Raw genomic sequence first — 72,089 nt, forward strand, 5'->3', positions numbered from 1 at the left:
TATCACTTGTAGAATTTTGTTTTAATGTCTAAGAGGAATAGCCTCAATTATGTGCAAAGGCTAGTAAAATATGCTTCCTTTTCCCAACTATATCTGAATTAGGCTGACTTTCCTTCATAACCTTCAATGAAAACAACATATTAGAAGAGATTGAATACAGAAGCAGATATTAGAATCTAGCTGTCTTCTGTCAAGTCAGACATTGAAGAGCTTTGCAAAATGAAAAAATAATGCCACTCTTTACACTTAAATTCCTTTCTTCTGAAAAAGAGTTATTTTTCATTAAATATGTCTATTTTAAAAGGCATTGGGTTTATTATTGTCATTCTTAAATAAACAGGTAAATATTTTTTAAATGTCTCAGTTTTAATTTCTAATATGGTAAATATCAATAGATGTAACTCACACAAATAATTCTTTTGGAGTTTTCAATGGTTTTAAGGATATAAAGGGGGTTGAGAACTACTAACATTATTGAGAAAAGGGTGGAAATATTGTCATTTTCTAGATGGCTAAAGGTTCAGATTTTTCACATCATTCTAGATAATTTACACAATTTAAATTTTCCTTATGCAAAAAATAGCTAAAGGATAATTTGTTTTGTAAAAGTGTTACTCATTAGGGATCACCTGTTAAGGATATGTTTAAATATTAATAGCAAATAACTACACAACAAGACAAATCAAGGCTAGGGGAAAAAAAGTAATCTTCTAAATTAAAAAAGAAGTCAAATAGATATAGAACATCCATTACCAAATTCCCAAAGGCAGAAACTTGAACTTAGATGATTATAAAGAAGGAAATTCTAAGATGGATTGTCTTTAGTACAAAAATAAGCCTCTCTTCTCATCTAAAGAAATTTTAGATTAACATGAATACTTTCACTGATCATAATTGTTGCAGAAATTGAGATGGAATTAAACAGTTTCTCATTGTAAATATTCACACTGTAGGGTATCGCAGGCAGTTTGAATTTGTCAAATTGTTCGCAACTGAAGTGTAAAACTCTGGAGTTCAAGTTGTAGATTTATTAAAGTGAGTAGCAGCTAAAACTGGAGCTTTCAGGGCCCCTTTTCCAGTGGTCCAGATACCTTTGTCATTGTCCTTGCTGGTCATTGAGTAATAATTATAGATGTCAGGAAGTTTTTATTCTTTCTTCAGTACAGTGAAACCATAAAATACTAAAACATTTATGACGCAAAATTTAACTTCCATACTTAAAAAGACAAGACATTCTTCATTAGAGACGAGACATTCTTCATTATATGTGGATGACACTCAGCAAGGTAGCAGGATACATGATCAACATACAGAAATATGTTGCATTTTTTTTTTACACTAACCATGAAATATCAGAAAGGGAAAGTTAAAAAAAAAAAAATCCCCAAATCCCAAGTTAGATGCGATCTAAAAAAAATACTTAGGAATAAACCTAACCAAGAAGGTGAAAGACTTTTACACTGAGGACTATAAAACACTGATAAAGGAAATTGAAGATGATTCAAAGAAATGGAAATATATCCCATGCTCTTGGATTATAAGAATTAATATTGTTAAAATGGCCATACTATCCAAAGCATCTATAGATTTAATGTGATCCCTATCAAATTACTCATGACATTTTTCACAGAACTAGAACAAATAATCCTAAAATTTATATGCAATCACAAAAGACCAAGAATTGCCAAAGCAAATATGAGGAAAAAGAACAAAGCTGGAGGCATAACCCTCACAGACTTCAAACAATACTACAAAGCTACAGTAATCAAAACAGCATGGTATTGGCACAAAAACAGACATATGGATCAATGGAACAGAATAGAGAGCCCAGAAATAAACCCACACACTTATGGTCAATTAATCTTCAACAAAGGAGGCAAGAATATAAAATGGAGAAAAGACAGTCCCTTCAGCAAGTGGTGTTGGGAAAGTTGGACAGCTGCATGGAAATCAATGAAGTTAGAACACTCCCTCACACCATACACAAAAACTCAAAATGGATTAAAGACTTCAACATAAGACATGATACCATACAACTCCCAGAAGAGAACATAGGCAAAACATTCTCTGACCTAAATCGTACCAATGTTTTCATAAGTCAGTATCCCAAGGCAATAGAAATAAAAGCAAAAATAAACAAATGAGACCTAATCAAACTTATAAGCTTTTGCAAAGCAAAGGAAACCATAAACAAAATGAAAAGACAACCCACAGAATGGGAGAAAATATTTGCAAATGCTACCAACAAGGGATTAATTCAAAAAATACAAACCACTCATACATTCAATAACAAAAGATGCTCAACATCGTTAATTATTAGAGAAATGCAAATCAAAACTACAATGAGGAACCCCTTCACACCAGTCAGAATGGCCATGATCAAAAAGGCTACAAATAATAAATGCTGGAGAGGGTGTGGAGGAAAGGGGAACCCTCTTACACTGTTGGTGGGAATGTAAATTGGTGTAGCCACTATGGAAAACAGTATGGAGGTTCCTTAAAAAACTAAAAATAGAGTTACCATATGATTCAGAAATCCCACTCCTGGGCATATATTTGGAGAAAACTATAATTCAAAAAGACACATGCACCCCAATGTTCACTGTAGCACTATTTACAACAACCAAGACATGGAAGCAACCTAAATGTCCATTAACAGATGAATGGATAAAGAAAATGTGAGATCTAACTAACTATCTATCTATCTATCTATCTATCTATCTATCTATCTATCTATCATCTATCTATCTATCTATCCTACACACACACAACGGAATATTACTCAGCCATAAAACAGAATGAAATAACTCCATTTGCAGAAACATGGATGGACCTTGAGATTATCATACTAAGTGAAGTAAGCCATACAGAGAAAGCCAAATATCATACAGTATCACTTATATATAGAATCTAAAAAATGATACAAATGAACTTATTTACAAAACAGAAATAGACTCACAGACAGAGAGGGCAGACTTACAGTTACCAAAGGGGAAAGTGAGGGGAGGGATGAACTGGGAGTTTGGGATTAACATATATACACTACTAAATATAAAATAGAATAACCAACAAGGACCTATTGTATAGCACAGGGAACTATACTCAATGTCTTGTAATAATTTATAAAGAAAAAATTCTGAAAAAGAATATATATATTTATTTATATATAATATGTAAAACTGAATCACTTTGCTGTACACCTGAAACTAATACAACATTGTAAACCAACTACACTGCAATAAAAATAAAATAAAGATAAACATACTCTAGCCTTTCTGATCATCTTTTAATGCCAACTTTTAAAAAAATTACAAAAACATAGAAATAAGGCTACTGAGGTGTAACTGACATTAATTACATTCAGTGGGTTTAAACTCAAATTTATTTTTAGCTTTTTTTGAAAGGACCCAGTAACTAATTATCTCTAATATTTATCTCTGGATTTAAGTCCTACCTTTGTAGTTAGCAAACTGTGCTACAGGAAGAATTTTTATCTGCTTGTGAAAATCTTTTCTCTCTTAATTACTTCTTTGTCAGCTACCCCTTGAGCTATTAAATATTGTTACCCAGTCAAAACTGTCAAACTGTCTTTGTGAAGCTCATAGGATTACGGTTGTATACATTTATAGACAGAGGATTTACTTCTGCAGGAGACAGAAAATGACAAGGTACAAGATTAGGTTAACCTCAAGTGGAAAAATGTAAATGGTTGTCAGCAGTGAAAAGAAATATCCTTGTCCCATTATAAAAACATCTATATTCAAAGCAGTTGCATGGTCTTTCCTATCTGCCAGAGAGCACTCAAAATTCACAAATTATACATGGCTGAGAGTGCATTTTAAAAAATGTGTCCCAAACATGACTTTACTCAGTGGAGTTTACTTTACTTTCATCTGTTTAGTGATTGTAATCCTGCTTCAAATAAAACCCTTTTGTAGTTGTTGTTTTTTTTTTTCATTCACGGAGTATTGTGAATGAACCAATAAATGTTTATACAGCATCTGCTATGTGCTGCTTACTTTTCTAGGTGGTGGGGATAAAAAGAGAAAAAGACATGGTCTCCTCTCTTTGGATAGCAGAAAACAGCCTGACAAGACACTGCGAAATATTATACAAAGGTAGTGCAGAATTGAGGGGCACTACCTCTACTCTGTTCTAAGTGGGGGAGATTGCCCATCTAGTCATCTTGTATAAAGTCAATCACTGCTACTTGGGCAGAACCAATAACTTCTATCACAAGTCCCACTGGAAAATTTAGTAAAATATTCTGAAACTGCTGTCTGTATAAAACATCACACTGCCCCCTTTTCTAGTTTTTAAGTTTCTTTAATCTATGGCATAGAAAGAACATGCTTCCAGCATCATGTTCTTTATGGGGTTTACTCTCAATCCAATATGAAAGAGGTTGAGCAGATTTGAAGATGAGATCAAGACTTCCTCTATTTGCATCATCTGTGGTACCCACAGGTTGCCGAGTGAGGAGTGGATTAACTGTACATTGTGTAGGTGTTACAGAGGAAGTGTACTGGACTCTCTTTCAGGCCAGATCCAGTCAGGAAGCTACCCTGGGAGCCAGGGGCAGAGGAGAGAACACAGTGGCTTCTGGAGAACACAGAGGTACCGGAGACAGAGCTCAGAGGAGCTAGGGGTAGCTTCAGGACCATTCCGGTGAAGAGAGAAGCTATTCCTAAGGAACTGCATGGCAGAGATCTAGCAAAAAACTATAGAGGAAGAGAGAAATATATCAAAGAGGACTCACACTTAGCCTTTGAGCAAATGAAAACAGGCTGAGAATTTACTGCAATCCTGTCATAAAGAAGTAGTGTTTCCAAGATTTTGCTCTGTTTTTGTCTTTGTGGACTGCACAAAAATCAGAACCCTTATATATTATTTACTGTTAACATTTTTGGAGAGATCTGTCCAGCTTTCAGTGACTTTCTTAACTGGCCCCTCTCAATTCATGCACATGGGGTTTGGGGGCGGCTCCCAGCTGCCATGTGGGTATAAAATAACTCTGCCCTCTGCCCATGGTTGCTTGGTTTAGGTGTGAGAACTTGACCCAAGTTGACCTAGCTTATTCGCTGGAAATTTAGAACAGGAATTGAGAAACACATTCCCCTCATATTGCTGGGCCTGTTGACTCAAGCTGGGGAGTTATGGACAGCCATATTCTGCATTGCAGGCTGGGAGCAGAGGAAGATGCTCTGTGGAGAGAGGGGAGAAGGAGTCAGTGGTCAGAGCAGAGACCTGAGAGAGAGGATCCTGTCTGAGTTTTGAGCAGTTTTCCAGCTTCTGGAGCCAGTTCTTCTTGAGGCCAGGATGTGTGTCTGTCCTATGATAGGTAGTCCTACACATTTATCAAAATGTCCTCTCTTTTACTTAATTTAGCCTTGTACTACAGAGGACCTGAAATGTGTGACATTCATAATTGATTTAACTGTACAGTATACCACAAATTAGTTCTTATTCCAAAGGTTTCAGTATGAACCTGGTATAACCTATTGCAGTTCTTCTGGTATTGGTTTGGCTACATCACTATGTGCCATGAGACAAGTTGAGTTCTTCTTCCTCTCTCTCTCTTTTTAAAAATTTTTACTTAGTCCCAGCAATCAGAGAAGAAAAAGAAATAAAAGGAATACAAATTGGAAAAGAAGAAGTAAAGCTGTCACTGTTTGCAGATGACATGATACTATACATAGAGAATCCTAAAGATGTTACCAGAAAACTACTAGAGCTAATCAATGAATTTGGTAAAGTAGCAGGATACAAAATTAATGCACAGAAATCTCTTGCATTCCTATACACTAATGATGAAAAATCTGAAAGAGAAATTAAGGAAAAACTCCCATTTACTATTGCAACAAAAAGAATAAAATACCTAGGAATAAACCTACATAAGGAAACAAAAGACCTGTATGCAGAAAATTATAAGACACTGAAGAAAGAAATTAAAGATGATACAAGTAGATGGAGAGATATACCATGTTCTTGGATTGGAAGAATCAAGATTGTGAAAATGACTCTACTACCCAAAGCAATCTACAGATTCAATGCAATCCCTATCAAACTACCACTGGCATTTTTCACAGAACTAGAACAAAATATTTCACAATTTGTATGGAAACACAAAAGACCCCAAATAGCCAAAGCAATCTTAAGAATGAAAAACAGAGCCGGAAGAATCAGGCTCCCAGACTTCAGAGTATACTACAAAGCTACAGTAATCAAGACAGTATGGTACTGGCACAAAAACAGAAATATAGATCAATGGAACAGGATAGAAAGCCCAGAGATCAACCCACGCACATATGGTCACCTTATCTTTGATAAAGGAGGCAAGAATATACAGTGGAGAAAAGACAGCCTCTTCAATAAGTGGTGCTGGGAAAACTGGACAGCTACACGTAAAGGAATGAAATTAGAAGGAAACCATAAACAAGACCAAAAGACAACCCTCAGAATGGGAGAAAATATTTGCAAATGAAGCAACTGACAAAGGATTGATCTCCAAAATTTACAAGCAGCTCATGCAGCTCAATATCAAAAAAACAAACAACCCAATCCAAAAATGGGCAGAAGACCTAAATAGACATTTCTCCAAAGAAGATATACAGATTGCCAACAAACACATGAAAGAATGCTCAACATCACTAATCATTAGAGAAATGCAAATCAAAACTACAATGAGATATCATCTCACACCGGTCAGAATGGCCATCATTAAAAAATCTAGAAACAATAAATGCTGGAGAGGGTGTGGAGAAAAGGGAACCCTCTTGCACTGTTGGTGGGAATGTAAATTGATACAGCCACTATGGAGAACAGTATGGAGGGTCCTTAAAAAACTACAAATAGAACTACCATACGACCCAGCAATCCCACTACTGGGCATATACCCTGAGAAAACCATAATTCAAAAAGAGTCATGCACCAAAATGTTCACTGGAGCTCTATTTACAATAGCCAGGATATGGAAGCAACCTATGTGTCCATCAACAGATGAATAGATAAAGAAGATGTGGCACATATATACAATGGAATATTACTCATCCATAAAAAGAAATGAAATGGAGTTATTTGTAGTGAGGTGGATGGACTTGGAGTCTGTCATACAGAGTGAAGTAAGTCAGAAAGAGATAAACAAATACCGTATGCAAACCCTTGTTTTATGCCGTATGCCACATATATATGGAATCTAAGAAGAAAAAAAAAAAGGTCATGAAGAACCTAGGGGCAAGATGGGAATAAAGACACAGACCTACTAGAGAATGGACTTGAGGATACAGGGAGGGGGAAGGGTAAGCTGTGACAAAGTGAGAGAGTGGCATGGACATATATACACTACCAAACGTAAAATAGATAGCTAGTGGGAAGCAGCCACATAGCACAGGGAGATCAGCTCAGTGCTTTGTGACCACCTAGAGGGGTGGGATAGGGAGGGTGGGAGGGAGGGAGATGCAAGAGGGAAGAGATATGGGGACATATGTATATGTATAACTGATTCACTTTGTTATAAAGCAGAAACTAACACACCACTGTAAAGCAATTATACTCCAATAAAGATGTTAAAATTTTTTTTTTTACTTTTCTCTCTTTACCACAGAAAACTTGCTTAGCCTTCACTTAGTTGTTTATCATTTACATATTACATTCTCTTCAGTTGTTCTGAGACAATTAAAAACTTGTTCCTTTTGGGCTTCCCTGGTGGCGCAGTGGTTGAGAATCTGCCTGCTAATGCAGGGGACACGGGTTCGAGCCCTGGTCTGGGAGGATCCCACGTGCCGTGGAGCAACTGGGCCCGTGAGCCACAACTACTGAGCCTGCGCGTCTGGAGCATGTGCTCCGCAACAAGAGAGGCCACGATAGTGAGAGGCCCGCGCACCGCGATGAAGAGTGGCCCCCGCTTGCCGCAACTAGGGAAAGCCCTAGCACGGAAACGAAGACCCAACATAGCAATCAATCAATCAATCAATTAAAAAAAAAAAAAAAAAAAAAAACTTGTTCCTTTTGGCACCAATGCAGTCATGAACATAAACGACTTTGGTCACCGGTCATCCAGATGATCCCAAATATGGTTATATTAATTTTAAAAAGAGTAACTTGTAAATTCTTTTGGAGAAATAGCATACATTCTTTTAGAGAAGCACTGACTAATGGATTGTGTGGTGAGAATAATGTCAGTGCCCATGTAAGCCCTTTAATATGTCCTTGAGCAAGGACTTTCCTCAACATTGCTTTTTGATCACAGTAATACCAGGTTGTGACAACCAGCAAAACCAGAGGTATCAATGCTATTGGCCTCCAGACCCCCGTGGCTCCCAGCCTGACTTCTGTGCCTCTGACTTTGTCCTTTACAGAGCTCCTGTTTGCACAAAGACCTGTTGCTCTCTGCAAGTCCTATACGTTACCCCCAACTTGAGGCGGGGAAACCCACTATCTGATACTACACCACCATTTTGACCTGGCAGGATCTCCAGAAGTTACTTGTGTTGAGCCAGTCAAGTCCTGGCAGGGGGTCTTGGCCCAAGTCCCATCTGGTCAATCTCTAGTTCCTGACTCCAGTTTGTTCATACAGAAACATGAGACCAAGAATAGCTGGTAAGCATTAATTGGCATTCCTTGGAAATTATGTAATTTATTTATTTAAATAAAGTCCATGTAATCAGCTGTCACTAGGATTTTATTGGAAATACCCACAGGGAAATTTGCTTTGCCTGGTGCATTGCTTTAGTCCTGATATTGCATTGGGTCATCCACTGGGGCTTCCTTAGAGGTCTGCCTTTGCATTGAACTGAACACAATGGAAAAGGCAGAAGTTCATAATCTGGAGAATGTGTTTATAACATCCCATCATATCACAAAGTTCTAAGTCTGCACTCTGTTGTTCCAATTTTTGTCCATATATTTTGTTGTTACGCATCTGTCCTAGATTTGTCTTGAAAGATCAAATTAGATGACATTAATAGGGCACGTTCCATAATCTTAATTTTGCAAATACAGCTACAAATGGCACTTTGTAATATTGTAAAACTGCCTCTGTGAGTTCCACCTGCCAACTAGGTGGAAGTGGTGTGCTCATCTTAGCAATGGAAACAAGTTTCCAGAAAGATTGGTACAACAATGCTTCTACCACCCACCTGCTGCCTCCCTATTTTTCTCTTTCCAACTCTCTTTCCAGTTTGGAACAAATTCTGCAGCTTCACAATTCACAGACATCCCCATTCTGTAGAAAGGGAAAAGGCTTCTATCCAAATTACTTGAATGTGACAATTCATATTTAGCACACCTACAGAGATAGTTTCTCAGATACTTTAAGTCAAATATTTATACTCTAGTTTATATTATTTATACATTTGTTTTCAACTTTGAAAATGTTTGTATGTTTAGTTGAACTTGGGGCTGTCCATCTTTGTCTAAAAAGACTCCAGATAGCTATATTTTATGAGGTTTTGCTTTTTTTTTTTTTGATGGGGGGAGGAGTGAATAAAATCAAACTTTGCTAGAAAGCTAAGGTGGAAAATAACTAAGGGAATTTTGAAGGCTGCCCAGATAAGAGGGCATAAAAGGCAACCACAGAGATGGGCTGGGGCTATAAATAATGGCCAAGGAATAAGTACAGTAGTAAGGACTGGTAAGTGGGGAACAAATGAGGGTGGAGGGGTTCGGGTGACAGCCTAGTGAGTTGGCCCACTTAAAGAGATGAACAGGAAGTCTCCTTTTCCTTAGGCTTTGTCTCACAGGTGCAGCAGGGCCCCAGGGTCCTTGAAAAGACCTAACTTATTAAGGGGGGAACAGTGGCTAGGCTCCCATGACTCTTCTTTCAGTTCCTACCCTCCCTTGTACTAAGTGACAGAATGGATTGCATCCTGTGGGAATTCAGTACTTCTTATGTCATGTATCTAGGTCACCTCCTCAAGTTTTCAAAGCTGGGGTACAGAGAAGCAGTGCAGGCTATGGTAGAGAGTGGATGGCTAGTGGGGTAGATCCACATGAAAGCAGGTTAGGCTGAGGTAGAATTTCCACAGCATTAGGAAGGTTCCAGGTGTATTTTGTTATCAGTAAGGGACTTGTCTGTTTAAGGAGGGGAGCCAGATGATGTTTCCTGCTCAGATGTTCTTTCTTGTTTCTTGATGCCACGGATGGTAGCTCTTGAATTACTTGTGTGTTGGAGTGGCTCATAGGCTCTCCAGGGTAATGATTGATTATGAAGGTGATGGTGAAATAGTAAAGGAGTGTTCTGGGTGAAGTGCAGTAACTGGCTAAGAGCAAACTGGTCAACATGAAAATGATCTTTGGGTATACCATCGGCACATTTTCCAGCCTTTAGTCTTTTAGTTACTTACAGTCTTCATTATCCACTATTTTATAATTAATTAATAATTAGTTTTCAGTCAATTATTTTTATAAATTCCAATATGTTGAAACAAACTAAATTCCAACAATTGGTGGGTTACTGAAATAAATTATGTAAGTTTAAAACAAAGTAGGTGTGTTTCAATTTTTGCAGAAAAACTTATATTTATATACATCAAAAAGAATGAGAAAGACTAGATACCAAGTTGCTCACAATAGTTGCCTCTTTCACTACATTCAGGTCTTTGCTGCAATGTTCTTCCCCAGAGAGTCCTTCCCAGACCATTCTATATAACAAATTTTTATTTTTCTTCCTGGTCCTTTTCCCTCCTTGACATTAAGCTTATCTATCTGTTTAGTATTTGTCTCCTCCTACACTATGTAGCTCCATACTACCAAGGGACTTTGTTTTTCTTGTTTTCTGCTGTATCCCTAGTGCCTAGAACAGCGTCTGGAACTCTGAAATGTTTGTTGTACGGATGACTGAATATGAATGAATGAAACTGCATAAATGGAAAATACTGCTAGCACAGTGTTAGAACAATCGTGCTTCCTTTAGGTTCAGAGTAGGATCATGCTTCAACTGGTTTTGTCTGCTAATTAAACAGGATGCTTAAGCCAGCTAAGGGAAGGATTTTCTGAGAATATAAGGACCTAGTCATGCTTTGAATTGTAACCAGCTGGGGCACCAAGCTATGAGCCATCTACTGTGATACTCACTTGAATTCCAATAAGCCGGGAAAACTGGGACCTGTGATTCCCTGTCATCGAGGTGTCATTGCAGGAGTGTGAAGCTGTCTTATGGTGTACAGTACAAGGCAGCTGGTGCCTCCACCTCCTGCAGCACTGGAGTCGCTGATTTACTAATTGGCTAGGATTTCCTTCAAGGCTTTGGAAACAGTGACAGCCAGCTGTGTGATTTAAACCACAGGATCTACTTTGGGCGTTCCTGGTTCTTAATCTACTCACTGCAGTGCCTTAGGCCAGCCAACTGTACAGATCTGTTTCATCATTTCAAACATGAAGGGCTATTAATGCTTCCTGGCACCTAAAGAACATTATGTAAAGTAATTAGTTCATATTTCAAATTGTTTCACATTTATAAGTATCATTATTTTGAAATAGACTCCTTCAAAGAGTCAGAGAAAACTACATGTCAAAAATACTAAGCTTATAACATGTCTTCTTACTCATTTACTCTCCTTGGGAATGGGCTTGCCCAGTGGGAGTTATTTAGTCAGAAATGTTTGTTGAGCTTTCACTGGATGCAGTTCCTTGTTGGGTATTATCTGATACAAGGGAGAGAGGGTGGAGGCTTTTTCATGCCCTACAGAAGGATCCATTTGTTTGAAGGAGTCTCTCTGAAGTGGACTGAACCATTCTTAGTAACGCATATTTCTGATTATGTGTATTTGTTCATGGTTTCCTAATGGATCTGATAGTTCATTCACCCTGAAAGGAAAGGTTCTGGAGTTCATATCTAGTCCCAACTCTTCAAATACCTTGGGTAATCTCCTCGGCCTATAGAGTCTGAGAAGTCTAGAGAACCAAGGACAGCAGAATATTCCTTAGCTGGTCCTTGCATTCACATTGCTGCTCCCACCATGCCCAAGTATGTTGGGAACAGAAAAGGATACGGGGAGGGAGAAGGGTAAGCTGGGACAAAGTAAGAGAGTGGCATGGACATATATACACTACCAAATGTAAAATAGATAGCTAGTGGGAAGCAGCCGCATAGCACAGGGAGATCAGCTCAGTGCTTTGTGACCACCTAGAGGGGTGGGATAGGGAGGGTGGGAGGGAGGGAGATGCAAGAGGGAAGAGATATGGGGATATATGTATATGTATAACTGATTCACTTTGTTATAAAGCAGAAACTAACACACCATTGTAAAGCAATTATACTCCAAGAAAGATGTTAAAAAAAAAAAAAGGTTTTTGAAGATTTTGATCCACATCCTCATTTCCAATAAAACTTTTATGTCTAGGGTCAGTTCAACGAATTTTTGTTTTTTAACTTTCATAAAACAACTTATCATCAAAATTAACATTATTGATAGGCATCTGCATTGTGGTAAAGAACTATAACTATTGGGAAGCACTTGGATTCAGAAAACTATGTTTGTAGTTCCTCTAAGAAGTGGAAGTATGAAGAGTTTAAAGAGGTTGAAAGTATTTTCTTTGGGGAATTCCCAGACTTGGCTTGGATAAACTTTAAGGCACATTACATGAGTGCGGGGGGGCTTCTGTTGTCCACGCTGTCTCAATAGCCTTGTGTGTGCCATTTGTCAAAGATCAAGATCTAACTTGAATTTCTGAACTCCTCAGGAGGATAGAAATGCAGCAGAAAATTATAGTAATCACAATAATATCTGATACTTATAAGGCACAATGCTAAGGTGCACCACTCGTGCTTCATTCATTTTATCATCATGACTTTTCTGTAAGGTAGAAACTATTATCCACATGTCACAGATGAAGACACAGAAACTTGGTTGGGTGAGGCAACTTGCCCCATATTGTATAGTAACAGGAGTTAGGGCTGGCGTTTGAACCCGAGTCAGTCTGACTTTGGAACCTGAGCCTTTCAGTCATGATGTGTGTGTCTAGACCCCTTTCACTGCTTACAATTTTGGGAATTAAATGTGCAAGAAGAGTTAAGAATGATGCTACTAAAATTTTATTCAATGAGGTGTGAGATAGGGCAGTTGAAAGCTATTTAGGATATATCATATTCTGTATGGCTTTTTGCTATAATATATTTAAAAACTAAAATATTACATTTTTAGATTAATAAAGAAATCAAAAAGGCATACACACACAATGGAATATTATTCAGCCACAAAAAGAAGGAAATCTTGCCATTTGCAACAGTATGAATGGATCTCAAGGACATTATTCTAAGTGAAATTCATAGAGAGAAAGACAAATACTGAACGATCTCACTTGTATGTGGAATTTAAAAAAAGGCGAGGATTGAAGGGAATAAGTGAAGGTGAACAAAAGGTACAAACATCCAGTTATAAAATAAATAAATCCTAGGGATGTAATGTACAGAAGTGACTTTAGTTAATACTACTGTATTGTATATTTGAAAGTCACTAAGAAAGTAGATCTTAAAAGTTCTCATCACAAGAAAAAATATGTAAAAAACCTGAAATTAAGAAATTAAAAAAATCATATCTTTATGGAACTCATAACCAAAGCCCTTTATCAAATATTCCAAAGAAAGGTATTTTCCTTTCTATCATTGTCAGGTTAAACCTTGCATTTAATGTATTCTCTGCCTATGTGTTGATCATTAACGTGGGAGAGAATTTTTGGACTGTTTTATTACAACAGGTAAACAGTATGGTATCAAGGGGATTCCCATTATCCCAAACCTAGTTCCATATCCATGCACCTTGTCTTGTGCTGAGCAAAACCTATAAGAGAGGAGTTATGCCAAATCATTTTACTTCTTCTCCTACTTATCTCAGAGCCTTAGATGTGTTTTTTATAAATTGTTAAGAGCAGGGGATTAACTTCTCACATCACCTTACCTACAATGTCTGATCTATTTCTCAGGTCCTGTCACTTAAAGTTTTGAATTTACCTATTGTTTCTCATGACCTATTTCTATCTCAGTGTTTACTATAGCTGTGTTAGGTGTGTTTAGGTCTCAGAATCTGAAAAACAAACAAACAAACATTAACTCAAATAAGTTATTATGTTGGGAGCTACAAGTTAGTTCTCTCCTAGCTCTGTCATTCTACAATTCAAACTGTTAGAGAACTATCAGCTTGTATACTGGATATGAAGTCTGGGAAAACAACAAAAATAGAATGTGGAAATTTACATTAAGAAATCTTAAATATTTACAAATGGAAAATTTAAGTACAAAGTCCATGAAAAATAAAGGATACATTCTGAGAAAAGTTTTACAATTCTACCTGAGTTATTTAACAGAGACTACAAAAAAGCTGCAGCTTTGACACCAGCCCTTGTTCTTACATGTCACCATTACATTACACAGCACATTGTGACCTTCTGATTTTAATATATAATATTACTTTTATTCCTTTTGTCCAAAAAGTCTTCTCTTTTCTATATGTACCCAGTTGTATCTATTCATTAAGACTCAGTTCTGTTAATTGAGAAAAACGTAATTAAAACTCAGATTTTGTCTCCCCTTTCAGGTCTTTCTTGACTACTTTAATTCTCTTTGACCTTTTTTCTATACCTATAGTTGGTAAAACACAATTTAAGACATAACCATGTAATTTTCTAGTTTTCTGTTACTGCCCATTATTTCATCTGTTTCTTATTCCCCTTCAACTAGATAGTGAGGTTGTGAGGATAGTACATGACCATTCTCTTTGAGTCCCCATCATAGAACTGAAGGACAACATAGGGATTCATGAAGGAAGAAATGTGTTCAATACTCTTAAGGTCAAGCCATTTGTATCTCAACCTTGTCTTGATGGGGGAAGCCCTGATTTATCGCCCAGGAGGAGAGCATTTTCAGGGTGTTACTTCTGATTTTTCCTCCCTCTGCATCCTCATTCACTTCTCTTGGTGGGAGGGGAAATGGCTTTTCTGATGGGTGAAATGGTAGACTGTCATTTGGTTGACCTGAAGAAGACCTGGAGCCCTGCCTGTCTTACTTAGGCTGTTTCTTCTGCTCTTCAAGGATGGGAAGCAGACTGTGGTCCTCCATGCATCTGGTTAGAGATGAGCTCTTTGAAGAACCCACTGTCCAAGGCACTTTCCAAAGTCTATATCTGGGAGAGAAGAAATAGGATTCTGATTCTGATTGTGGGTTAAGCGAAATTTTCTAATCCAGCTTGAACAGGAAGACCTTGTATTTTGGGTGAGGAAGGCAATGCTATATTAATCCACATTTTTCTTCTATGTCTTTTTCTCACTCACTTAGAACCAATAGGAAGAAATATATTTGTCTATTGCTAGCACCTCCAAATTCATAACAGTTATATATTAATTTCCTTCAAGGAAGTTTTCTTTTTTAATGTAAAAATTCTATCCTTATTTCAAAAGGGAGTTCATAAGTCATTAATCTTAGAATAAAACAAAACTCATACTGTCTTACAGATGGCCAAGAGGCACATGAAAAATGCTCAACATCACTAATTATTAGTGAAATGCAAATCAAAACTACAATGAGGTATCACCTCACACCAGTCAGAATGGCCATCATTAAAAAAATCTACAAACAATAAATGCTGGAGAGGGTGTGGAGAAAAGGGAACGCTCATGCATTGTTGGTGGGAATGTAAATTGATACAGGCACTATGGAGAGCAGTATGGAGGTTCCTTAAAAAACTAAAAATAGAAATACCATATGACCCAGAAATCCCACTAACCAGCATATACCCAGAGAAAACGATAATTCAAAAAGACACATGCACCCCAATGTTCATTGCAGCACTATTTACAATAGCCAGGACATGGAAACAACCTAAATGTTCATCAACAGAGGAATGGATAAAGAAGATGTGGTACGTATATACAATGAAATATTACTCAGCCATAAAAAGAAATGAAGTTGGGTCATTTGTAGAGACATGGATGGACCTAGAAACTGTCATACAGAGTGAAATTAAGTCAGAAAGAGAAAAACAAATATCATGTATTAATGCATATATGTGGAATCTGAAAAAAATTGGTATATCTTATTTACACAGCAGAAATAGAGACACAGACATAGAGAACAAACGTAATACCAAGGGGGAAAGGGGTGGGATGAATTGGGAGATTGAGACTGACATATATACACTATTGATACTATGTATAAAATGGAAAACTAATGAGAGCCTGCTGTATAGCACACAGAACTCTACTCTACTCTATATTAGATATCTCCCAATTTCAGTCAGAGTTGTTCCTGGACACTGTGGAGAGCCAGTAGATGGGACCCAGCTGTGGAGAAAGATATATAGTATCACCTAAGAGCTGACACAGGTTATTGTGCTTCCCCTTTGCAGTTCTTTCCTAATCTAATCTGACCCAATTTGGAAACTGGGAAGATTCTATAAAACTAAATACCAGTAATTAACCAAGGAATAGCTCATGGTAAACTAAATTATTTTAGTATTAGTTCATGAAAAAAAATTAATGAGAAATCCAAAGCCAAGTGGGGCATAATCTTGAAATTTTCCAGTAGGGTATTTCACCAAGAATAAGAGAAGATTTTCCTTTTGGGTTGCTGGTCCTGCAGATGGAACTAGCTCTTATTTATCTTCTCTGTTCCTTTGGACGTTCTCTTCTAAAACAGTGGTCTCATTAATGAGTTGTTCTGGTGTATAAAAACACTTCTGTCAAATTCTCACTAATCACAGTGGGGTCTATAGCATAGCAGAAATGAGTCCAAGGAGTAAATTCTCGTCAGTTTTCAATTCTATGTAGGCTGTAGTTACAGTATATGGCAAGATCACAGAAACACTGACAAAAGTATAAGGTCTACTCTATATAGGCATGTTCAGAAATCTTATTGAACCTTTGAGATCAGCAGAGAATCTTTTATTACAGAATTTTCAACTAGAAAGATGTCCATGTGGCAATCATAAGAACCTATGAATATATTAACTTATATGGCAAAAACGACTTTGTAGGTGAGATTGAGTTAAAGATATTGATATGGGGAGAGTAGCCTGGATTATCCAGTGGGGCTCAATCTAATCACATGGGTTCTTATAAGAAGGAGGCAAGAGGATTAGAATCAGAGAGAGATGTGAGAATGGAAGCAAAGATCAGAGAGGAAAGAGATGCTTTGCTGCTGTCTGTGAAGATGGTAGAAGGGGTCATGAACCAAGGAATGTAAGAGGTCTCTAGAAGCTGAAAAAGGCAAGGAACAGATTGCCCCCTAGAGTCTCCAGAAGGAACGCAGCCCTGCTGCCATTGATTTTATCCCAGTGCAATTGATTTTGAACTTTTGAACTCCCAAACTGTAAGATAATAAATTCAAATTGTTTTAAGCCACTAAGTTTGTGGTAATTTATTATAGCAGTAATGGGAACAGAGCCATTAACAGAATGAGAGAGATTTGGAGGGACTGTTGCTGCTGGTTCAAGGAATTCATTGTCTATTTTATCCAGAGGTAAGACAATGAATCACTGTTTTTAGCCCATTCTCATTTACCAAAATACAACAGTAAATAGCAAGGCTTTTTATCTTTTTTATTTTTGCTTTTTCAAAATTTCATACTAAGTACCTAATTCTGCTTGGGTTAGGGAAGTAAGGATCAGGAAACAGTACTTGGGGAATTGTTTTAATGGAAATAAACTGAGTTCAGTTTTAGAAATGGGAGTGTGGGGACTTCCCTGGTGGCACAGTGGCTAAGAATCTGTCTGCCAATGCAGGAGACACAGGTTCGAACCCTGGTCCAGGAAGATCCCACATGCCGCGGAGCAACTAAGCCCGTGCGCCACAAGTACTGAGCCTGCACTCTAAAGCCCCGAGCCACAACTACTGAGCCTGCGTGGTACAACTACTGAAGCCCGCCCACCTAGAGCCCGAGCTCCACAACAAAGAGAAGCCACTGCAATGAGAAGCTCACGCACCACAACGAAGAGTAGCCCCAGCTCGCGGTAACTAGAGAAAGCCCACACGCAGCAATGAAGACCCAACGCAGCCACAAAAATAAAAATAAAAAATAGGAATGGGAGTGTGATGTGCCTATGGAGCTGTCCAGAAGGCAGGTATAAACATGAAACTGTATCCCAAGAGAGAAGGCTACACTGGAAGATAAAGATTTGGAAGTCACCAGGTTGTAGCTAAAGATCGAGCCTGAGTGACATCCTCTGTGGAGGGGGTGTAGCGTGATAAGAGAGAGGAGTCAACAAGGGAACCTTGGAACATCAATCTTTAGGAGATGGGTGGGTGTGAAGAAAAGGTTCACTCACCCGAGAGAACTCATCAGGGTACACCCTATTCTTATAGGGCTTATACTATTAAAAATTAATTCATTAATTAGGATTCATCTGAAAACAGCTCGTTCTTGAAACACATGTACTATCACAAAATAAATTAGCATTCATGCGTCAAGATTCTTCTGACTACACCTTGTTCTTGAAACATACTCTTTATAAAAGTGGTCAACATTCATAAGTTGCTTTTGTATAACTTATCTTTAAACATGTGCACTGTTGAGTGAGAATTGCATAAAACCACATGTTTTGTACAGTAAAGGAAGCAACGATTAAAAAGTAACTAAGCTATGATGAAAAAATTATAAATTAAAATATAAGAGTACTCAGTAATTTGGATGAAATTTTCAGAGCTGATTAAAAGACTGTGGGAGAACACACAAATGAAAATCCTGCAGAAGGTACCAAATCATATCAGTTCAGTGTGGTGGGGGTACTGTGTGATGAAACATACCTGGAGAGACAGGGTTCAGCAGGGAAGGTCCAAGTTTCCACCTTTAGCTATGCTTTCTAACCATCTCTAAGCCTCTGTCTTTTCCCTGCAAAGTTGTTGTTCATTTGATTATTCAAAAGGTAGATTAAGACCAAAAAAAAAAAAAAAAAAAACCCAAAAAACTACTCTTTATCCTCTTACTATATGATCAAGCCAGATAACAAGTTAAAAATGCTTTGTAATTTGCTATACTAAACTCAGCTATCTACTTTTAATTCTGGAGAAAAATTATTACACATATTACTTTAACATGAGCTTTACTGACCACTGAGATGATTATAAAGTCCAGTGGAAAGAAAAGTAGCTAAGAAAGGATAAAGGAAAACCCACAAAACTAAAGAATTAAGGCTTTTTATTTTTTAAATTAAGGCTTGTTCTTTAGTCACTAAAATACAATAACTTTAAACATAACTTAAAAAATCAACTGCCTTAATATATTTTTTCTTTTTTATTGGTACTAATGTCTTTCTATACTTAGAAGGTATTAGTTTCCTATCACTGCTGTAACAAATTACCACAGATTTGGTTACCTAACTAATACAGATTTGTTACCTTGTGCCTCTGGAGGTTAGAAGTCTTACTCGGCTAAAACCAAGGTGTGGACAGGTCTGTATTCTTTCTGCAGTTTCTAGGGGAGAATCCTTTTCCTTGCTTTTTCCAGCTTCCAAAGGCTGCCTACATTCCTTGCCCTCTTACCTCTTCAAAGCCAGCCGTTGCATTATTGACCTCTGCTGTCTCATCACAAGTCCTCTGATTCTCATGCCTCCCTCTTTCCCTTTTGATTACACTGGGACCACTTGGGTGATCCAGGACACTCTCGTCACCTTAAGAGCCTTATCTTAACCACACATGCACAGTCCCTTTTTCCATGGGAGGTAATACATTCACAGGCTCCGAGGATCAGTTTTTTAAACAGTGGTCTGTAATTATGAGATTAGTCCTACTCGTGGTGTTCTAAGGTGGTTGTGTATGTATAGTGGAACAAAAGAGCAGCCATGCTATGTAAGCTACTGTGAGAAATATAGGAAGAGCTTAAATTTTGCTGTCATTAAAATTCAGTTTGTCTTTAAGAGACTTTAGTAAATATTTGTACTGCTTTGTGATGCTTTTAGCATATATACGGATGTTCCTTCTTACGTCTACAGTCACACAGGCTGCTCAATCCCCATCCCTCATCCCACTCAACTTTCATACTCTTATTCCATGGTGGTTTTCGATTTTAACAAGGAGACAGGTAGAGTACCCTTTAGCTAAATAACAGAGGTTGAGTCTTGGGAAGATGTCACATGGTCAGTCAGTCAGGAGGAGGAGAAAGCATTTGTGGACAGAGAACCCTTCTGGCACCCCCGAAAGGACATCAGTGAGGAAGTCACCTACCCAACACATGGAGAGGGCTGCTCTGAAAACTGAGCTAAAGGATGAGGTCAGCCAGCTTGTAGTTTTGTTTGGTACTTAGGTATCGGTACAGCCTTTGTCTTAATACAATGTAGTTGCTTATTTCCAAATACTGAAAGTTTAGAGTAATTTATGAAAATGTCTGAAATACATTGCACTTTCTTCTGTAGTTGTTTCTTCAAAATAAAAAGGTTCTTTGCAAATGCACTCAAAAGTATTTTTAGTTTCTAATAAACTAAAACCTAAAATATTTTTCCTTTTGACTTTTAGTTTCTATGCTGTAAACATAAGCGTAAAAGAAAAGCTTAATAAAAGTTTCAACTTTCATTCTGAATGAGAATGTGATAGAATTTACTTGGAGGGAAGAAAAGAATAACATTGAAAATAAAATGATAAAGTAAAATTTTATTTATAAATTCCTAAAAGGGGAATTGAGGTTTGTGAAACCAATTTGGGTACACTTTATGTTGCAAAACATTCTTAAGGCTTAAATAGGATTCCTTTTAATGATAAACTTTCTTTGGGCGTTCATATTACTTCTAGAAGTATGATGTATACCTATTTTTAAGAGAGAAATCTATTTGTAAAGTGTATCTAGGTAATATATTTTAGAGCAGTTATAGTAGTACTAAATAATATTGTACATGTGTTACTGACTTAAACATAATGATCCAGGATGAGTAGAAACTATTACATGCTTTTTCTACTCAATGTTCATTCATTTATTTCCATTTACAATGATGAATATATCTAAAGTATGCTAAGCCAGCAGTCAGAAATGCAAGGCCAAAGGATGCCATCTTTATCCAAGAGAGCGGTGAGGATGAATGACTGTCCTGACTAGTAATATGAGTCCTCAGGGGCTTGATGATCCGCTCTCTCTGGGTCAGGATGGCTCTCCGGGCCCCAGCCCACTTCCCTGGCCCCTGGAGGCGGTACTGGTATGGTGTGCACGGGCCAAAGAGAACCTCCATGGCCAGCTTTGGATCTGAGAGAAACAGGAATAGCAGGTTGGGCTTCATTCCCACCCGGGCGGCGGTCTCATCCATGTACTCAATGTGATCCACTTGGATGGTGTGGCGGGGTGTCTTCACATACCTGAAACAAGTGGGAGGACAGAGCTTTGCATCATCTGAAAGCTACCAGTTTACTTCTACTCACCTTAGAGGTGGAAAAACTGAGAACTAGAAAGCTAAAAGACAAACCCTGCTCCCCTCAGCCACTGAATGGCAGAGTGTTCACAGAACTCAAGTTCCCATGCTCTTGTCTCTTCATTTTTCACTGCTCCAGGGAGACTGCACTGCAGATTAGTTTTGGCAGGGATCCGTACCCTCTAAGAAATTCATTTTGTAAATGAAGGATTGCAATCCTGTTAAGTACTTCCCTGTGTGTTGTGTAGGTGGGATGGAAAACTCTTAACTTATAGCCCCCTGTGTGTGTGCAATCAACTAGGGGATGGATAGTCAATCTGTCACTGAGAACATGGCCCCAGGTGCTTGGTGGCTGCAATGGGATAGGGATGCAGTGGTTGTAGCTGCTTTGCGGAGCACAATGACTGCAGCACTGCTGGGAAATGGCAGCTGTTTTTGCGGCTCTGCCTTGATGCAGCTGCTTGATCCAGCATGATGCATATCCAAGGACTGCAAAACACTAGAGGCCCCCTCATATGGCAGGTTTGATTTTCATTATACAGTTTTACTTCTCACATCTAGAAGTAAAGAGTCTTGAGGAAGGAGTGATCTTTTCTAATATGTATAAATGTGTTTTATGGAATATCAGCGGCCCTGTGCACACCTGTACAATGTGGGGCAAGGGTACAGTATACTTCCTGGTGCAAGAACACATAAAGCCTCATCTTAAAGATGTGTGAGAGTTGGTACCTCTCTTGCATGAACTGAACATTTGTTCCATGGTGTGGGACCTTCACCATAGCATAAAGTTTGTGGTCTTCACGTCTGAGAACAGAAGACTTGTTTTAGGTACCGTTACATAAGAAGAAACCACAGTGTCTCCATTTTACACCACTCTCCATTGTCATATCGGAAATGCTTAGCAATATGCCTGCTGTAATATGCACAAAATAGATTTTCTTTGAATGAATTAGAGACATTTCACCGCTTCTTCCAAATATTGATAAGAATGGTACTTGAATACTTCAACCAATGGTGTTCTTTGTGTTGCAACTTTTGTAAAACTGAGTATAAAGTGGAGTGGGTTAATGAGAATGAATTTTGTTTCTTTATATGGAGACACATACATCCACATTACAGTCTTTAAAATCCTAAAATGATGTGGCAAAGTAATTAAGATATTAATATGTATATTTTCTGTGTATATTACTGTTCTCCACCATTGTATCAAAGTAGTTGAGCTTTTTGTATTTCCTTTTCTCAGACATTTTTTTTTTAAATTACTATTTATTTATTATTTTTTTTAATTTTTGTTTGTGTTGGGTCTTCGTTTCTGTGCGAGGGCTTTCTCTAGTTGTGGCAAGCGGGGGCCACTCTTCATCGCGGTGCGTGGGCCTCTCATTATCGCGGCCTCTCTTGTTGCGGAGCACAGGCTCCAGACGCGCAGGCTCAGTAATTGTGGCTCACGGGCCTAGTTGCTCCACGGCATGTGGGATCTTCCCAGACCAGGGCTCGAACCCGTGTCCCCTGCATTGGCAGGCTGATTCTCAACCACTGCGCCACCAGGGAAGCCCCTCAGACATTTTTTGTTACATGGTCAAAGAGATAGCTTCCTTGCAGAATATTTCCACTTCTAGCTTTTGTTTGCTTAAATACTAGGCTCAGGAAGAAAATGTAATATCTTTGAAGGCAACAAGAAGGGAGAGGGGGAGATTTCACACAGTGTGTGAAATAGAAGAGTGGTGTGAAATAGTCTAGGAACCCATGGAAAGATTTCAGAGGGAATAGCTGTGTTGGGTCCCTGGGGAGACTGGACTCTGAGCCCATCTCAGCTGGAGACCCCATCCTCAGCAAAGATCCCTTTACCCTAATTATGGCAGGAAAGTCAAAAGCCTCCACACTTTAAAAGTGTACTTTAGACCTAAGCAATGAGGATGCCAGTAAGGAATGTGATGTGGTGAAAATCAGAGACTATGCCCATGTTTTGGGGAATCACATATGTTTCCTGGATTCTGGTGAGACCCTGGAAGAAACAACCAATAATGACTGAGTTTAAAGACTGAAATTCAGATTTAATATGACTTAAAGAGAATAAATATGATTATTTGTTGCAGAACTGAGTTAGGGGACTAAGATTCATACTTCATTTTGTGTTGCATAATTACTTAGGATATGGAGGAAAAACCCCACAGAATTGAATGAGATGAGCATGGATTTTGATCCCAGATTAGGGATTCCATGATCCCTATGAAGGTTCCCAACTAGTTGTTACTAATTATTTATTTACCGTTTTTCCATAGCTCTTTCCCTCTGGGCAATATCTGCCATCATGTTCTTCACCGAGGGTAATTGGCCTAGTCCTAGAATTAGACAATTCAGAGTCTGTCAGGTTTCCAAGTGTTGAAAGAAGAGAACTAGTGGTAAGAAGAAACCCTTTTTATGAATTATATTCATTCTTTTGTTTCCTTAATAATTTAAAACTCATATATTTTTGACATTGTGCTATTGTTCTGAGATTGCTCTATTGTCTTCCATTTGAAATTGTCTTATCTCAAATGTCCTATTATCTTAAATATTTCAGGAACGAATTATACTATTTTTGTGTGTTGATACTGTATCATCTTGGGCAATTCTGACTTATGTCATTTGAAATTTTTGATCTCACCTTCAGTAGAGATTTTTTTTCTTCTGGGACTTCCTTGCAGCTTGACGTAAGAGCAATTCCACAATTGCTTTTGCTGTGTACTCTAGCTATATTATGATCTATCAATTTCTTGCTTTAGGAATTTAGACATCTTGTACATTTGGACACCACACCTGTGTATGTCTTAGGCCTGAAGTTTCTATTTCTCATGGGAATCTATTTTCCCAGTCCAGAAACCCATACAAAATAAATCTTAATGTTTTCCTGTGATAAAGGTAAAAGTTTTTCTAGACTCCATTTCATTCAGAGGGTAGCTCTCTAAGCTCCCTACTATATGCAGGAGTCATACTTTGAAATCTACATGTCATGTGTTCCCTATGCTTAGTTGGGTTTTAAAATTCTAGCCCATAACTCATAGGGTCTCTTTAGCCCAATATTTCCTCTGGCTATCTTGATATCAGCTCATGTACGTACTGCTCTGGCTTTAAGTTCCCTTTTCATTTCTGAGTCCAAGAATTTCCTATTGCTTATTTTGAATCTACTTTATATCATTATTGTTATATTTACCTGTAGTGGGAAGAGGTGAATAGTTGTCAATGTTAGCTCAAGCTACCAGATTGTTAGAACCAGAAGTCTCTCAATCCTGTTAATCTTAGAACCCAGAGAATTTTGATAATTTCTACAGAATCCTCTTTTATTATGCACTATTAATTAAGATATATATCAGGTATATTCATATATATTCATATTATATATACATATAAATTCAGATGTATTCATATATGTAGTAACACGTGAATATACCTGATTTTATTAAAAATTCAATCCCATGAAATAATGTGTGTGTGTGTTGGCTCACTACATGGACAGCATCTGTGTTACCTATTTCATTGATCAAGTCTGAGCTGCTTCTTGGCTGTTGTGCATAAGATCAGACTGATTTCTTGGAGATCACAGACAATCCAGACTCTGGGGAAAATGAGATAATTAACCCTTATGAAGGCTCTGAAATCTCTTTTTGTTAGAGAATCATAGAATTTCATGTCTGTTCATGTCATCAATCAGCTCTCATCACATATCTTACCGTCTACTATCACATCCTTGAGTAAGGAACACCCATTCTTTCCTTAAACGTTTCTAGAAATGGGGATTGTGTCACTGCCCAAGTTAGCCTGTTCATTTTCAAACAGCTCTGGTTATTAGAACAATCTTCTTTACTTTGAGCTGAAATCTATTTCTCTTTAGTGTCTATTCATTAATTCTAGTTTTGCCTTCTCAGGTGACATAGAATGAGTGCATGTTCTTTATATAACGATTCTCAAATATTTGAAAAAAACCATTATCAATTTTTTGGTGAAATATTCCTCTTTTTAATGATTTTAAATCAGATTACCATCCTAGTTGTTTACTTCTTGACTTGCTCCAGTTTGTTAAGGCTCTTCATAAGATGTTGTTCTCAGTGCATAGTATTCCATATAACAGATGAAAGTATAGTGCAGAACCATGGATGAATTCCTACATTTCTTTTCCTAAAAGAGCTTTTGTTGAAAGTTGGGGCTTTAGTAAGAATCATTAATACACAATACTATGAGATGTTCAGGATTTGTTTCAGATTTTTAAGAGTAATTTGTTAATCTTCATAATTATCATATATAACATAATAACTAAAGACATCTTAATAAGTTATGACTTTTAGGAAAGCAATTTGGGAAATTGAAGATAGTAAGACATAAAATAGAACAGACATCTTTCTTATGTTAATTACCCATACTTTGCATACCAGTATGTAGTATCAGGGTATCACAACTTGTTTTGTGCTAATCCAAATATTTGTACAAATGGGTCATTAAAAAACAAGAGGTCTCAACAGAAATTAAATTCTCTGTGAGCTTTTCTGGGTCTCAAAATAAAACCACCTTACAGTGGCCAGTTTTGCCTACTAACATACAGGTGGTCAAATCAATAAAGACTAGCTTACACTTATAAGTTTTCTTAAAGAAGTCTCCTATGGATTCAAAATATTATTGTTTTCTGGTTTCAAGCAAATATTTAGTCAGAAAAAGGCAAAATACATTTAATAATAAAAGTCACACTTATATTCTATATTCATTATGTCCAATGAGTAGGGCATAAAATTAACGGTTCTAGACTGCCAAGATTCAAATTCTGATGGGATGTGATAAAATAGCTCTAGATGAAAAAACATGCATTTGGAACAATACTGAAGTAGAGAGAAAAGACACCAGCCCCTGGCATTGTGCTGAGACAGAATGTTGACTCCAGTAAGGTGGAATGAAATTTAGATGAGCTTCTACCTCTTACGGGGCACTGAGCAGAAAGTCAAGGCATCCTCATTGCATTCAGTTTGGTAGTCAGTTTTGAGGCATAAATTGATTGGGTTAGGCAGGCATTGAATTAGACTTGGGGTAGAATCATGAATAAAACAACACTCCTTACTTTCAAGCATCTTGCTATTAGTGGCAAATACAGATTTACAAACAAATAATATGCTGTGATAAGGGTATAGGAAGGTGCCCTGCAGAGAGGGAGGGATCATGGAGAGCAGTAGCTTTGGCAGTTGGGGAAAGCAAGCAGTGAGATATATGGATTTAAAACTGTGCTCTGGAATGATTGGAGTTACAGATGTTGCAGGAGAGCAGGATGCAAGGGTGTAAAAGTGTTTGTGAGATAATTTGTCTTAGGTAGCCTATGGGTATAAATGGGACTGGGAAGCCTGCAGATGTCTGAAGTTCAACTCAGTTCAAGATGCACAAACAAAACATTCCAGACACCACCTACCGATGGCACTTGGGCTTAATGCACTTCGTCCTGTCAAGGTTGACTGAGGACCTGGGAAAGGCTGCACAATGAGATGAAGGTTTTTAATGACTACCACTGAACAGGGAGACAAGAGGCAGGAAACTGCATGTTCAAGTAATTAGGGTAGTTTGAAATGGAGAATTGTCTCTGGCTTTATGAGATTTTTTCAAAATTAATTTTTATTGGAGTATAGTTGCTTTACAATGTTGTATTAGTTTCTACTATACAGCAAAAAGAATCAGCTATACATAGACATATATCCCCTCTTTTTAGGATTTCCTAAATGACCATTTAGGTCACCGCCGTGCATTAAGTAGAGATCCCTGTCCTATATGGTATGTTCTCATTAGTTGTCTATTTTATACATAGTATCAATAGTGTATATGTGTCAATCCCAAGCTCCTAATTCCTCCCAACCCTCCCTTTCCCCTTTGGTATCCATGCATTTGTTCTCTATATCTGTGTCTCTATTTCTGCTTTGCAAATAAGATCATCTATACCATTTTTCCAGAAAGAGAAAAACAAATGTCATATATTAACACATATATGTATAGTGTGATTTTATGTAGGCTTGGTTAGCAAATCATATGCCAGTTTAGTGATCTTCAAAGAGAAGTCAGTGAGTGAAACCATCCAATGGGGAGCAAGAAGAAAATATTAGACTTTTACGGTATTTTTGTTCTAAATATAAGCACTACATTAAGCCTTATTGTATTTAACATATGTGTTGATGCTGACATATATCTGCGTTAAAAGGTGGAGGCACATGCCATCTGCGGTGACCCTGAGGGACGCAGAGGGGATGGCAATGGTGCCCCCACTTGGTCTTTTGCTCTCAGTGTCTTGTGGCCTGAGCTGGGTTATGTGGGTTTATAGATTATATCAATCAAGTTCAACCAAACTAACCTCTGCAAAAGAACATGTGGCTTAAAAAGGGTTACTGCCAAGAAACCTTGATTGAAGATAATATTAATAATGTTATTAATGTAATAATAATTGTTAATAATCAATTAACAAGAAAGTCTGAGCTGACACTTCTTTTATTCCAAGTATGAGCTCTTTATCTACTCCATTAGAGGTAAAAAATAATGATGACACCATCAGATTTGTCAACATCTTTTGTTAGGTCAGTGTAGAAAAGCACTCGAGTACCATGTACTAGAATTCCCTACCATTAACAGACTTCTCCTAAAATCCGTTAGTGACTCTCCTTTTTCATTTACAATATGATTTGATTTGTGAAGGGTGATTTATAACAGGGATTGTCAAACTATGGCCCATGGGCCAAATCCAGCCCACAGAACGGTCTTTACATTTTAAATAGTTGGGGGAAAAAAGAATATTTTATGAGATGTGAAAATTATATGAAATTCAAATTTCAATATCCATAGATAAAGTTGTGTTGTGTTTTATCCACAGATAAAATAAACAACCACGCTTATTATTATTATTGTTATTATTATCATTTTACCTATTATCTATGGCTGCTTTTGCACTACAACAGCAGAGTTGAATAGTTGCAACAGAGACTATATGACTTGCAAAGCCTAAAATATTTATTATCTGGTTCTTTGTAGAAAAAGTTTGACACCTTTTGGATTGTATACACAGATTGTAGAACTCATATGATATGTAAAATAAAAATCTCAATATAAATATTTTAAAACTTGCATTCAGGATTATTACATGAAATTAATTTCATGAGTAAGTGGCAGACATTGTTCTAGTTGCTTGGAATACATCAGTGAAGAAAACGAAGGTGCCTGCTCTTGTGGAAGTTACATTCTTGTGGGGGTAGACTGCCAAAAATCAATCAACATGATAAATAAGTAAAATATAGAGCATGTTGGAAGATGATAAGTGTTATGGAAAAAGAAAAGGTAGAGAGGATTGAGAATATAGCTGGTGGAATAGGGGGTAGGAGTGCCTTATTCTTTAATTTGTTTCCCTAAACTTAGTAATTTATTATCATTTTCCCCTCCAAACTTCTTTTGAAAATACAGGACCAATAATTTACTTTAAGTATTTTCTGAATCAAGTTATGGGATAGAACACAAAATGAATTATTGGACTATAAGACTTATGTGTTCCTCTGAGTTGCTGGGAAAAAAGAAGAAATACAGATAAAATATTCTACTCCTTGGAACACTTACTTCCAGAAATGGAAACTCAATTGTAAAGATGCTTGAGGAAACTCCTTGGCAGATAATGCACATATCCTCTAAGTTGGACCCTGGGCACAGGTCAATAGTTTTCCAGTAAGATTAAATGGAAATAAGTAATGTTTTTCACAACATCCTGTTGAAGCACCATATCAATAATAATAGCTGACCTACCAGCTAAGCTACTCTTCTGCTTCTCACTATTTGCTTGATTTTAGTTATATGTACGATATGTTTAAGACCATTTTTTAGGAGTCATTCTGCTCTCACTGGTAAACATGGAAACAGGTGAAGTTGACATCGCCACAGTCACCTGTATCCAGTCATCTGTCCAGTGAAGCTGGAAAGGTTTGTTCCACTCAGCTTTGTTTTCTCCTCAGAGTACCTCTCTCTCCTTGTTTCTGAAACCCCTTCGTTCAAGCTTACGGAGTGCCTTCTAAGTATGACAATCTGCTAAGTACCAAAAAGGATACAATAACAAATGAAGAAAATAAAAGAACAAGAAAGAAAATAAAAGCAGAAGATATAATCCCAGTGTTTGAAGAATTTGCATTGGGGAAGAAATACTCATAAAAGTAGGTGCTCCCAGCATTTCTGTTCCAGCAATCTTTCTTTAAATTTTTATTTCCTTCATTAAGAAGTATAAATAAATTCTATTTATCTTGCCAAGGAAAAAAATGTACTGGGACTATCCTCTAAAAAGATCTTTCACTAGCATGATCCTTGGAAAAAACTAATTATTGTAACCAGTTTTTTTAGATTTAACTCTTTGTTAAAAATTGCATCATAATTGACATATAACATTATATTAATTTCAGGTGTACAATGTAATGGTTAAATATTTGTATATATTGCAAAATGATCACCACAATGTCTAGTTAACAACTGTCACCATACATAGTTATAAAATATTTTTCTTGTGATGAAGACATTTAAGATCTACTCTCTTAACGTTCAAATATGCCATGCAGTATTATTAACTATAGTCACCATGCTCTACACTATATCCACAGGACTTAATTATTTTATAAATGGAATTTTGTACCTTTTCGTCCCCTGCACCCATTTCACTCACCTCCTATCCCCTGCCTCTGGCCAGCAGCAATCTGTTCTCTGTATCTGTGAGCATTTTTTTAACATCTGTATTGGAGTATAATTGTTTTACACTGTTGTGTTAGTTTCTGCTGTATAACAAAGTGATTCAGCTGTATGTATACATATATCCTCATATCTCCTCCCTCTTGTGTCTCCCTCCCACATTCCCGGTCACACCCATCTAGTTGGTCACAAAGCACCGAGCTGATCTCCCTGTGCCATGCAGCTGCTTCCCAGTAGCTATCTATTTCACATTTGGTACTGTATATATGTCAATGCTACTCTCTCACTTTGTCCCAGCTTACCCTTACCCCTCCTCATGTCCTCAAGTCCATTCTCTACGCCTGCATCTTTATTCTTGTCCTGCCCCTAAGTTCATTAGAACAATTTTTTTTTTTTTTTAGATTCCATGTATATGTGTCAGCATATGGTATTTGTTTTTCTCTTTCTGACTTACTTCACTCTGTATGACAGACTCTAGGTCTATCCACCTCACTACAAATAACTCAATTTCATTTCTTTTTATGGCTAATATTCCATAGTATATATGTGACACATCTTCTTCATCCATTCATCTGTCGATTGACACTTAGGTTGCTTCCATGTCCTGGCTATTGTAAATAGAGCTGCAATGAATATTGTGGTACATGACTCCTTTTGAATTTTGGTTTTCTCAGGGTATATGTCCAATAGTGGGATTGCTGGGTCATGTGGCAGTTCTATTTTTAGTTTTTTAAGGAACCTCCACACTGTTCTCCATAGCGGCTGTATCAATTTACATTCCCACCAACAGTGCAAGAGGGTTCCCTTTTCTCCACACCCTCTCCAGCACTTATTGTTTGTAGATTTTTTGATGATGGCTATTCTGACTGGTGTGAGGTGATACCTCATTGTAGTTTTGATTTGCATTTCTCTAATGATTAGTGATGTTGAACATCCTTTCGTATGTTTGTTGGCAATCGGTATATCTTTTTTGGAGAAATTTCTATTTAGGTCTTCTGCCTATTTTTGGATTGGGTTGTTTGTTTTTTTGATATTGAGCCGCAGGAGATGCTTGTAAATGTTGGAGATTAATCCTCTGTCAGTTGCTTCATTTGCAAATATTTTCTCCCATTCTGAGGGTTGTCTTTTTGTCTTGTTTATGGTTTCCTTTGTTGTGCAAAAGCTTTTAAGTTTCATTAAGTCCCATTTGTTTATTTTTGTTTTTATTTCCTTTTCTCTAGGAGGTGGGTCAAAAGGATCTTGCTGTGATTTATGTCATAGAGTGTTCTGCCTACGTTTTACTCTAAGAGGTTTAGAGTGTCTGGCCTTACATTTAGGTCTTTAATGCATTTTGAGTTTATTTTTGTGTATGGTGTTAAGGAGTGTTCTAATTTCATTCTTTTACATGTAGCTGTCCAGTTTTCCCAGTACCACTTATTGAAGGGGCTGTCTTTTCTGCATTGTATATTCTTGCCTCCTTTATCAAAAATAAGGTGACCATATGTGTTTGGGTTAATCTCTGGGCTTTCTATCCTTTTCCATTGATCTATATTTCTGTTTTTGTGCCAGTACCATACTGTCTTGATTACTGTAGCTTTGTAGTATACTCTGAAGTCTGGGAGCCTGATTCCTCCAGCTCTGTTTTTCATTCTCAAGATTGCTTTGGCTATTCGGGGTCTTTTGTTTTTCCATACAAATTGTGAAATTTTTTGTTCTAGTTCTGTGAAAAATGCCAGTGGTAGTTTGATAGGGATTGCAGTGAATCTGTAGATTGCTTTGGGTAGCAGAGTCATTTTCACAATATTGATTCTTCTAACCCAAGAACATGGTATATCTCTCCACCTGTTTGAATCATCTTTAATTTCTTTCATCAGTGTCTTACAGTTTTCTGCATACAGGTCTTTTGTCTCCTTAGGTAGGTTTATTCCTAGGTATTTAATTCTTTTTCTTGAAATAGTAAATGAGAGTGATTCCTTAATTTCTCTTTCAGATTTTTCATCTTATTGTATAGGAAAGCAAGAGATTTCTGTTCATTAATTTTGTATCCTGCTACTTTACCAAATTCATTGATTAGCTCTAGTAGTTTTCTGGTAACATCTTTAGGATTCTCTATGTATAGTATCATGTCATCTGCAAACAGTGACAGCTTTACTTCTTCTTTTTCGATTTGGATTCCTTTTATTTCTTTTCCTTCTCTGATTGCTGTGGCTAAAACTTCCAAAGCTATGTTGAATAATATTGGTGAGAGTGGACAACCTTGTCTTGTTCCTGCTCTTAGAGGAAATGGTTTCAGTTTTTCACCATTGAGAATGATGTTGGCTGTGGGTTTGTCATACATGGCCTTTATTATGTTGAGGTAAGTTCCCTCTCTGCCCACTTTCTGGAGGGTTTTTATCATAAATGGGTGTTGGATTTTGTCAAAAGCTTTTTATGCATCTATTGAGGTGATCATTTGGTTTTTCTCCTTCAATTTGTTAATATGGTTTATCACATTGATTGATTTTTGTATATCGAAGAATCCTTGCATTCCTGGGATAAACCCCACTAGATCGTGGTGTATGATCGTTTTAATGTGCTGTTGGATTCTGTTTGCTAGGATTTTGTTGAGGATTTTTGCATCTATGTTCGTCAGTGATATTGGCCTTTAGTTTTATTTTTATGTGACATCTTTGTCTGGTGTTGGTATCAGGGTGATGGTGGCCTCGTAGAATGAGTTTGGGAGTGTTCCTCCCTCTGCTCTATTTTGGAAGATTTTGAGAAGGATAGGTGTTAGCTCTTCTCTAAATATTTGATAGAATTTACTTGTGAATCCATTTGGTCCTGGGCTTTTGTTTGTTGGAAGATTTTTAATCACAGTTTCATTTTTAGTCCTTGTGGTTTGTCTGTTTATATTTTCTATTTCTTTCTGGTTCAGTGTAGGAAGCTTGTGCTTTTCTAAGAATTTGTCCATTTCTTCCAGTTTGTCCATTTTATTGGAATATAGTTGCTTATAGTAATCTCTCATGATCCTTTGTATTTCTGCAGTGTCAGTTGTTACTTCTCCTTTTTCATTTCTAATTCTGTTGATTTGAGTCTTCTCCCTTTTTTCTTCATAAGTTTGGCTAATGGTTTATCAATTTTGTTTATCTTCTCAAAGAGCCAGCTTTTAGTTTTATTGATCTTTGCTATTGTTTCCTTCATTCCTTTTTCATTTATTTCTGATATGATCTTTATGATTTCTTTCCTTCTGCTAACTTTGGGGGTTTTTTTGTTCTTCTTTCTCCAATTGCTTTAGGTGTAAGGTTAGGTTGTTTGTTTGAGATGTTTCTTGTTTCTTGAGGTAGGATTGTTTTGCTATAAAGTTCCCTCTTAGAAATGCTTTTGCTGCATCCCATCGGTTTTAGGTGGTCATGTTTTCATTGCTATTTATTTCTAGGTATTTTTTGATTTCCTCAGTGATCTCTTGGTTATTTAGCAGCATATTATTTAGCCTCCATGTGTTTGAATTTTTTACAGTTTTTTCCCTGTAATTGGTATCTAGTCTAATAGCATTGTGGTTGGAAAAGATACTTGATATGATTTCAATTTTCTTAAATTTACCAAGGCTTGATTTGTGACCCAAGATATGATCTGTCCTGGAGAATGTTCCATGAGCACTTGAGAAGAAAGTGTATTCTGTTGTTTTTGGATGGAATGTCTTATAAATATCAATTAAGTCCATCCTGTTTAATGCATCATTTAAAGCTTGTGTTTCCTTATTTATTTTCATCTTGGATGATCTGTCCATTGGTGAAAGTGGTGTGTTAAAGTCCTCTACTGGTATTGTGTTACTGTCGATTTCCCTTTTATGGCTGTTAGCATTTGCCTTATGTATTGAGGTGCTCCTATGTTAGGTGCATAAATATTTACAATTCTTATATCTTCTTCTTGGATTGATCCCTTGATCATTATGTGTGTCCTTCTTTGTCTCTTCTCATAGTCTTTATTTTAAAGTCTATTTTGTCTGACATGAGAATTGCTACTCCAGCTTTCTTCTGATTTCCAGTTGCATGGAATATATTTTTCCATCCCCACACTTTCAGTCTGTATGTGTCTCTAGGTCTGAAGTGGGTCTCTTGTAGACAGCATATATATGGACCTTCTTTTTGTATCCATTCAGGCAGTCTGCGTCTTTTGCTTGGAGCATTTGATCCATTTACATTTAAGGTAATTATCAATATGTTTGTTCCTATTACCATTTTCTTAATTGTTTTGGGTTTGTTTTTGTAGGTCTTTTCCTTGTCTTGTGTTTCTTGCCTAGAGAAGTTCCATTAGCATCTGTTGTAAAGCTGATTTGGTGGTGCTGAATTCTCTTAGCTTTGGCTTGTCTGTAAAGGTTTTAATTTCTCCATTGAATCTGAATGAGATCCTTGCTGGGTAGAGAAATCTTGGTTGTAGGTTTTTCCCTTTCATCACTTTAAATATGTCCCGCCACTCCATTCTGGCTTGCAGAGTTTCTGCTGAAAGATCAGCTGTTAACCTCATGGGGATTCCCTTGTATGTTGTTTGTTGCTTTTCCCTTGCTGCTTTTAACATTTTTTCTTTGTATTTATTTTTTGATATTTTGATTAATATGTGTCTTGGCGTGTTTCTCCTTGGATTTATCCTGTTTGGGACTCTCTGTGCTTCCTGGACTTGATTGACTATTTCTTTTCCCATGTTAGGGAAGTTTTCAACTATAATCTCTTCAAATATTTTCTCAGACCCTTTCTTTTTGTCTTTTTCTTCTGGGACCCCTATAATTCGAATGTTGGTGCATTTAGTGTTGTCCCAGAGGTCTCTGAGGCTGTCCTCAATTCTTTTCATTCCTTTTTCTTTATTCTGCCTGTGGTAGTTATTTCCACTATTTTATCTCCCAGGTCACTTGTCCGTTCTTCTGCCTCAGTTATTCTGCTATTGATTCCTTCTAGAGAATTTTAAATTTCATTTATTCTGTTGTTCATCAATGTTTGTTTGCTCTTTAGTTCTTCTATGTCCTTGTTAAACATTTCTTGTATTTTCTCCATTGTATTTCCAAGATTTTGGATCAACTTTACTATCATTATTCTGAATTCTTTTTCAGGTAGTCTGCCTATTTCCTCTTCATTTGCTTGGTCTGGTGCATTTTTGCCTTGCTCCTTCACCTGCTGTGTGTTTCTCTGTCTCCTCATTTTGCTTAACTTACTGTGTTTGGGGTCTCCTTTTCACAGGCTGCAGGCTCATAACTCCCGTTGTTTTTGGTGTCTGCCCCCAGTGGGTGAGTTGTTTCAGTGACTTGTGTAGGCTTTCTGGTGGAGGGAACTGGTGCCTGTGTTCTGGTGATTGGAGCTGGATCTTGTCTTTCTGGTTGGCAGGGCCAAGTCCAGTGGTGTGTTTTGGGGTGTCTGTGCACTTAGTATGATTTTAGGCAGCCTTTCTGCCCATGGGTGGGGTTGTGTTCCTCTCTTACTAATTGTTTGGCATAGGGTGTCCAGCACTGGAGCTTGCTTGCCATTGGGTGGAGCTGGGTCTTAGCGTTGAGACAGAGATCTCTGGGAGAGCTCTCACCTATTGATATTACGTGGGGTCAGGAGGTCTCTGGTGGTTCAATATCCTGAACTTGGCTCTCCCACCTCAGGGGCTCAAGCCTGACAGCAGGCCAAGCTGTCCAAGACCCTGTCAGCCACACGGCTCAGGAGGGAAAAAAGAAAGAAAACAAATAAATAAATAAAAATTTAAAATCTATGAGATTTTAAAGAAATTTTTTATTTTTTATAGGTTCCATGTATAACTGAGATCACATGGTATTTGTCTTTCTCTGTCTGACTTACTTCACTTAGTATAATGTCCTCAAGTTTCATTACATTCAACTCAATAATATTTCATTTATCCTTTTAGAAGCACCTCTGTAGATTGAATAATGCGTTAGTTGAGTGCCTGTACCATAGTCACCTGTAATGTGATGAGGTTCTCTTCAGGGACTACTAGACAATTTTTCTCCCTGCTGACTTTCACTCTGATTGCTTTATTACTTGAATATAATATGCAATGCCTAAATTTACAGAGGTGTCAAATTATCATATTAATTAACTATTTTAAGGTAATGGTTATATGAAGGGGGAAAAAGTTTTCAGAATTAAGCATATAAAACAATTTTTTAATTTAATTAGTGTTTACCTAATATAAAAATATGCATATTATATGGAGCAGAATCGGATACTTTATTTAATAATCAATACAAAATATATTTATTTCTTCCCTTTTTGTACAAGGCTCAGTTTTTGTCCTTAAAAGATATTTGTTTAGAGTAAAAGCTTGGGTTTTTTGTGTGGAATTACTAGGTTTAAGCAAGTCAGATACAGTCCATGGGGAACAGAAAATTGAAACAAAAAAGCCATTAAGAAATCAGAAGGAAGTTACCAGGTTGAGAGACTAGAGGATGGAATTGAGGAGCAGCAGGCAAAGTCGTTAAGAAATAAGGATGAGAACTCAGAAGCTTAACACTAGGAGGAGAAGAAATATAGGGTCACTAGAGGAACAGAAGAAGACAGAGGGGTTTGCCTGGTGGTTAAGTGGCCAATGCAAGGGACATGGGTTCAAGCCCTGGTCTGGGAAGTTCCCACATGCAGCGGAGCAACTAAGCCTGTGTGCCACAACTACTGAAGCCCACGCGCCTAGAGCCCACGCTCCACAATAAGAGAAGCCACCACAATGAGAAGCCTGTGTACCGCAATGAAGAATGGCCTCCACTCTCCGCACCCAGAGAAAAGCCTCCATGCAGCAATGAAGACCCAATACAGCCAAAAAAAAAAAAAAAAAAAAAAAAAAGACAGAAGCAAATCCCAGATTAGAGTGCCCTGGACTTAAAACAGCTGACCCCACCTGGTGGAATCATCTCCCCGCTAGGGAACTTGCAGGGTCTTGACAAGATCAGATTATTCTGACAAACTCTTTTTGAAACAGAGTAGGACCTTATGGTCCTTCTCCCTACCCTCCATGTCCTCAGCCTGCCTTTTGTCTGTGGAAAAACTTTAGTCAACGAATACCTTTAATCAGAAAAGTGAGAAAATGCAGAAACAAAGGAAAACAGTCAAAGGAGACCAAATAATAATAGTTTAGTCATTAAGCATAGTCAAGGACCTTTAGTTCCTTCTCAAGGGCTATAGATAATATTCTGAGCCATATCCTGTGGGCTGTTTTATAGATACTGAAACCCCCACCAGGAGGAAGAAGTTAACTACATGATGATCAGAATGTAGCCATGACATAAGCTGCCACAATTCCGAGAACTGGCCTCAGGAAATGGGAACAAACCGACCCTGGAACTAAAGATTAACTGTACTTAAAACAATCAAGATGACACTGATCAGACCACCAATGACCAATTTCAGGATGACTGTGCTGTTTCTACATGTAGCTCCCTCCCTCCATCTATAAAAGTTCTTGCCCACTGATGGTCAGTGGGAGGTAGTCAGCCTTTGGACAGGAGTCTGCCCTCCCCCTCGGTTGCCGGCATCCAAAATAAAGCAAACTTTCCTTTCCATCAACCTGCCTTCTTTATTGGTCTTTTTTTTTTTTAATTTTTATTTATTTATTTATGGTTGTGTTGGGTCTTCGTTTCTGTGCGAGGGCTTTCTCTAGTTGTGGCAAGCAGGGGCCACTCTTCATCGCGGTGCGTGTGCCTCTCACTGTCGCGGCCTCTCTTGTTGCGGAGCACAGGTTCCAGATGCGCAGGCTCAGTAATTGTGGCTCACGGGCCCAGCCGCTCCACGGCATGTGGGATCTTCCCAGACCAGGGCTCGAACCTGTGTCCCCTGCATTGGCAGGCAGATTCTCAACCACTGCGCCACCAGGGAAGCCCTTTATTGGTCTTTGAGTGGTGAGCAGCCAGACCCCACTTTTTTTTCTTTTTTTTGCTTTTATACACATGTATCCATTGACCCTCACAGTGATCCACCCCAGAAGGTGTTATTGCCTCATTTTTAAAATTTTATTTATTTATTTATTTATGGCTGTGTTGGGTCCTCGTTTCTGTGCGAGGCCTTTCTCTAGTTGTGGCAAGCGGGGGCCACTCTTCATCGCGGTGCGCGGGCCTCTCACCATCGCGGCCTCTCCCGTTGCGGAGCACAGGCTCCAGACGTGCAGGCTCAGCAATTGTGGCTCACGGGCCCAGTTGCTCCGCGGCACGTGGGATCCTCCCAGACCAGGGCTCAAACCCGTGTCCCCTGCATTGGCAGGCAGATTCTCAACCACTGCGCCACCAGGGAAGCCGCAGACCCCACTTTTGGTTACATTTTCTCTCTCAAAACTCACAGTAGCAAGTTCCTCTTGACCCTTGAGTAATTCTTTATCTGTCACTCAACTGTTGGTTAACATAATACTTCTCTCTCCTTCCAGATGATAAACATATTATGACATATCTGGGAAAGGGTTGAGGAGATTATGTAATTACAAAGATCACTTTCAGGTCATATGAGACTAATATGCTTGGTAAAAGTGCAACTGTGCACCTCAGATTGGGACTTAAACCCATGTGCCAGGACTCGAACCCAGCCAAAACCCAGACTGGGACTTGAACCCACATGGCTGGGACTCCGGCCAAAACCCACAGTCTTCCAACTGAGATCACCCACCTCGTTTCAGGACTTAATGAAGCTCGGGTTCTTGATATGTATCACAAAGAATTCAGTGAGAGACAAAGTGATCGGTAAGAAATGGATTTATTTAGAGAGAAATACATCCACAGACGGAGTGTGGGCCATCTCAGAAGGTGAGAAAGGCACCAAGGTATGGGGTTGTCAGTTTTTATAGGAGTGTGTAATTTCATAGGCTAATGAGTGGGAGGAGTATTCCAGCTATTTTAGGAAGGGGCGGGGATTTCCAGAAATTGGGTCACTGCCCACTTTTTGATCCTTATGGTCAGTCTTAGAACTGTCATGGTGCCTGTGGGTGTGTCATTTAGCTTGCTGATGTGAGTGTATACTGAGGCTGAAGGTCTAGTGGAAGTTGACTCATCCACCATCTTGGACCCATTTGGTTCTAATCAGTTTGTGTCATGTCCTCAGGCTATATCATTCTTTCAAAGGTTGTGCCCTGCCTCCATCCCTCCTGTTTCAAAATGGAATGGCAGTCATGTAAAAAAATGTCACGTCTGACTCCAGTGGAGCAAAATAGACAACATGCAACTCAGGGCAATGATTGGAATTCACTGCGCCTGTCACCAGAGGGAATGTTGGCCAAGTTTTGGTGGCTAAGTTGAATGAAACTTCCACAAAGGTGTGCATTTTGTCCTGTTTTCTCATGGAGTCGTGCAAAAAGATGAAACGAAAGAAGGTGGAGACATAGTCGGTAGAGACAGAAAAAACACAGCCGCCACTCTGCTGAGCCTTTTCCCCATATGCATGTACAGTACAACTCTCAGTAACCCGAGGGAGCAGTGCATGCAATAAAGATGGCCCTAGAAGAATGTTTCAGGGACCTACGGTGATGGGCTTCCTGGAGAATGTGTCATAGATGAATCTCAGGACAGCATATCTGTTCCACATCAGTGACCATGAGGCCAAGTTTGCCTTACTACACTTGCCAGGTCTTTCTGCTCTTTCCACATGAAACATCTGGATATACTTCTTTTCTCTATATGTTTTGTGTTAATTCAGTTTAGCTCTATAATCCTGTGTTTGCATGCTACTTGAAATCACGGGTTTTTTAGCCTTATCCACCTCTATATTTTCAGTGTCTGGCACACAGTCGGTGTGATGCTTAATTTTATGCATCAGTTTAGTTAGGCTATGGTGTCCATGGTCAAACACCAGTCTAGATGTTGCTATGAAGGTATTTTTTAGATGTGATTAACATTTAAATCAGTAGACTTTGAATAAATCAGATTACTCTTCATTGTGTGAATGGGCCTCATCCAATCAGTTGATAAGCGTTATGAGAAAAGACTAAGATCCCCTGAGAAGGAAGGAATTCTGCCTCCAGACTCAAGACTGCAACATTAACTCTTCCCTTGGTCTCCAGTCTGCTGGCTTGTCCTGCAGATTTCAGAATTGCTAGCCTTCATAATCACAGAGGCAATGCCTTACAACAGATTTCTCTCTTTCTTTCCCTTTCTCCCTCTCTCTGTCTCTATATCTCACTCACTCTCACTCTGTGTCCTAGACATCAGGGCTGTTCAAAAATGTTCCAGTTCTTGGTTTTCCTGCGAAAACATTTTATCTAATGGTGGTAGGATTGTACTTCTCTTCTTCTTTGAAGTTAGGTGTGGCTTACTTTGGCCAATAATATGTGAATGAAGTTACATGATGTACTTTGGCCAATAATATGTGAATGGTGGTGACATGTGTCACTTTCAGGAGGTGACTGAAGAGTGAGTACACAATTTACCATGTTTGCTTTTTCATGTCTCAACAATTTTGGAAACATGAGTAGAGATGCAGCTTCTGCCCAGGTCCCTGATTGACTATGACGTGTGGAGACCTCCTGCTGACCTGCCACAAGTAGAAATAAACATTTGTGATTCTGAGTGATGAGGCTTGAGGGCTGTTTGAACCACAGCAAAATCTACCTTATCCTGAGTGACGGAGAAACTGATACCTTGAAGTGGGATGCTGCCAAAAATCTAGAAAAAGGAATAAAGAGAATCCAAAATTTGGGGGCTTACAGAATTGGAAGAGGCAACTGATTCTTAATCCAATTAAAAAATATATAAAACTGGGAAGATCTTTGAATGACAAACATTGATTAAAACTCAGCCTCGGAATCAGCATCAAATTAAAGGTGCAGCCATCCCACCCACTGTTATAGCCTCTGAGTGGATTAAGGTATCAAAGTCCAGCCAGGGCACTAGTGCCCAGTAAATCCATTCAGTTGAGCAAAAAAGCTCAGGGTGTTGCTCTCCCATTGATATCTGCAGGGCCAAGGAATTTGTAATTCACTCAAGACAGGGGTGGGGAAGAAAGAGAAGGAGAGAAACAGAAGAGGTGGGAGTATGTATGGGTGTGGGTGGGGCAGGGGAAGAAGTATAGCTGGGAGAAGGCAAGGAAATACAGCAGTATAGAAAGTACATACAGAGAAGGCTGTGGTCATGGCTATTGATACTTGGAGCTGACTGGAACTGAACAGACAGGAAGCTAAATTTTTGATAGAGTCGTACTGCCAGAAGAACCATCTGTCTAGACTAAAATAGACTGTAAAAGTTTAGACTGAAAGTGATCCTTGGGCTCCCAAACATCAATGGATGTAGACAATACACAGGAAAAACCGCTTAGTCAGGAGGGAGGGCAGAGTCCCTAAAGCACATTTCAGGTGTGGCCACGGAGGATAACTGAACAAACAGAACTGCCAGGGGGTGGAGCTAGGGGCACAGAACACCAAACTTCCAGAAAGTGGAATCAGAACCAAATCAGAAACATTACCCATGCCCAGTGGTATCTCAGAATTACCACAGTGCGGTCACAAGTAAATGGCATATTTGCAATACCCCTTATTAAGACTGGGAGTTTACCACAAGTTTAGTCTCCTTTCATCTCCATCCCAACTTGTCTTGACATAATTTGAGATTTTTAGACCAGGTTTCCTTGTTATTTTTAAAAACCAGGGTCATTATGTAACTTTTTTTCCCCAGAAAATAACATTGGCATTTGTGTTCAGTATTGTACTCAGAATTGAAATAATTATTAGATATTTCTATGTTTAGTTGGCTTCAGAGAAAAATTCCAGTCTTATGATTTCTCTATTTTTTTTTTTAATGGAAACTTATTTATTTATTTATTTTATTTTTGGCTGTGTTGGGTCTTCGTTTCTGTGTGAGGGCTTTCTCTAGTTGCGGTGATTTCTCTAGCCCCTGATTTCTCTATTTTTGAGCTCTTAATTTTCTTCAATTCATTTAGTAATTTAGTAATTTCTTCAAGAAAAGTGAAGGAACTGTGACTGGGCAGCTGTATTGCTTCAGGCACAACATGTAGCTCTTAAGATTTCCTGGGTATTTAATCTCCACACCCTGCAGTGACTCAGTGTGCAGCCTTAGGCCACACAGCTTAACATATATGCTTCATTTCTGGAGGAGGAAAGGATATTAACACTTTCTGAGCTCTGAAGGATTTTGTACAAAGTATTATCTGATGTCAAAAATTATAATAGGGCTTCCCTGGTGGCGCAGTGGTTGAGAATCTGCCTGCCAATGCAGGGGACACGGGTTCGAGCCCTGGTCTGGGAGGATCCCACATGCCACAGAGCAACTATGCCCGTGTGCCACAACTACTGAGCCTGTGCGTCTGGAGCCTGTGCTCCGCAACGGGAGAGGCCGCGATGGTGGGAAGCCCGCGCACCGCGATGAAGAGTGGCCCCCGCTTGCCGCAACTAGAGAAAAGCCCTCGCACAGAAACGAAGACCCAACACAGCCATAAATAAATTAGTTAATTAATTAAAAAAATAAAATAAACTCCCAGAGTGTTTCCTACATTGAGATCCAGAAGAACTTAGATTTAAAAAAAAAAAAATTATAATATACATGCAATTATTGTTTCTTTGAAAAAGACACCATCGAAGATCCAGGATAAGTATATAGCAAGAAACAAATTTCAAAACTACTTTCCACTTGCCCTGAATCCTGCCAGCATCTTTGGGTTCAATGGAACTTGATAATTCCGGTATAAGTATTTATTGTGAGTTCCACTGATGAGAGCTCTGTGGGAGGTGTTTTGTGTATAGACGCTGATAGAGTTGGGGGATCTGTTGCCATTGATGGGCCCAAACAGTACAAAGAGGGAAGTTTAAAATCTAAAAAAAAAAGAAAAGAAAAAAATGGTTCTGATGAACCTAGGGGCAGGACAGGAATAAAGATACAGACATAGAGAATGAACTTGAGGACACGGGGAGGGGGAAGGGTAAGTTGTGACTAAGTGAGAGAGTAGCATTGACATATATACACTACCAAATGTAAAATAGATAGCTAGTGGGAAGCAGCTGCATAGCACAGGGAAATCAGCTCAGTGCCTTGTGACCACCTAGAGGGGTGGGATAAGGAAGGTGGGAGGGAAATGCAAGAGGGGAGGGGATATGGGGATATATGTATACATATAGCTGATTCACTTTGTTATACAGCAGAAACTAATACAACATTGTAAAGCAATTATACTCCAATAAAGATGTTAAAAAAATAAAATGATAAATGCCTGCATTAAGGGGGAAAAAATCTCAAATAAACAACCTAACTTTATATCTCAAGGTATAAAGGGAAGAGAAAGCAAAGAGAAGAACAAGCAAAGCCCAAAGTTAGCAGAAGGAAGGAATTAACAAAGATCCGAGCAAAAATAAATGAAATAGAAACGATAAAGACAATAGAAAAGATCATCAAAACTGAGTTATTTAAAAAGATCAAAAAAATTGACAAACCTCTCTAGACTAAGAAAAAAGGGAGAATACTCAAAAAATAAATCAGAAATGAAAGAGGAGACATTACAACTGATACCACAGAAATGCAAAGGATCACAAGAGACTACTAACAATTACATGCCAACAAAGAAAATCCAGACCAGATGACTTCACTGGTGAATTCAACGAAACATTTAAAGAAGAATTAATACGAATCTTTCTCAAACTCTTCCAAAAATTGAAGAGGATGGGATACTTTCAAACTCATTTTACAAGACCAGCATTAACCTGATACCAAGGCCAGACAAGGACACTCTAAGAAAAGAAAATTACAGGCCTATAACCTTGATGAACACAGATGTAAAATTCTTCAACAAAAGTCCAGCAAACTGAATTAAACAGCACATTAAAAGGATCATACACCATGATAAAGTTATATTTATCCTTTGGGTGCAAGAATGGTTCAATATACACAAATGAACCAAAGTGATACACCGTATTAACAGAATGACAGATAAAAATCATATGATCATCTCAATACACACAGAAAAAGCATCTGACATAATTCAATAGCCTTTCATGATAAAAATTCCCAACAAACTGGGTGTAGAGGGACAATATCTCAACATAATTAAGTTCACATATGTTCAGGAACAATATAAGGATACCCACTCTTACCACTTCTATTCAACATAGTACTAAAAGTCCTAGCTAGAGCAATTAGATAAGAAATAGAAATAAAAGTCATCCAAATCAGAAAGGAAAAAGTAAAAGTCTCTGTTTGCAGATGATTTGATATTATATACAGAAAACCCTAAAGACTACACCAAAAACTGTTAGAGCTAATAAATGAATTCAGTAAAGTTGTAGATTCAAAATCAACACACAAAATCAGTTTCATTTCTATATACTATCAACAAACCATCTGAAAAGAAATTAAGAAAACAAAATCTCATTACAATAACATCAAAAAGAATAAAAGAGTGAGGAATAAATTTAGCCAAGGAAGTAAAATATCTGTACACTAAAACTCACAAATCTTTGATGAAAGAAATTGAAGAAGACACACATAAATGGAAAGATATCCTGTGTTCATGGATTGGAATAATTAATATTGCTAAAATATCCATGATACCTAAAGCAATCTACATATTCAATGCAATTCTTATCAAAATTCCAATGGTATTTTTTAGAGAAATAGAAAAACAACCCTAAAATTTGTATGGAACCACAAAAGACCTTGAGTAGATAAAGCAATCTCAAGCTAGAAGAACAAAACTGGAGACATTGTACTCCTTGATTTCAAAATATACTGCAAAGCTATCATAATCAAAATGGTATGGTACTGGCATAAAAACAAACACATATACCAATGGAACAGAATATATAGCGTAGAAATAAACTCAACCATATACAGTCAACTAATCTTTGACAAAGATACCAAGGATACATAACAGGGAAAAGATAACCTTTTCAATAAATGATACTGAGAAAACTGGATGTCCCCATGCAAAAGGATGAAATTGGACTGTTATCCTATGCTATATGCAAAAATCAACTCGAGTGAGTTAAAGACTTAAATGTGAGATCTGAAACCATAATAGTCCTAGAAGAAAACATAGGGATAAAGCTCCTTGACATCAGTATTGGCAATTGTTTTTTGCATATGACACAAAAAACACAGGCAATAAAAGCAAAAATAAACAGGTGGGACTATATCAAACTAAAAATTTTCTATGCAGCAAATGACACAATCAACAAAATTAAGAGGCAATCTATGGAATGGGAGAAAATATATGCAAACCATATATTCAGTTAGTGATTAATGTCCAAAATATATCAGGAAGTCATACTCAATGGAAAAGAAAACAATTTAAAATTGGGCAAAGGGCTTGATTAGACATTTATCCAAAGAAGACATAAATGGCCAACAGGTACATGAAAAGATGTTCAACAACACTAATCATTAGGGAAATGCAAATGTAAAATGAGGTATCCCCTCACACATGTTAAGATGCCTATTATAAAAAAGTTAACAGATAAGTATTGGTGAAGATGTGGAGAAAATGGAGTACTTGTACACTGTTGGTGGAAATGTAAACTGGTACAGCCACTCAGGTAAATAGTATGGTGGTTCCTCAAAAAATGAAAAATAGAGCTACCATATAGTCCAGCAATCCCACTTCTGGGTATATATTCAAAGAAAATGAGAACAGGATCTGGAAGAGATATCTACACTCTCATGTTCAATGCAGTGTTAATCACAAGTTATGGAAGCAACCTAAGTGTCCATCAGAGGATGAAGAGATAAAGAAAATGTGATACATATACACAATGGAATTTTATTCAGTCTTAGAAGGATATTCTGCCATTTGAGTATAATGGATGAAACTGGAGGACATTATGCTAAGTGAAATAAGCCAAACATGAAAAGGCAAATACTGCATGGTTTAACTTATATGTGGAATTTTGCAAAGTTTAACTCTTATTAACTGAGAGCAGAAGAGTTGTTACCAGGGTCTGGTGGGGAAATAGAGAGATGTTGGTCAAAAGGAACAGACATTCAGTTATAAGATGAATAATTTCTGGGGACCTAATGTACAGTGTGGTGACTATAATTAATAGTACTGTATTGTATACTCGATATTTGCCAGGAGGACAGATCTTAAGTATTCTCACCACACACACACAAAGGTAACTATGAGGTAATTAATATGTTAATTAGCTTCATTGTGGTAATAATTTCTCTTTGTGTATGTATATCAAAACACCACATTGTACACTTTAAAAATATACAATTTTTTATTATCAATCATATCTTAAGAAATTTGGGGGAGAAATCTGTTTTACAGAATATCAGGACTAAGCTCAGACATAGCCTGTAATATAAGTGACTGACCCAGAGACTAAAATATTTCATCTCTTTGATTAATTGTAAAAGTTTCTGTAAATGTTGTAAATAGTTGCTCTTTCTCCCTGTTTCTTCTTTCCCTGACTTCCATTAGTCCCTCTTTTTCTCTCTTGGCACACCCCATATCCTGAAAATACCCTCGATAATACCTGAAATAACCTGCTACCTCAATATCCATGATTCTATGAATGTGACCCTAGTGGAAAGAGTTTCTGGTGAAGACGTTTGTTCATTGTTAACTTTTCTAAATCATTGAAGAGATACTTTTTCCTAGCCTGTGTTTTACATATAAAACAAAGAATTTGCCAATTCATATAAAAGGAGGCTAGGAGAACTTGGTAACTTAGAACATTTGTCATATTATGGAAATTAAATATACTTTTCCAGGGCAAGATTTCATATAAACCATTTCATTAGAAATCGCCAATTTTCAGGTCGGCTTTAGCTCAAGTTGTTACTCTGTCCCTTTGGACTTCTGAAATTTCCAATTTTGCCAAATACTCATACATGAGTAATTTTGGAATTATTAGACAATTCACTGCACTGATCTAATCTGAACTGAGGGATAAACACTTGCACATGCCCAGTTTCTTAATTAGTGTGTGTCACTGTTAATCTCTAATATCGTAATGATTGTAGGAGGATTATCCTTTAATAATGACTAAAGTGAGAACAAAGAGGCGAAGGGCTACACAGACACTTTTAAGCCAAAATGGCACAGAGTACGGAGCCTGGTCCCCGGTGAGGATGCGAGTCCTCAGGGGCTTGATGATCCACTCTCTCTGAGTCAGGATGGCTCCCCGGGCCCCAGCCCGCTTCCCTGGCCCTTGTAGGTGGTACTGGTAAGGTGTGCATGGCCCAAAGAAAATTTCCAGAGCCAGCTTTGGATCCCACAGGAAAAGTGAGAACAGGTTGGGTTTCACTCCTATTTCAGAGGCAATTTCATCCACGTACACATCCAGTGTAATCCTTACACTGCACTCTGCGTGTATCACAGGGATTATTCAGGAATCTGAAACCAGAAGGGGAAAGTATCAGAACTTCCATCTCTCCAAGCACAATTTCCTCTAAGCATTGGTTGATGATTTCTCCAAAAACTGAGAGATAACATGAGTTTTCTTGTTTTCATTGACTATGGTCTCAGTGGTTTCTAACAAAATATTCATGCAGTGTATTTTTCCCCATTAAATCCTTCCAAGGATCTTGGATAGTAATAGGTGGGTTTTGGAAGATTTTTGTCTTTTCCTAAATCCTGTACTTTGGCCATGAAATTAATTCTCAATTAGGATCTAGTCTCATTTTGGTAAATCGGTGGTGAGGAATATGCTATGTGAATTGTACAGGCAAGTTATTTAGATATGTATGACATTAATTTGATTTTAAATATTAATGAAATGCAATTCTTGGCCCAGCTTCTGACACCAAAGTTACTGGATAATTGACTGTTCTTAGGATAAAGGCTTTGGCTCATAGAGAATACGCTGTGACCTTCACATTGTAGATTCTCAATAGATATATGCTAGAAATAAATTACATTCCCAGCCTCAGTGGTTGAGAAGAATTTTCCATTAAGAAGATTTGGTGCAACCCACAAGCTTCTGACCTCACATCAGAATTTTAATTGGATTCTGTAATGATTTGCTCTCTCATTTCTCACATTGGTTTATCTTCTCAACACCTTAAAAGGGTGAAACAATCCTTCCATTTCATCACACATATATTCACATGCTTTACATCTCTAAGGCTATGGTAAGGCATAAATTTATAATTGTATGTATTTAGTGTTCCATGAACTTTAAACAAAATTCTGAATTTTCCAGGTTAGACCATTCTCTATCCATTCCATTCCATAAATATTCCATATATGATATTTATGCTTGGTTAAGAGGAAATTAAAAAGTTGATAATTTGAGATCTCATCCAGGCAAATAGACTCAGATTCTATCTTGAGAAAAATATAACGAATACTTGAAAGACAAACAGCTCCACCTAAACACTTCCAATTGACTTTCATCAAGAAGCCAGCTTCTTACTCTTTTTCAAATTTTTTTTCTCTTCTTTCTTATGTCAGCCATCATGCCACTCCCTGAGGATAATTTGTTCAATCCTAGGAAAGAAATTTCAAATGTGAACATGGTTTTCTTCTTGAAAAGACGTGGTTTCAGGAAGAAATGGGTACTATGAGAGTCAATTTGGTAGAGAACATCATGAGTGAGGTAACACAGGAGTGGGGGAGATGGATTCAGGAGTTGCTTTGCAATGTCCTCCATCCATTGTTTTATCAGGTGCACGTGCCTTACAGATGCAAAGACGTGTGTTTAATGAGTTCACTAGCAGACCTCAAAGCTCACGAAGAAGGATGGACTGAAGGGAGTTGCATCCCATGACAAGACACAAGATAATGTGTGTGTAGTCCCATTACCAGAGTATTCACTCTAGCTCTCCTTTAAATAGTGAGTTACACTTGTTCAGTTACGTTATCCCTTAGTTTTCTAATACATATTGTATTATAGCTACTAATGGTGACTCAGTATCTCCTGATTGTTTTCATTGGATAGAGATTTCTTCTTAATTTTCCATCATAACTCATGGAAGACACTTTCCTATATCTTCATTTCTTTGATGGATGACATCCTACATTTTGAGAAACAGAATATTCTAGGAAAATATGTGAAACGTTTTAAAGGAGAAGCAAACAAATGAGCAGAATTATTATAACGTGATTGACATCATTTCATTAAGGTAGGTTTGAATCTGTCTTCATCACTTTATTCTCAGCCTTAGAATTAATGATATAATAAAGAATAATAATAAAGAATTTCAACCACAATGGCTAATCTTCATTCATTCAATCAATATTTATTGAATGCCTACAAAAGTCAGGTGCTTAATTGTTAGTTCTTATCACTCTGCAAAGTGCATATAAGTATTCCCATTTTTATAAGTGAGGGAATTGTGGGGTCAAGTAATATGTCAAGGCCATGCAGTCAGTACATGGAGGAACTGGGTTTTAATCCCGAGTTCATTTGATTACAAAGCTCTTGCTCTTTTAATTGTGCTGTAGTGCTATTCCAGTTACTTTATGACTCTGCCACAATTTTCATAATTCACAGTTCATAATTCTGTGACTCTGCTTGTCTTTTTTATATTTTGAACTTGAGAGAATAACATTCCAGGCAGAAGAAATACCAAGTCCAAAGGCAGGAATGAGCATGACTTATTCCTGGGAGTTGATAGTTCCACTCTTTTAATTCACATACCTATATAATAATGAACACACAGAAGGGGCTCAGAAAATATTTGTTGACTCATTACTCTTGACACTGTTGACCATTCTCTTCTTGAAATTTTCCCCTTCTTATTTCCTGTCCTTACTACTGATTCTCCTACTTCTTCGCTTGTAATTTCTTTCTCAGTGCTTTTAATGGCTACTTTTCTTCAGATTCCTCTTTAATATTTGGGATTCCTTAGCTTCTGGCCTAGAACCTCTCCCCCAGAACCACACTCAATCCAGATTATTGTTTCTTAAGGCAGCATGAGAAGAAGGGCATGTGTGCACGTGCACGCAAAGGAGAATAACAGAAGTACCTGTTCAAACTTTGCCAGTCTCCTTCTTCCTAATCCTGACAATCACATACTCCATCACTGAGACTCTGATATACATCTTCAGGGCTGATGACTCCAAGCCTAATCTCTACTTTGATTTTCAGAATCATCTATCCTAATGCTTGCCATGTATCTCTGTTGGGATACCTCACAAGTATCCCAAACAGTTTTCTAAACCTTAAGTCATCAGCAAGCCTCCTAAGATCTTCCAAAGTTGCTTTCCTCCTGAATTACTTACCTTTGTAGGATGGTACACTCTCTACTCAATCATTCAAGCTAGAAACTGGATGTCAGCGTATAATAGTGCTTTTATTTTCTGTATTTTATGATGTTTTGACATCTTTAAAAGCTTGTTGGCCAGGGAGAGGGCTAGCCTGTTTTAAAGATAGCAAAGAGCTCTGCCAGGAGCATGTCTTTCATATGCGAACCAGTCAAGCCCAAGTCTATAGGCCCAAACAATTCTCCCAAGTCTGTAGCCCCAACCAACTACTTATCTAACTCTCATACCCCAACCCAATATTTCTCCTGCCCTAAATCATCACAGGGCTAGGAACCAGGCAGATCTCTATAGATTAAAGCCCATGGGAATTATTCAAACTAGCCAATCCTAAACTGTTTACCATGCCCTGCTTTGCTTGTCCCACAGAAACCCCAATAAAGGCTCTGGCCTCAGCTTTTCTCTTGTTCCTGTTTCTGTCTGAACAAACCCAGTGCTCCCATGTGGCCCTGCGTGGTCTGGCATGTCTCTTTCTCTTAGGAAATGTAAGTAATACATTCTTCATTCAATGACATTGACCTCTCCGTGTTGTCACTCAATCACCTCCAAAACCGAAAATCCCATGAGTATAATTTTAATATAGTTAGAAAATTAATAATATAATAAAACAACAGAAAATTGTTGAACATTTACTATGTGCTGGGGACTAGTATAAATTATACACGTATTTTCCTCTTTAATGTGCAGAACAACCCTCTGAATTGGTGCTAATGTTATTGCCATTTTGTATATAAGGAAGGTGAGGCACAAATAGTTAACTAAATCTGATCAATATCACACAGCTAGAAAGTGGTGAAGCCAGGATCCAAACCACAGCTGTCTGGATTCAGAGTTCTATTCAAGACAAAGAAAGAATGTGTTGAATTTCAAAGGACTCTCCCCAAAGTCTCCCATCTTATTGCTGGAATCTTACCAGATTCCTGATTCTTTCTTTTGGCTTGGAAAAATGGAGTTAATTTTTATGACATAATATACCATTTGCTTGTCCACCATATAAGGTCTCAGAGCCTAAAGACGTGCATATTAGCCTGAAAACATGAAGGGTGGGGACAGATGAAGCTGCTACCATGTCCTGAAATTCAATTTTTTTCTTCTAAGGTTAGTAAATAGAAAGGTCCAAAGAAACATGAGAAAAGAAATGATTAACATTCTCCTAAGATAGTTGAAGTTTATTTTCAAGGTGGTAAAACTGAACTCTAAATCTTCCTTATGTTCCAAGTTTGACCTGCTGACTCCAAAAGGCAGGAGCAAAACTATTCTTAAAAAAATCCTAGAACATACCTGTGTTGAGGCAGCAAACCATAAATGTCATGGTTAAAGCGAGCATTTAATTTATTCTCTGCCCATCTGTTGATTAAGAATGTAGGGTAAACTTGGTTGACAACAGAGTTAAAATGAGTGAAGAGAACAGTGTCCATGGGCATCCCATAATCCCAGACCCACTTCCAAATCCATGCACCACGCCTTGTGCTGAGAAATACCTAGGAGAGAATGCAAATAAATGCACAATAGATGCTTCCCAATATAACAGTTTACTTTCATAGGATCATTTTCTCACTTCTTCAGATATGTCTCATTGGCTCATGAGAAGAAATGGATAAGAACTCTCTTGTCATTTTAGCTTGAAGAGTTCTTCTTTCTCAAGACAGGAAGACCAATAGATAGTCACACACATTCCCACATATGGAAACACCTAACTTGTTGCTTATAGCTCCAGAGATCTCATCAAGCTTTCCTCTGGACCTCACCCACTATCCCTTCTGAACCTTCTCCAAGGCAGTCTTTGATGCCTGCAATCTCTTAAATTCCAAATTCTGGAAAAACACAATGATGCAAAAGACTAGAGATCAACAAATTGACACAAAAGATCCCATCCATCTGTTAATTACTGCATTGTAGTATCTAGAACACTTAGTTAATCTGTATCCCTATTGAAGGAATTGGAGTTGGAAGACGGTGTCAAGTGTCATGTCAATGAAAAATATTAAGGGATTTTAAAAATGGTTTTCTGGTAAGTTCATTTTTGTAACTCTTAGCTGAGCTGGTAAAGCCTCCACACTCTGTTAAAAATAAACATTATGGAAGTCACTAAAGTTTGAAATATTTATTTGTATTCCATTCTCTATTTTTTTTGGAATGGATTAACAAGATGTCTATTGAGGAAACTGGTGTGAGAAGGTAATTAATCAGTATTGAAGCAGTGTATGACTACACATATTTCATGCAATGATCACGTCTCAGAAGGTAGTAGGCAGGTTGCATCTCAGGAAGGAGAATTTAGGCACCAAACCGGTGCAGCTACATGACTGAGCTCAATCGCCAAATCACCTCCAGAATTTCCAATGCCGATCACAATGATTTTCTTGCCATGAAATTTCTCTGGACTCTTGTATTCCCAACTGTGGACACACTGACCTTTGAAACTTGTGATTCCTGAATTGCTCAAGTATTGACCATTATTTTATTTTATTTTTTAACTGCTGGCCTATTCTAAAGCTTATTGCTAAACTCAAATGCTATGCTCTTTAAACCTCTCATTTTCTGGTCTACTGTTCCTGGTCTGTGAACTGTGCTTGCCGAACATTATCAGACAGAATTAATTCTCCTACAGTTTTGTTCTGGACCAAAAATTTTATGATCTCAGGTTTACTAGAAACTCAGATATTTTATTTCTGCCTCCTTTTTACTTACCTGTACCCTGCCAAGACTTCAAAGAAGAGCTTGGCTCCTCATTAAGTAATATATCTTCTTTATCCATCATCTTTGTTATTTACAAATACTGCTCTGACCCAATTCCCTGTCTTGCTTTCCCAAACCATGCTTCATCCCTGTCTAGCTTGTTTCCATCTCTTTCTAGGCCCAGTACACCCTTCCTTCTAACACTAGCAGTGTTCACTCTGCTCTCCTACTAGGGACAAGTGCTCACAGACCCTGAAGCTGAGAGGACATAAGAGCTTATTATTTTTGTTTAAAAATATGCTCTGACTTAAACAAAAACCTCATATGGCAAAGCCATAATAGCTGGTTGATTTTTTAGCCTTTCATCTTTTAAACAATATTGGGGCATGCACATGTGGCCTTCATTGCTCCTCCTGTGACATTGAACAGCCCTACTCCATCCTAATTGTAGTTCATTCCTTGCCCTTTTCCTTTTTCCCTAGAGAATATGCTCCCAAACTTCAGCTTTCCCCTGGAAGCAGTTCTTTGATCACCTAGTGAACTCCTGGCACAGATCTAAATGTTTCTGAACTCAATCATTGTCAAGTTCAATTTTCCATTCAATTTCTGACTGCAGCTCTTTCAATTATTTCTCCTCCCCTTGGCCCTACTGAAATTCCTCTCACTCTCTGAAGATAACCTTTTCTTCTCCTTTGTTATGAAACAATAAAAATCTGAGGTGCATCCCTCAACACCTAAAAGTTACTATGTTTTCATCTATTCTTCCTCTGTCTCCTCTCCCCAAGATAAAATGTTTCTCTTCTATTCCAAAATGAACCCTTTGTCCTGTGGCTCAATATGGGAGGAGACCTTGAAATCAATCAAACAAATCAAATCAAACAAACATAAGCCACAGTCCAAACAATGGCCTTTAAGGTCCTTCTTGATCTGGCGTAACATTCACTCTCTGACATCATCTCCTTCTGCTCTTTCTTCTACTTCCGCCACACTGGACCTGTCAGGTACACACCCACCTCAAGTCCTTTGCACTTTTTTCTTCCTTCTGTACCATCTGCTTTCCTCATATATCTGCATCACTTCCTCAACTCCTTGGGGGTGTTTGTTCAAATGCCCCTTTCTCACTGAAGTCTTGCCTGGCCATCTTATCTAATCTTGCATCACAAGCCCTTCTCCCCAACCACCCACCCCTTTGCCATCCCCTGGCAATTTTTCTCTTCACAGTCATCACCTTCCACGTATTTATTTCTTTCTGTGTCTCTCTCCATCGACTGCTATGTACACTCCTTGGGGACAGAGATTTTTTCCGTTTTATTCTCTGCTAAGTCTCTGGTATACAGTTGGTGCTCAGTAGATATATCTTGAATGAATGCTGAATGAATGAATACAGGAATATTTAAACATCTAATAAGCTAATAACTAACTAACTAATAGACCTCTTTTGACCAATTTTAACTTTATCATCTCATGCACTGGGAAACAGACATTCAGAGCAATGGAAGTGGAGGGAGTCTGGCATCTCCTTAGACCCCAAAGGAGTCTCAGGTCCAGCCCTCTTTGAAAAGACCAAGTATATATCCTGCTTCTAGAGATAAAGAAGGAGATCTTGTGCAGGTAAATCATTCCTGTACCATTCCTTATATTCAGGGTGCTTAAGCTTCCAAATAGTAAACAATAGCACTGCAGTCTTTTCTAAGATGTATAGTGACACTAGCACAGAGCTATTTATATTCATCATGCTATGCATATAGATACGCATTCAGGAATAAAGCTAATTATTAATATATATCTCTGTATCTTTGATCTTACTATTTACTCCAAACTATTACCAACACAAAACAATTCCCACATTTTGCCTTCCAACTGTGGTAAAATGTAGCACTTTCCTCTTAAAATAGCCCAGAACTGGTGGTTGTATTAGTAATTTTTATTTTCAATTTTATAATATGTATTATTTGAATGGAACTTGAAAGAACATGCATTTCTTTATAATCAGAAAATATCATATTTATTTTGAAACTAAGATGACTTTCAGAATTATAAACTTTCTCCCAAAATAACAATAGCCACTATGATAAAACCCCATAATGCCAGTGCCTTAGCATTCGGTAGGACATACCTGGAAAGTTATGGAGTGGCATGAAGGGATCGGTTTCAAGGCCACTACACACCATAATCCCACAAAGACATAGGATTCCTGCTTCCCTTCGGTCTGGACGACAACATCTCACTGTCCTGTGCAAGAGAAGTCAGAGCACTTCCTCACGTTGCACAGCTTCGACTGGGAATGAGACGAACTCAGACTTGTGACCACTCTTCCCAGCTGCCCTCCTGCCCAAGAACTCTTTGCCTCAATGAATAAGGTTGGTTACAGCTACTCTCCTCTGGGCTTTCATTAAAGAGTTCATTTGTAACTGGTCTCCCTACCAAGGCATTTTTAAGTAGAGATGTATCTCAGTTTGTTCCAACTGCAGTCCTGAATGTAGTTAGGGGTGAGCCAACACCGGGTGTACAGTCTGGCATTTCAGCCAATCCACCATACTTTTTTTCCTGAGGAAAGTGAGGAGAGAAGCTCTCGCCGACTTCTCTGGAGATTTATGTAAAGCTCACCTCCAAGACTGAATGGATGCTTTACTGCAATTTGCTCTGGCCTGGCTCTTGGCTCTAACAAGAGGGTTCCATGCATGTTGAGTGGTCTCTGCCCCACTTACCAGAAACCGGATGTGCTTCAAGAGGTGAAAGGGTTTGACATACATCTGGAGATACTCCATGATTTTGGAATTGTGCAAGTAGTTGGGAAAATGATCAGAGAAAGGATAATCACTTCAAAGTGTTGCTGGTGGCAGATTTATAGACACTGGGCCTGCCACCTTCAGTCTTCTCCTACCAAGAAAATAAAGGACACCTTGATACCTGAAGCCAAGGAGGGATAAGGAAGTGTCCTAAGGAACCTGCAAAACGTTAAAAGACTGGAAGAGTGAGAATAGAACTATAATCAGCAACATTTAGAGGCCAAGTAGAAAAATATTGAGAAGGAAAATCAGAAAGAAAACAGAGTGAAATCACAGAAGCTAGTGACAAGTGTTTCAAAAAGGAGCTGGTTTTTAACATCATTGGATCCCCTTGAGAAGGCAATAAAATTCTTGGCAGAAAGTCCATTCAATTTGTCAACTTTTATTGGTAATGGCAGTGACAGCAGTTTTGGGGAAGTGCTGGGATGACCATCATGTAGTGATGGTGGAGATGAAGGAAGAGGAAGCACACAGTTCTCCTTCAAGGAGCTAGACCCTGAAAGGAAGAAAGATTAATTGAATATCATCCTTGGGAGGAAGGAAGGATTGGGATTCAAAGCACATGTGTAGGTACTGATAAAGATAGCAACTATTATGCTGGTAGTTGAAGGATAAATCAGTGCTGTAATCCTTGCATTCTTATTTCCCAGATAAGAAAAAATGTCATTACACATATAGAAGCATAAGTCTATTCAAACTTATATCTCCACATCCCTCCAATGTCACTGCTTCCTTCAAAACAGATGGGCTCCAGTCCTTCCTCCAGGCAGACCTTAATGGCGCTTAATCCACTGACCCAGCACCAATCACCGCAATTCTTTCTCTTGACATTGTGTCTTGTATCTGGAAACATATTAGTATAAAATCAGATTTTTATTGCCATGTAATTTTTTTCTATCACGCAAGATTAGTTTTTTTTTTCTAAAATTGCTAGTTAATGCATTTAAGGAATATCCTACTCAAAGCTGTTATGCCTTTCAAAGGCACGTCGAATGACAGAAAATCCTAGCTCACGTGGGCTTTCTTTTTTTTTTAATTAATTTATTTTTTTTAATTAATTTATTTTTATTTATTTATGGCTGTGCTGGGTCTTCGTTTCTGTGCGAGGGCTTTCTCTAGTTGTGGCAAGTGGGGGCCACTCTTCATCGCGGTGCGCGGGCCTCTCATTATCGCGGCCTCTCTTGTTGCGGAGCACAGGCTCCAGACGCGCAGGCTCAGTAGTTGTGGCTCACGGGCCCAGCTGCTCCACGGCATGTGGGATCTTCCCAGACCAGGGCGCGAACCCGTGTGCCTTGCATTAGCAGGCAGATTCTCAACCACTGTGCCACCAGGGAAGCCCGGCTTTCTTATTTTTAAGTACGAAGGAGATTGTTTTTGAAAAAGGGTTGACTCCTAAAATTTTCCTGGTCATATGACTTCACATTTTTACATTTCTTTTTTTGATAGTTTCCTTCTACCTAATACGTTTACGTACACGTGCGTGCGCACGCACACACACACACCATGAAAAACCTCTTTATACGCAGATTTTGCCCAACTGACTTTTTTTTTTCCATTATGGTTTATTGCATGATATTGAATATAGTTCCCTGTGCTATACAGTAGGACCTTGTTGTTTATCCATTCTATATGTAATAGTTTGCATCTGCTAGTCCCAAACTCCCCACCCAACCATCCCCTCCCTGCTTTTGGCAACTAGAAGTCTGTTCTCTGTGTCTGTGAGTCTGTTTCTGTCTTGTAGATAAGTTCATTTGTGTCATATTTTAGATTCCACTTATCTAAATTCCATATTTAGATAAGTTATATCATATGGTATTTGTTTTTCTTTTTCTGACTTACTTCACTTAGTATAATAATCTCTAGGTCCCTCCATGTCGCTGCAAATGGCATTATTTCATTCTATTTTATGGCTGAGTAATATTGCATTGTGTATATATACCACATCTTCTTTATCCATGCTTCTGTCAATGGACATTTAGGTTGCTCCAATGTCTTAGCTATTGTAAATAGTGCTGCTGTGAACATAGGGGTGCATGTGTCTTTCTGAATTATAGTCCAAACTGACTTTTAATTCCTTTCACTACTACTATCTGCTTATAGAAACATTTATGTTGGGTACTTTTGCACAGTTTACTTTACTTAGGTCAGAGAATCCCTACTTTTGTCTCATGATAGGGTTTGAAGTAGGAGGAAAAACGAAAACCCCAACAGAGATTTCATCATATAAGTATCATTCGTTACATTCTCCTTGGGGCAGAGTGTGCACTACGTAAGAGTGAGGGGTCTTTAGAAAACTAGTCCAACTGCCTTCACACTAGAGATTAATATTCTGCCATTCATTCATCCAATAAATATTTATTGGGTACCTTCTATGTACCAGACACTACCTTAGTGGGGCAGATACACCAGTGAATATATCAGACACAGTTCTTTGAAAACATTCTAATGAGGTAGAGACCAAATAAGCAAATAAGTAGTAAGCCAGATGATGACACATTCTTTGGAGAAAAACAAAGCAGGGTCTATAGGAAATAGAGGAGCGAGGATATTATTTTATACAATATGGTCAGAGAAGGACTCATGGATGACATTTAAGCAGGAAATGAGGAATCAAGACGTGTATATCTGAAAGAGAATTTCAAGCAGAGAGTCTAAGGCAGGCACTTGTTGGATTTTATTTGAAGAAAAGTAAGGGAAATTTTATGACTGGACCAAAAGGACATAAGGGGTACAATGAGGTTGGACAGGAAGTGTTAGGCACCAGTATCAGAGGCAGTATCAACATCAGGGGTCAGATTAGGCGGGGTACTTTTTCAAAGGATGGAGCAAAGAAAATATACGGTATTCAGAAATGCCACTTACCTGTAGGTGCCTCTGAGGACACTACTTCTATTCTCATCCTCTCTACTCTACAACATTATGCTTTATCCTCTACCACTTAACTGAACCACAAAGTAATAGAATTTTCTTAAGGGATGTTTCCTTAACTTATGATGTGGTGATTTTCTCTCTGTATCTTTGCTCTCTACTCTGAATTGATGGAGAAACTGAATGGTACTCTGTACTGCATTTCAATAAGTTTTTATTATAGTGGATTAGAGCAGCTATTAAAATATGACTATTTTCCAATCTAGATTCCTTGGTAAGTTCTTTTCATTTAAGGCTTATTAACATTACCCTGTATCACTGATGTTTTGTTACTACTTGAAAATGTATCCAGAGACTATAAGCAATGAGTTTAGCCAATGACAACAGCAAGCACCTAAACAATCCCCCCTGAGTACGCCAGTTAATGCATAGCATAGGTATTCCAAGTATTTAGCAGAATTATAATGTCAGCCGCATGCTGGACCACACAATAGCAGAATGAGCCTATATTAACAAGGAAAATGAATCACAGAAATACATGGATAAAGAACATTGCATTTATTAATTTCAAAAGTCGACCCAAATACTCACTGTCCATTTTTAAATGCCAAGGCTATTACATTTCCACTAAGATATATAAATTTGTTTGAAAAATCACCTTTCAAATGTCAAAAATGTCTAGTTAAATACTTTTTTTCAGGGTATTTAGATTCCTTGGCTGTTGAAATGAAAAGCTATTAGCACATATGATTTGTGTTTAGTATATTATAGGTGTGTCCTTGATCATTTATATCCCCTCAGGACTCCGGCAGCTCCCCTTAAACTCTAGTTTCTGATCATGTCTGTCCATTTATCCTCTCATCCAAAACAAGCCCAAATAAATTCTCAGCAGGCCAAATCCCTCTCCATACATGCAGCAGATGCTATTCCCAACCCTTCTTATACCCTGCTGGAAATGGTAATCTTTTGATGAATTCTTGGTCTATTTTTTCCTTCCCTTGTGAATATTCCATACTAATTAGCCTTTTTCTTTCTATTGCCTATATAGAACACAATGATATTTTTCTAATTATGCAATTATATGCCATAAAATAGAAATTTTGAAATATCTGTTAAGCTCCAAGTTCTTCGAGGAAATAAAGGTCATAGAACTAACCTGTAGCAAGAAGAAAAATAAAAGCAGATTTGCTCTTGAAGTCTCCAGGCGCTGTGGTAAGAAATGGGCTCCAGAATGCTTGTCTTCTAAGGAGACCACTGGTTTCTTCTTTGCTCTTTTCTGTGATGAGGTAGCCCACCAGGTGTTTTATAAGATGGCTATTTTGCAAAACTCCTCCCCATGTCTCCCTCCTTTTCACCTAGCTTTTAAAATTGGGGTCCAGGTAAAGAAACTGGCATGTTATCAAATTTTTCTAAACAGTAATTGTGTTGATCTCACAAAGTCTAATTACATCAAAGGTATGATGAAGCCCAGAGGGCACAGCTAGGGAATTGATCTATAGTGAAACTCGGAAAATACGGGGTAACATTTTATCTCCTGGGGTGATAAAAATGAATGTAAATGCATTGCAATTGATAGAGCATTATCACCAAAGCTAGAATAGGGAACAGGAGGAATTGACCAAAAACACCCTGTTCACAACATTTTGTATATTTCTATTTTTTTATGGTAAATTCCTACAACTGCAATGGCTGAGTCAAAAGGCATTTGAGGAACAATTTTTCACATCTTCAATACATCATCTCCTATAAAGATTAAAGCAGTTTCATTATGATTTAAAACATTTGAAGATACCTTTTCCTTCTCCTTGCTAATTACAAAATATTCAATTTTCTTAATGGAATCTGCAGTTCTTTGAATATCAATAAGTCTAAGCTCTGTACATGTATTTTTGTCCATTTGTATTTCTTCTTTGGTGAATTTGATGAATATCACTTCTACATTTTTCTATTCTTTTTGTTTAAAGGAATCTTTTAATGTTATTAATAGACACCATTTTTCCTCTCATACATTTTTCAAATATTTTCTCTCATTTTGTCATTAGTTTTTAAAAATTACAGATTTTTCTTCCATTTTGATCAAGTGATATATATTTTTTCCTTTATAGTTAATGGCTATTGTATCATACTTGTAGTCTTCTCTATCTCAAGATTGTGAAATTATTCATTTATATTAGTTTTCTTCTTATGGTTTTATGTTTTTATTTAACTCTTTGGTATTTCTAGAGTTCAGTTTTGACATATGGTGTAAGTCAATACTTCAACTTGATCCTGTTTTTCAATAGTTCATCGGGTGCCTCTGACCATTTCATTGAACAAATCATCCTTTCCCTACCATACTGGAAATGACAACTTTATAATATATTCAATATTTATACTTTTGGTTTTATTGTAAATCTTTATTTCCTGCTCCACGAATGCTTCTTTACATTCAGATATCAAAACCACACTAGTTATTGTTGCTTTAAAGGATTTATGATATTGCCCTGTGCAGTCTCCAATTGTTACTCTTCTTCTTCGATATTTCCTTGACTTTTCTATCATTTATTTTTCTCAGTGAAACTTGGATTAATTTTTCATAGCTCCAACAGAAAAATTTTTATTAAATTTATCAGCTAATTATGGGATAATTGACATCTTTATAACATGGAACTTCTCTGTTTATTCACATTTTTTGTATCCTATTGTAAACATTTTTTTACATGGGCTCACAAATTTTGTTGTTGATTTCTAGTTGCATATCTGATTATTATTGGCAATGTTAATTTTTCCATTGTATTTTTTAAACTTACTGCTGGCATATTAGTTAATAGTTATATACATATATCATTTACTTATATATTATACAGAAAACTATACATATGTTATCTTTTAATAGTTCATACATACACATATAATTTCAATTATTTCAAACTCATTCATTCTAGGTATTTCATAGATTCTCATGTCAGTCCACATTAAAAAAAATCAAAGAATCAAAATGATAATATAATTTATTTTCTCCATTTCTGATAAGTATTCCTATGTTTTCCCTCTCATTTACTGAGTTGTCTAGAATTTTCAGAACACTTTCCAACAAATGTGCTTACTGAATATGTTCCCTTGTGTGTTTCACCCTTAAGTATGATGCTGGCTCTTGGTCTGAGGAACATACTCTATACCATATTAAGGAAATATTTTTTCTCTTTCTAGGTAACTCTGTTTGTGGGTGCATGTGTGCACCATGTGTGTCTGATCAGGAAACAGTATTGATTTTATTGAATGTATGCCTGAATCTATTGAAAATCATATAGTTTTTTTCATTTTCATTTGTTGCTGTAATGGATTATATTAATAGATTTCATCATTTGATTCATATTTTCATCTCTACATTAAATCTTACTTGGTATTGATATACTAGTATTCAAAAATGTTGTATTCTATTTCTTAGACCTTTGTTAAGAGTTTTTGCATTTAAAATTATACCTAAGATTGATCTGTTGCTACTTTTTTGTGCTGTCTTTGTCAAGGCTATGTTATCTTTGTTACCAGGGTTACAAAAAAGCTTTCATAGTTGCTTTATACTTTGCACAGTTTACATGGTATGGTAATCATCTATATATTGAAGGCTAATACCCATTTTCCTGGGTAACTGTATGAGCCCAGTTATTTTCTTTTACTTCTTTAAACTCTTCATTTTATAGGTTTTATATTTTTTCATGTATCCGTTCAGTTAATTACTCTTTTCATTGAAGATTATTCATTTATATGAGTTTCAAAAGTTTCATCTGCTATTATGTATAATCTTATGACTTTTAGATTTCTATTGATTTGTAACTGTTTCTATGTTCTTTATTAATTTTGTACATTGTGCATTATCTTAATTTTATTTGGACTAATAGCAGAGCTTGTCCAATCAGTTCACAGTGAGATAAGAGGCTTGTATCAGGATGTAAATCAATGCACAGCTTCAAGAGAAGCTAGCAATGACACCAAAAAGTTAGTTAGCATCAGCAGTGTCTTTAGTGATTTAGTCAATTTACGTTTTTGCACAAACCCCTTGTCTCATAGTAGATAAATTACAGTCAATTTGAGAACACAACCACACTGAGCTAGAGCTGGAGCCTTGTTTACTATATTTTACTTTGCACTCCCTAAAAAATCAGCTTTTCAGTTTACCCATGAAGTCTACAGATTTTGCTTTATTAATTCATGAATTTATGCTTTTATTTTTATTTATTTTCTTATGCTTTCCTTAGGTTTGATTTCTTGTTTTCTAACTTCTTTTTTATTTACCTATTTATTTATGTATTTTATTATCTTTTAATCTTCTGTATGGTTATAAATGTTCCTTCAATTACTATTTTGGCCATGTCCCCTCTTAAGTTTTTAAGATATAGTATTCTCATGTTCATTATTTTCTAAAATGTTCTATAATTATGGTCAAATTTCTCTCCTTTAACTTGAATTATTTGCCATATCTTTTTTGAACTTTTGTTTCATTTTATGTTGTACTTTTGCTCTTAATTTCAAATTGTACTTGTGCGATTGTCAATTGTTGAAAAATATTGCCTAAATGATTTCAATTGACATATTTATTGATACCTTCTTTGATACATAACATATTATGCATTTTATGTATCTATAAGCTCTGGAAGAGAAGGTAGTCTTTTCTAGGGTATGGAGTTCAGTATAAATTTATTATCTTTAGTGTCCTTATTTAAATTATCTTGATTATCTGTTAAGAAATAAAATCGTTATTGGAGTGTTATCAGTATGTTTTTATTCAGAGATTTTGTCTCACATATTTTGATTCTGTTATTTAGCACACAATTCTGATATATCTCCATTGTGGATCAAGCTCTTTTTATATATTATTGTGTATAAAATGACTTGTGAATCCTTTATACTATTTCATGCATTTTACTTTGCTTATTATTTTGAAATTCTTTTTTTTATTGGGGTATAGTTGCTTTACAATATTGTGTTAGCTTCTGCTGTACAACGAAGTGAATCAACTATATGTATACATATATCCCCTCCCTCTTGGACCTCCCTCCCACTCCCTCCCTCCCATTCCACCCATCTAGATCACCACAGAGCACCGAGCTGAACTCCCTGTGCTATGCAACATAGCTAGTTCTCACTAGCTACCTATTTGACACATGGTAGTGTGTATATGTCAATCCTAATCTCCCAATTCATCCCACCTCCTCTTCCCCCCGTGTCCTCACATCTGTTTTCTACATCTGCATCTCTATTCCTGCCATGCAAATTGGTTCATCTGTATCACTTTCCTAGATTCCACATATATGCATTAATATACGATATTTGTTTTTCTCTTTCTGACTTACTTCACTCTGTATGAAAGACTCTAGGTCCATCCACATCTTTACAAACGACTCAATTTCGTTCCTTTTTATGGCTGAGTAATATTCCAATGTATATATGTACCACATATTCTCTATCCATTCCTCTGTTGATGGACATTTAGTTTGCTTCCATGTCCTGGGTATTGTAAATAGTGCTGCAATGAACATTGGGGTACATGTGTCTTTTCGAATTATGGTTTTCTCAGAATATATGCCTAGTAGTGGGATTGCTGAGTCATATGGTAGTTCTACCTTTAGTTTTTTAAGGAACCTCCATACTGTTCGCCATAGTGGCTGTCTCAATTTACATTCCTATGAAATTCATTTTGTTTATATTTGTTCATATATTTTGTCCAAGTCTTTATTTATACCTTTCCTGAGTCATTTTATTATGGTATATCTCTTGTAAGCAACATACAGCTAGATGTTTTTTTAAGTATATTGTTTTTAAAAACCTCAAAAGCAAAGCAAAATAAAACATAATCTATAATTCTTTATTGACCTCCCCAACTAGGCAGGATGAGTCTATTCAGCATAACTCCACTTTTTTGAACCTTCCCCTGCTTTTCCCAGTACTTGTTTGGAGTTTTAAAATTTTTGGACTGGTTTTTTAAACAAATTATAATTCCTTTAGAAAAGGAATTATTCTGCATAAAAGAATTCTTAATGCCATTTTCATGTTTTGGGGGACTGTACTGAGAACAATGATTAAGACTGGAACATTTGAATTGTTTTACTATTTGCTATTAATTCATCTGTACCATGATTTCCCTGTTCTTTTGTTCTTTATTTCTGCTAATATACGTTTTGAAATCAGTTTTGTTTTAATTGAAATAATACCCACACAGAAGAGTGCTGAAAGTATACATATTACAGCACAATGAATTATCCCAAAGCAAATACCCTTATAATCACTATCTAGGTCAAGGAATAAAATATTTCCAGATAGCAGAAGCTCCTTTCATGACCTCTCAATCACTACCCACCTTTTCCCCCAACAATGACCATATCTTAGTCTCTACAGCTATGGTCTAATAATAAATGAAATTAAATGGTATGCATTATTTTATGTGGGGCTTCTTTCATTCAATATTATGTGTTGAGATATGAATCTATGGTGTATTCCTTTTCACTTCTGTATAGTGTTTCAATATATGAGTATGCCACAATTTGTTTATACATTCTACTGTTTGAGGAGTTTCCAGTTTGCAACTCCTATGAATAATGATGGCATAAATATGCTTATATATACCTATAGTGAGGATAAGCATTCATTCCTGATTAGTATACATCTCAGTATAGATTTCCTTTTTACTTTCTTGACTTTGCCTTTTGAAATGCAAAGTTTAACTTACTAATTTTTTCCTTTATTGTAAGTGCTTTTGGTATTATATCTAAGAAATTACTGCCCAGCCCACAACATGAATATTCATTCCTATATTTTTTTAAGAGTTGTAATTTTAGGTCTGTGATACATTTCGAATTAATTTTTGTGTATGGTATGAAGTAGGGACTGAAATTCATATTTTTGCATGTGAGTATCCAATTGTCCCATAGTTTTTCGTTGAAAAGACTATTTCTTTTTCATTGAATGATCTTGGCAACTTTGTTGAAAATCAGTTGACTATAAATGTAAGGGCTTCTTTCTGGACTTTCATTTTTATTCCATCAATTTATATGTTCGTACCTATGCTAGCAAGACACTGATACTGACTTCATTACTGTAGCTTTGTTGTAAGCTTTGAAATTGGGAAGTGTAAGTCCTCCAACGTTTTTCTTTTTCAAGATTGTTTTGGTAATTCTGGATCCCTTGCCTATCTATATGAATTTTAGCAATTTCTGCAAAAGAGCCACCGGGGATTTTGATTGGGATTATGTTGAATCTTTACAATAATTTAGGGAATATAGCTATCTTGAAAATATTAAGTCTTCTAATCCAATTAAGTTCATTCAAACATGGGATGTTTTTCATTTATTTGTCTTCTTTAATTTCTTTCAGCAATGCTTTATGGTTTTCAATGTACAAGTCTTGCACTTCCTTCATTAAATTTGTTCCTAAGTATTTTCTTTTCCTTAATGCAATTGTTAATAGAGTTGTTTTCTTAATCTCATTTTCAGTATATTTATTCCTAGTGTATAAAAATATAATTAAACTTTGTATGTTGATCTTATTTTCTACAATCTCACAAATTTTAAATTAATTCTAGTAGTTTTAATGTCTTTTATTTATTTTTCTTGTCTAATTGACCCAACTATATCCTCCAGTACAGTGTTGAATAAGTGGTGAGAGCAGACATTCTTATCTTGTTCCTTATCTTAGAAGAAAAACATTCGGTTTTTCTGCATTAAGTATGATGATGTTGATTGTAGATTTTTCATAGAAGACCTTTATCAGGTTGAAGAATTTTACTTATAGTCTTATAAAGTTTTATCATGGGGTGTTGGATTTTGTTAAATGATTTTTCTGCATCAATAAATATTATGTAGTTCTGTCTGTAATTCTACTAATACAATGGATTACATTCATTTTGAGAAATTAAAACAAACTTTCATGCCTATGAAAAATTCCACTTGCTCAAGATGTATAATTTTTAAAAAATATGTTGTTGGATTCAATTTTCTAGTATTTTGTTGAGGATTTTTGTCTATATTCATAAGAGACATTAGTCTGTAGTTTCATTATGATGTCTTTGTTTTTGATATTAGGGTAGTGAATGAATGGTGAATGAATTAGAAGTCTTCCTATTTTCTGCAAGAGTTTGCTAATAATTACTATTAATTCTTCTTTAAATGTTTGGTATTAGCCAGTGAAGCCATCTGGGCCTGGGATTATCTTTATGGAAAGATTTTTATTGCTAATTTTGTCTTTTTGTGTGTTATAGTTCTATTAAGATTTTCAATTTTTTCTTGAGTCAATTTTGGTAATTTATTTTTTCTGGGAATTTTCCCATTTCATATAGTTATTAAATTTGTATACAGTTGCTTATAGTATTCTTTTATAAATATTTATAAAATTCTGTGAGGTTGGTAGTAATGTTCCCTCTTTCATTCCTTATTTTACTAATTTGAATCTTTGCTCTTTTTTTCTAAGTCTACCTAAAGGTATGTTAATTATGTTGACCTTTTCAAAAAACCAACTTTTGGCTTTGTTGATTTTCTCTATTTTTAAAAATTTTCTATTACATTTGTTTCTACTCTAATCTTCATTATTCCCATACTTCTGCTTTCTTTGAGTTTACTTTGCCCTTCTTTTTCTAATTTCTTAAGTCGGGAGGTTAGATTATTTAATTTCTTTATTTCTACCATGGACTTTATGGCTATAAATTTTCCTTTAAACATTGCTTTTGCAATGTTTATCACAATGTATATCCCAAACATTTTGGAATGTTATATTTTCAATTTCATTCATCTCAAAATATTTTCTGATTTCTTCTTTGATCCATTGGTTATTTAAGTATGTGTTTTTAAATTCCACATGTTTATGATTTTCCGAATTTCTGTTTGTTGTTGATTTCTAATTTAATTACATTGTGGTCTGAAAACATACTTTGAATGATTTCAATTATTTTAAAACTGTTGCGACTTCTTTTATGGCCAGCTTATGGTCTATACTGAAGAACATTCCTTGTGTTCTTGAGATTATATGTTCTGTTGTTGAGTGGAGGGTTCTATAGGTATCAGTTATGTCTGATTTCTTAATAGTGTTGTTGAAGTCTTCTATATCCTTGCTGATTTACTCTCTAGTTGTTCTGTTCTACTCTATTGTTTTCTACTCTAGTCTATTCTAAATGGTATATTGATGTCAGCAACTATTATTGTTGAATTTTCTAGTTCTCCCTTCAGTTCTGTCAGTTTTTGCTTAATATATCTTGAGGACCTGTTGTTAGATACATATATATTTATAATTGTTATATCATCCTGATAAATAGACCCCTTTTCTCATTAAAAATAGTCCCTTTTATCTCTATTAACATTTTCATCTTAATTCTATTTTGTTTGATATGATATCAGTATGTCTACTCTAGCTTTCTTATGGTTGTTATTTTCATGGTATATCTTATACATTTTTTTATCTTTTAGACAATTATATTTTTTAATATAAAGTGTGCCTCTTATAGACAGCACATAGTTGAATCTTGTTTTTTTTAAAAATCAATTCTGACAACCTCTTTCTTTTGATCAAATTCTTTAATTCATACACATTTAATGTTTTTTGCTATAGGTGATTTTATGTTTGTCATTTTACTTTTTGTCTTCTATATGTCTCATTTAATGTTCCTCTGTTCCTCCTTTACTGACTTCTTTCCTAGTAAGTGGATATTTTCTAATACACATTTTAACTCTTTTTTTTGTTTATTAACTATATTTTTGAGTTATTTTCTTAATGGGTGATATAAGTTTACAATAAAAAACTTATTAGAGGCTACTTCATATTTTATACTTACTTAATTCCAGTGAGATATAGAAAATATGTCCTACTATAGCTCCATTCCCTGTCCCCTTCTTTGTGCTATTATTGTCATATATAGTATGTCTATATGTATTCCAAACCCAACAATACAATGTTATAATTGTTGTTTTATATAATCATATGTCTTTGAAGAAACTAAGAAAAAATATCTTTATAAAGTTTTTATATTGATTTTCTTATTTATCATTTCCAGTTCTCTTTATTTTTTGTGTGAATTCAAGTTATTATTGATGTCACTTCATTGCTCTACTATAGTGTTATTCTCTCCAATTTTTAAATATATGGTCTTTTATTATTTTTACATAATTTCCTATAGAGGCAGTCTTTGTTTTTTCATGTAGATTCAAAATACTATCTGGTGTCCCTTCCTTTCAGTTTGAAGAAATTCCCTTAGTATTTCTTGTAAGGTGATTTTCCTGCTAGCAATTTTCTCAGCCCTTGTTTGAGAATGTCTTTATTTCACCTTCTCTTCTGAAACATAGTTTTACTGAACATAGGATTCTTGGTGGACAGTTCTTTGTTTTTTTTTTTTTTTAATTTAAGCACTTTGAATATATTATCTCACTGCCTCCACACTTATTTCTGATGAAAACTAAGCTAGTAATCTTATTGGTGTTCTCTTGTTGCGATAAGTCAGTCTTCCTCTGCTGCTTTCAACATTTTTTCTTTGGCTTTCACTTCCAACATTTTAATAATAATGTGTCTATGCATGGGCCTCTTTGTGTTTATCTTACTTAGAATTTGTTGAGCTTCGTGGCAGTGTAGATTAATATGTTTTCACAATATTTGGTAAGTTTTCAACCATTTATTAAAATTTTTTTTCTGCCCCCTTCTCATTCTCCATTCCTTTTGATACTTTCATTACACATATGTTGGTTCACTAAATGAGGTCTCTGAGGCTTTGTTTATTTTCCTTTATTTTTTTCATTCTGTCCTTTAGGTTATATAGTTTCTAGTGATCTCTCTTCAAGTTCACAAGTTCTGTATTCAGCCAGCCCAAATATACTATTGAGCCCTCTAGTGAATTTTTCACTTCAGTTATTGTACTTTCAACTACAGAATTATTATTTCATTCATTTTTATAATTTCTGTCTCAATGATATTCTTTATTTGATGAGTCATTTTCATCATACTTACTTTTAATTCTTTAAATATGGTTTCATTTAGTTCTTTGAATGCATTTATTGCTGCACTGAAGTCTTTGTCTGCTATGTCTAACATCTGGGTCCCCTCAAAGGTAGTTTTATTGCCTGCTATTTTTTTTCCCATGCAAAGATCACACTATCTTGTTTCTCCAAATGTCTCATGATTTCTTGTTGAAAACTTGACATTTAAGTTATTGTAGTAAGTCTGGATTCTGATTAGTTCCCCTCTCCCATTCCAGGGCTTTTTAATGTTGCTGGGGGGTTTTGTTAGTTTATGTGCTTGGTGGCTTGCATGGACAAATTCTTTGAAGTCTATTTTCCTTGCGGTGTGTAACCTCTGATGTCACTGCTCAGAGTTTTTCCCCTTCTTTTATATATATATTTTAAAATATTTATTTATTTATTTGGCTGCACCAAGTCTTATTTGCGGCACTCAGGATCTTCATTGCCACGTGTGGAATCTTTAGCTGCAGCATGAGGGATCTTTTAGTTGCAGCATGCCAGCTCTTGGGCATATGCTGTGATATTCCATTGGAGGTGGAGACAAGGGTAATGGGGTGGTCTACCTTTTGTAAAGTAATACCACACCCTACCAATTGGAGATGTAAGAGGGTGGCAGCCCTATTTTTCGGTATTTCCCCTTATGGCATGAAAACTCTGCCCTACAAGCAGGAGCTGGGAATGGAAACAATCAGAGCTCCAGTGTCCTTGGCTTTTTGCACCTGGAGTAGACTCTCTTTGCTACAATGAGTTAGATGGAGATTTGGAAAAAGGGTCTTTCTTAGACCATGCTTCTACAATCTGTGGAGCTCTCTTCTTTACTATACTCCACAGCTACATCTGGTGTAGACATGGAATAATATGCCTTCTGTAGGGGCTTCTCAGATTTCACAACTCACTTTCTGATGGTACAGGTTTGGGAGCCCAGGTGATGCTTTAGAGTTGAATAGTCACAAACCTTTGAAAACAACGTTTGTGTTTCCTTCAGTATTATAATCTCTTCAAAGACTTCATAGGATTTTAGGTTATTAGCACCTGGCTTGTTTTATGTCCAGAAAAATATAGATAACCATAATCAAAGTGCTTCCCTAGACAACATTCTTAAGCCTGTTGACTCTCCTCTTATTCATTGGTCTTTGTGCCTTACCCATCTCTCTTTCACTGAGTTCAGTGATGCCTATCTTGAAGTCACCTGAAACAACAGGCTTGGGTGGGAAGACAACACCCTTAGTCTGATACTGCTCCTGGGCTGGCTCCCTTTGTCTTACAGAGAAGACTAGAATGAGGCACTTGAGAAAGACACAGTCTTCTGTCCTAAGTTGGTGGGAGAGAAAAATTGTTTTTTTTCAAAGCCGTCATCCCAGGGTATTTAAATTTCTGGTTCAAGGAAGAATGAGCCTCCCTTAACAGAGCTGTATATCTTTTCCCTTTGCTTGAAAAATAGCTAATTCTTGCCTGAGTTCTCTGTTGAAGAATTTTTAACATAAAGGCCAAAAAATATCCAGTAAACTCCTATATTTTCCAATGACTTTTTCTAGAACTAAAGGCTGAGTAAGAACATGATCATCCTTCTAAGGTATCATAGATGATACCTCTAACAAATATTTTGCTCTTATTTGTATAATAAGGGTCATATACTTTTCAGCCACAATATCTATGTTTTCACTGCTCCCTGACCAATCACCTAGACAATGCCTTCAAATTTTAGGTGTTTGCAATTGTAGTGCCTACCTTATATATTAATTAAAGTTCAATTTAACCTGCTTTGAAAATGAGACTCCAAAATAGGATGGCTTAAGTAGGTAGAATTTTATCTCTTTCATACAACAGTGAAGAAGCAGGCAATCCATGGTAGGGCACCTCTACCATCCTCAACACACAGATTTCGTCTTTGGCTCTAGGGTATTTTGTATACCTCTCATAAACTTATCTGCATCTCAGCTGGTAAGAAGGGAGGAATTGAGGTCAATTTGCTCATTCTCTTTAAGGATACAGCCAGGAAGGATACACCCATCACTTTCACTGACATCCTATTGGACAGAACTTAATCTCATGGCTATATCTAGCTGCAAGGGAGTCTGGGAAATGGAATCTTTGGTTAGGTAATCACTTACCCATCTAAAACTTGGGAATAATATTGAAAGATGAACCAGTAAATGGATTTTGATTAATAACTACATATCTCTGCCACACCAAGTATTGGATTATAATTAGGTAGACATGTCTTCTGCCTAAGATTTTTTTTTTTCTTTGTCAGTCTAGAGTTTATCAAGTTCATTGTGCTTTTCAAAGAACTAGCTTTTGGTCTGAGGGGGTGGATTTTGTGGATTTTTCTGTTTTTTTCTTTTCTTTTTATTTATTATTTATTTATTTTTGGCTGCATTGAGTCTTCATTGCTGAGGGTGAGCTTTGTCTAGTTGCAGCAAGCAGGGACTACTCTTGGTTGCAGTGTGCAGGCTTCTCACTGTGGTGGCTTCTCTTATTGCAGAGCATGGGTTCTAGGCACGTGAGCTTCAGTAGTTGCAACACACAGGCTCAGTAGTTGTGGTTTGTGGTCTCTAGAGCGCATGCTCAGTAGTTGTGGCGCATGGGCTTAGTTGTTCTGAAGCATGTGGGATCTTACCGGACCAGGGCTCGAACCCGTGT

At 36.9% G+C, this 72,089-nt stretch overlaps 1 pseudogene across 1 annotated transcript; it reads right to left on the reverse strand.

The window, feature by feature from the left end:
• Positions 1-18,840: 18,840 nt before the first annotated feature.
• On the reverse strand, positions 18,841-55,590 carry LOC309616861 (flavin-containing monooxygenase 5-like; annotated as a pseudogene). Its single transcript has 7 exons — positions 55,531-55,590; positions 54,890-55,049; positions 52,410-52,584; positions 40,543-40,596; positions 26,740-26,800; positions 23,584-23,656; positions 18,841-21,264 (listed from the first exon to the last, which is right to left on the reverse strand). The product of its transcript is annotated as a flavin-containing monooxygenase 5-like (transcript).
• Between the last annotated feature and the right edge of the window lie 16,499 nt (positions 55,591-72,089).

This window comes from Balaenoptera borealis, assembly GCF_965194805.1.
Source record: "Balaenoptera borealis genome assembly, chromosome: 1".
Classification (NCBI taxonomy): domain Eukaryota; kingdom Metazoa; phylum Chordata; class Mammalia; order Artiodactyla; family Balaenopteridae; genus Balaenoptera; species Balaenoptera borealis.